Source organism: Ursus arctos, unplaced genomic scaffold, assembly GCF_023065955.2.
Source record: "Ursus arctos isolate Adak ecotype North America unplaced genomic scaffold, UrsArc2.0 scaffold_12, whole genome shotgun sequence".
NCBI classification, from domain to species: Eukaryota; Metazoa; Chordata; class Mammalia; order Carnivora; family Ursidae; genus Ursus; species Ursus arctos.
In genome coordinates, this window is record NW_026622786.1 from 60,465,602 (window position 1) to 60,537,690 (window position 72,089).

Here is a 72,089-nt window from a genome sequence, read left to right on the forward strand (position 1 = left end):
CTAGGCACCCATGTGTGGCCTGCTGTTGGAGAGCAAAGATAAATACCAGGGAACCCTTATTTCTGAAAAGCCACCATTAAAAGGAGAGAAACTCGAAAGAGTGTAAGATGGAAGCATGGGCAAGGCACCATGATGCATGGGTGGAGGAAGGAAGATAAGTGAGGGAAGCCGCAGATGTGCGAGGACATTTGAGCCAGGCCTTCAGCCCAGCCTGGGGAAGTCCCATTCATGTTTCATGCACGTGATCTTCGAGGAAATGAGTTTTTCGTATTATCTCAGAATCCTTCAAGAGTCTGTGAAATCCATACAACGAACTCCGTTTTTCTGTTGAGGGAACTGAGGCCCAGAGAAGTAAAGTAACCCACTAAAGGTCACACAGCTGGCAAGAGGCAGAGCTGGGAGCAAACCCAGGCCTTTTGGCTCATGTTCTTTTTAAGACACCCTGCTGTCTCTACAAATAACAGAAGGGAGAGAGTGACAAGTGCCATGTGCCCATGCAGCATCTACTTTTAGCCCGTTCATTGGACCAAGGCCCAGAAAGTGTCCCATTGTGTCACATCTGTTCAAGGCTGTGGGTGATCTGTGGGCTCAGGCTTAATCCGGTAGGAGGATTTAGTAACACAAGTTGCCCGGCCTCTCAGTGGGAAAGCTGGTTAATCCTCCAAAACCCCTGTTCCAGCTCTATCCTTCAGTCGTGCCGATCAGGATGGGGCTTGGAGCCCCATTTTGGAGTCTTTGAAATGTGAATGTTAGTGGTCACCCCAAAGCTTTCCCTGAAGATGTACTGGGGTTCAGGGCGTAAGTGGGGCATGGGGCACAGCTGCCTTGTCCCAGGCAGTGGGGCATGCAAAAGTGGGTGGGGGCGCTTTGAAGCTGTTGCAAGAAAAGGGAAGGAAAGTTTTAACACTGATTGGCTTAGCACGTGGTGCTACATGTTTTAGATACATCAGAGAGGAAGCGTTTGCTACCTAAAGGCCCTGAAGTTTCTGCAGCAAGCTTTGAAGGCCAGTCTCAGCAACGTGGTCACCTTCTTGTCAGTCTTTCTGCTGGAATAGCAATCTCTGTCAAACCACAAAGGTGGAAGCATCCCGTCCAGCCCCACCTAGAGTCCTGTGACTCCTGTCGTGCAGAGGAGAGAGGAAAGTGGCCCAGAGAGGGCAGGCAGGAGCACAGAGTTAGTCATGGGTACAGCAGAGACATAGATGTAGGCCTTGGACTCCAGGACAGCGTGTGGGAAAAGAGAGACACTTCCAGGGAAGTTCTGGGGCCATGAACCCTGGGGAGGAGGGTTGAGTTGGGGGTCCACGCCTGCACACAGCAATGTTTGCTGAATGCATGAAATCCAGATGGGGTGGGTGGGGAGCAAAGAGGCTCCTCTGCCTGGTGCTGGGCTCTGAAAGCGGCTGTCACAGAGAGATGCCAGCGACCCCCACTCCTTCCAGAGGAGCCAGTCGGATCCTAGCTCTGGAGGGCAAAGGCCATTCCTCTCAGAGAATGACCTCTTTCTCTCACGAAGCCGCTGCTTTCAGAACTGCGGCTACCCCAGCCCCAGCCACTGAATGCAACTGCACCAAGAAATCAATGGTTCTCACGGCTGGAGAGACGCTTCTACACGGCTTAATTTGGCATAATTATAAGTTTTATTATGTGCATTGTTGTTTCAGCAATACGTTTTATTATGTGCATTGTTGTTTCAGCAAAGATTGGTTTTGACATAGAAAGTTTTTTATTTATTTATTTTTTTTTTATTTTTTATTTTTTTTAAAGATTTATTTTATTATTTATTTGACAGAGATAGAGACAGCCAGCGAGAGAGGGAACACAAGCAGGGGGAGTGGGAGAGGAAGAAACAGGCTCATAGCGGAGGAGCCTGACGTGGGGCTCGATCCCGGAACGCCGGGATCACGCCCTGAGCCGAAGGCAGACGCTTAACCGCTGTGCCACCCAGGCGCCCCTAGAAAGTTTTTTATTATTGGTAATTTTTTTCAAGTTCTTTATCATCCCCTAAGGCTGGTTCTTCCCCCCGTATGTACATGCTTCAGTGATAGGCACATCCTGGGGTTGCTCTGTCCCTTTCTCTAGTTTATGCTTTAAAGGGGGAGGGAAGCCTAAATTACATGGTAGGATTCTAGAGGCTGTGAAGGCCAGGTCAGCAGGGAGCGGGGGAAGGGTGCCTCCTGGAGATGGAGGTGACATCAGCCTTCCTGAGCCAGACTGTCTCTGGTCAAGGACCCTGTAGCCCCTAGGCTCTGGGAGCATTGCTTTGGGAGTCTGCTCATTCAGGAATCGAATCCTGGCTCTGTCATTTGCTAGCTGCATGACATGGGACAAGTTACTTAACGTTGGCCCTTCCTTCAGTCCAGTTTGCTTTCCAAACTGAGGTACAAATGTTCTTGGAAAGAGCATGTCACTGTGCTGGAGGACACAAAGTCACCCAGTCAATGAACACGAAATTTCCTAATGAAGCACAGGTTTTATCACAATGGTGGTCGCGGTGGTGTGCGTGCGCGTTTGTGTGTGCGTGTGTGCATGCACGCACTCCAGCAACAATAAAATAATGTTTATTATTAAAACAAACTCAGCTAGGTAGTGGAGGAGAGAGCCATAAGCTCAGATTTTAAGGCTGAATAGAGAACTTTGAAGATATTTAATACTTGTCTTGGCCTGCTTGTATCTACCCATTCTTTCTCAGTTCTTACCTGTTCTCTCTCTTGCCTGTTTAAAGATACTTCAGAGAAAAGTGTGGCAACAGTCATTCCCTCTGCAAAATGTATGTAACACCCCTTGCCTCAGAGCAGTGCAGTATCAGGATTACATAAGAGAACATTTTTTTTTTTTTAAGAGAACATCATTTAAAATCATTCGAGGCTTGGCCATGAGTTTGTGGATACAACACCAAAGTCATGTTCTTTGAAAGGAAAAGGTGGTAACTTGGACTTTATTAAAATTAAAAACTTCTGAAATTTTTTTAAAAATTAAAAAAAATTAAAAAATTCTCTGTGAAAGACACCATTAAGATAGTTAAAAGACAAGCCATAGAATGTGAGGAAATATTGGCAAAACACATGTCTGGTAAAGGACTTATATTCAAAATATACAAGAAGATTTAAAACTCAACAATAAGAAAATGGGTAAAAGCTCTAAACATACCTCACCAAAGAAGGTTTACGGAAGGTAACTAATTACATGAAACAATGATTAACATAATTTTCGTTAGGAAATTTCAAGTTAAAACAGTAACAAGGGGGGTGCTTGGGTGGCTCAGTTGGTTAAGGGTCTGCCTTCAGCTCAGGTCATGATCTCAGGGTCTGGGATCAAGCCCTGCTTCGGGCTCCCTGCTCAGCGGGGTATCTGCTTCTCCCTCTCCCTCTGCCCCCCCCCACTCATGCTCTCTCTCTCTCTTTCTCTCTCTCTCAAATAAATAAATAAAAATCTTAAAAAACCCCCAACAGTAGCAAGGTAACCCTACACACCTATAAGAATGGCCCAAATTTGAAATGCTGACAACACCAAATACTGGTGAGGATATAGCAGTAGAAACTCTCCTTTATTGCTGGTGGAATCCAAAATGGCTTGACCACTTTAGCAGACAGTCTTGCAGTTTCTTATGAAATTGAATATAATCTCACGAAATGACCCAGCAACTGCATTCTAGGTATTTCTCTGACATGGAAACTCATGTGCAAACAAAAACCTGCACACTAGTATTCATAATTGCCAAAAACTGGATCCCTCCTCCCATCACACACCCAAGATGTTCCCCAATTGATGGAAAAACTATGGTACATATATACAATGAGATATTATTCCACATTAAGAAAAAAAGAGCCTAGTAAGCCTTGAAAAGATACAGATGACTCTTAAATGCGTATCACTAAGTGAAGGAAGGCAGTCTGCCAAGGCTGCGTACTCTGTGATTCCAGTTATATGCTCTTCTAGAAAAGGTGAAATTAAAGCAGGGCTAAGACTATCTCACACCATACACAAAAATAAACTCCAAATGGATGAAAGACCTCGATGTGAGACAGGAATCCATCAAAATTCTGGAGGAGAACATAGGCAGCAACCTCTACGACATCAGCCAAAGCAACCTTTTTCATGACACATCCCCAAAGGCAAGAGAAACAAAAGATAAAATGAATTTATGGGACTTCATCAAGATTAAAAGTTTCTGCACATCCAAGGAAACAGTCAGAAAAACTAAGAGGCAGCCCACGGAATGGGAGAATATATTTGCAAATGACACTACAGATAAAGGACTGGTATCCAAGATCTACAAAGAACTTCTCAAACTCAATACACGAGAAACAAATAAACAAATCAAAAAATGGGCAGAAGATATGAACAGACACTTTTCCAATGAAGACATACAAATGGCTAACAGACACATGAAAAAATGTTCAAAATCATTAGCCATCAAGGAAATTCAAATCAAAACCACACTGAGATACCACCTTACGCCAGTTAGAATGGCAAAAATAGACAAGGCAAGAAACAACAATTGTTGGAGAGGATGTGGAGAAAGGGGATCCCTCCTACATTGTTGGTGGGAATGCAAGTTGGTACAGCCACTCTGGAAAACCGTGTGGAGGTCCCTTAAAAAGTTAAAAATTGAGCTACCCTATGATCCAGCCATTGCACTACTGGGTGTTTACCCCAAAGATACAGACGTAGTGAAGAGAAGGGCCATATGCACCCCAATGTTCATAGCAGCAATGTCCACAATAGCTAAATCGTGGAAGGAGCCGAGATGCCCTGCAACAGATGACTGGATTAAGAAGTTGTGGTCCATATATACAATGGAATATTACTCAGCAATCAGAAAGAATGAGTTCTCAACATTTGCTACAACATGGATGGCACTGGAGGAGATAATGCTTAGTGAAATAAGTCAAGCAGAGAAAGACAACTATCATATGATTTCTCTCATCTATGGAACATAAGAACTAGAATGATCAGTAGGGGAAGAAAGGGATAAAGAAAGGGGGGGTAATCAGAAGGGGGAATGAAACATGAAAGACTATGGACTATGAGAAACAAACTGAGGGCTACAGAGGGGAGGGGGGTGGGGGAATGGGATAGACCGGTGATGGGTAGTAAGGAGGGCACATATTGCATGGTGCACTGGGTGTTATACACAACTAATGAATCATCGAGCCTTACATCGAAAACCGGGGATGTACTGTATGGTGACTAACATAATATAATAAAAAATCATTATTAAAAAAAAAATAAATAAAACAGGGCTAAGAACATCTGTAGTTGCCAGGAGCATGAAGGAGGGTTAAATAGGTGAAGCTTAGGAGTTTGTTTTAGGGTATGATACTATAACTGTGGATACATGACATTATGCACTATCAAAACACATCGAACTTTACGGCACAGAGTGAACCTTAATGTATACACATTAAAGGAAAACCATTGAGACATCAAGTGATCCAGGATGGGGAGAGAATGTGACAGAACAATCTAATTGTATTACACATGTATGACACAACTTTAGGGAAGGGATTGGAGGAAGAAGTCACTGAACTAAAAGTAACTTTGGAAATGAGTGGAGTTTGTAAAACTAAAAGCAGAAAGGAACTGTATATTAGCACTGCACTTTTGTTAAAAAGTTGGTTCCCATGGAATATAGGTCAACAATTCTGATACTGCTTTACAAGTACAGTTCACCCCTGAACAACATGGGTTTGAACTGTGTGGGTACACTTACATGCAGATTTCTTACAATACAGTACTGTAAATGTATTTTCTCTCCTTATGATTTTCTTAATAACATTTTCTTTTCTCTAGTTTACTTGATTGCAAGAATAGAGTCTGTAATACCTATAACAGACAAAATATGTGTTGTCTACTTTTATTGGTAAGGTTTCCAGTCAACGGTAGGCTAGTAGTAGTTAAGTTCTTGGGGAGTCAGAAGTTCTGTGGGGACTTTTGACTGCATGGAGGTTGGTGTCCCTAACCCCCACATTGTTCAGGGGTCATCTGTGTGCTGTAATTGAACAATTAAATAAATGGATGCTGAGAGCCAACTTTCTTCCTACTGGAGTAGGAGTATTTAGTTGACCAAGAGGAGGAAGCTAAAATGACGCATGTGGTAATGGGTTAGAGTTGAAGACATCAGTGTCAGTGGTGTTCAGCTCAATATAGATACAGATGGCTACATATAGAAATATGTATAGGTATGTATAAATACATGGGTTACCAGCTATCGTACACACATATATTTCCTAGCTCTGTCAGCTGAGAGAGCCCAAAAGCAAGGACACTCCAGTCACAGTGAGCACACTTAGTGTCCAGATCTTGGTTGCTAACACCATTGTACAATAAAAGGAATCAGTTCTCCTTAGAGACATGGCTGAATCTAAGACTGGGGCAGGAAATTTATAAGATGAGCTCAGGGCATCTCATAGTACCAGAGAGTGAGGAAGTTCCAAAAGTAAGACAAAACAAAGCAAAACCATGATGGATTATGTCAAAGCGATGCAGGAACCAAGTGAAAGAGCTCACAGTGACCAAAGCTGGAGTAACCTGAACAACAAAATAAGTAAATTAAGATTTTGATTGTAACACAAAATACAGGACAAATACCCAGGTGCCCATATTGGTATAAACAAATGATTCAACAAATAAATCAATGGAGGAGAACATACAAATTGCCCATATAGGAGAATTCAAAATAATTTATGTAGATACTCTGCCATTAAGGAGGTGAAGTACATCTCCCTACTCAAGTGTGGACTGCAAATAGTGGTCTCCTTCTAAAGAGTGTGGGATGGAAAGGGAGGGGGGGGAAAAGGTAACTTTACAGTGGAGAAACCTGGCAAATAACTGCCTCAGCCAGGTGTTCGAGGTCAGTGTCAACAATGAGAGGTCATATTGGTGTATGGTGAAATGATATGAACAAAATGGCACTTTGCCTCTGCAATCTTCCTTCCCAAGCCCCAATCTGAGTTATAAGAAAAACATCAAAGGCTAATTGAGGGACAGTCTATAAAATACCTGACCAGTTCTCAAAATGGTGAAGGCCACCAAAAACAAGGAAAGTCTGTGAAACTGTCACAGCCAAGATGAACCTCAGGGAAAGACAACTAAATATCATGTGTTATCCTGGATAGGATCCTAAAACTGGAAAAGGACATTAGATAAAATATAAAGATGTCTGAGTAAATACAGATTTATCAGTTAATAACGATATATTGGCCTTGGCTCGTTAATATATATAATAATATATATTTAATCTATATAATATAGATTAAATATGGTATATAATATTAATTAATTATATTAATATTAATTAATAATATATAATATATAATGTACCATATTCATGTACAATGTTAATAATTGGGGGATCTATGAGTGTGAGCTATATGGGAACTCTGGACTATATATTTGCCCTTTTCCCATAAATCTAAAACTATCCTGAAATATGAAGTTTATTTTTAAAAATGGAATAATACCATAAAACATCATTTGGTGAGTGGGTGCTATTCAATGGTAATAAATGATAATGAGATTGAGAAATTTGTATTCACTCAAATGGCCTACAGGGAGAGCGCTCAGAGGAATGCCCTGACAAGGCCTATTCCCATAGAAGCTGAAATTTCAAGGGCATGTATACTGGCTGATGCCAAGGTTTCAGAGAAGGGGTACCATTATTCTTCATGAGACAAGGAAAGGGTTTTTTTTTTTTTTTCCCCTTCTAAAAGGGAGGAGGAAGCAGAATAAAACAATAATGAACATTTATTGAGTACTGAGCTGTGCCAAGTGCTTTATCTGTTCTAAGTGCTTTATCTCATTGAATCTTGATGAGGTAGGTACCATTATTCCCCTAGAAAGAGAGAAAGATAGAAAAAACTGAGGCCTAGAGAATTTGACCTGCCTAACAACTTATAGTTAATAAGGGATAGGGAGTGTGAGGTAGGATTTGAATCCAGGAAGCTTGGCTTCAGAGCCATCTCCATGAGTCTACTTGCCAAGAAATATGTCGGTGCCCTGTGACCACTCAAATTCCACTGCAGTGTTTTTAAATTCCTGGAATGTGTGGTGTGAGCTTATTTTCTGTACAAACAAGAAAAGGACTGAATTTTCTATCTTTGATGACTTTGGACTATCAAAGGCCATTGAGAGTTTAGGTCAAGTTTACTTAGATCTCTGAGTGTCAGGACAAGGGGGTGGGGCGGGGACTTAGTACTTAGCTGACACTGGATAATACTATTATTATTACTACTGGTCATTGCCTTCCTGCCCCACTACCTCTCCACCCCTCACTCAATACCCCAGAGACTCCTTCAAGTGGGGCTACTTCCTTAGGGGAAACAGGATGTCTTCTACAGGCTTGAGCCAGGTCTCTGGGGGCTTGGGGTGGGAAGAGGCTGTCTGATTGGTTAACACGGAGTTAGGCACCAGAGAGGAAGTAATGTTTCCGGGAGTTGAGGAAATTGCCATTTCCTCCTCCAGCAGGAAGCGGCCTTGGCTATTCTCAGCACCCCGTGGCCATGTGGAGCAATGGAAATCACAGCCTGGCAGCGTCTCGGATTTGCCTCCTGCAGTTTAACAATCTCCCAGTCAAAATAAACTGGCTCCTTCAGTCTCCAGGGCATGGTTAAGGTAATAATTGAGAGAGAGAAGCCAGAGACCTGGCTGTAGCACAAAGGCGTGGAAAGACTTTTATATCAGACTGGTATTGGCTGCTTGTGCCTCATTAAAGTGGTTTAATTGAAGCATTGTGAAGACAAGCAAACCAAGAGATTCAGTTATGGTTTCTCAAATAGCTAGTCTCCACCTCAGGAGAGTCTGTATCGATGGGGGTAAGGGAGATTGTTGCTCCTTTAAGCATGTATGTAGAGAAGTTCTTAACAGGAAATCGGCATGATTCAGGAGAAGGGGAATTGGAAAATGGATCAGAGAGATTTGGGTCCAAATTGGAACTTCAGCAGACATGCTATTTTGAGACAGTCACAACATGGCTGACATGTGCTTTCTTCCTGTAGCAAACCCTGCTCTGTTTACCTCACAAAGTTACTCTAAAATCAACTTTGATTCCTTCTTTGCTTTATCTCTTCATGTCCACCAGTTCCAAAGCCTTGGAGACTCCCTCCCTCCCTCCCACCTTCTGTCATTCCTTCCATAAAAGTTCACTGAGCACCTACTTAATGTTTGGCAGTGATTTTTGCCTTTGGGGATTCAAAGGGAATGATATAGAGTTTGAGAAAGCAGATGGCAGACAAGTAAATAAAAACACATGAGATAATTGTATAGTGTGATCAGAGCTATGAAGGAAATACACATATGTCTTGGCAAAAAGCGGTTCTGGGAGGCGAGGTCACGCTCCATGAGGGGGTGGCCCCTCCCTGAGGAGGTCATATTTGAAGGGTGCCTAACTCATGAGACAGAACCAGCCCTTTAAGGAGGTGGGTTCCTGGGCGGGGCAGGCCACATGTTCATTGATAATGTGTATTTACTGGGGGGATTCCTCATACCAGAGATGTGGTGGTGAGGCAGACAGTCAAGGTCTCTGCTTTCATGGAGTTTATATTCAGAAGAAGGGACAGAGAAAAATAAACACATAGGTAAATAAAATCAGTTATTGATAAACACTCTGCAGAGAATTAAGGCAAAGGTTGGTGAGAGGGTAGAGTAGCTGGGTGATCAGGCAGAGGAAGCCACAGTGCAGAGGGCCTAATGCAGGAAGGGCCTGCTGGTTAGATAAACAAAGGAATAAACTGTGCTTCTGACCTGCGCCTGGACGTTCCCTATGCCCCACCGGCTACATTCATTGCTACCCAGTTCATAATGGCTCTGAGTCTCCTCCCCATTTACTTGTGGGAATTCCAGCCTGTTCCAGAGGTTTTCCTTGGGCAAGAGGGGTTAGAGGGGATGGGAGGAAGGTGGGCTCACACAGTCTGCAGCTTAGGCGTTGCTGGGACGCTGCCCCCTACTGGAGTGTCTGACCATCAGAGGTACTGCTTGACATCCTCCCATGCAGAATGGCCAAGCCTTACCTGATGGTGGTCTTCCCAAGGATACTGATGGGGGAGTTGAATGTCTAATAAAACTGATGTCTGGCAAAATGCAGTTGACTTGCAGAGAGATGGGTCCAGCATGTGATGCAGCGGGACCGCAGCCAGAAACCCTGACTTTGAGAGTAAATGATGTACTAGAGAGAGACCTGTGGGTTCAAGGGCTCAAAAAAAAAAAAAAAAATTTTTTTTTTTTTTTTTTTTTTTTTTAAAATAGAGTGCCTGCTATGTGCTAGACTGATGTGAGGGGCTGGCAATACCAGGGTAAATGAAAGTCTAGCTCTTGTCCTCACCACTCATTGATCTTGGAGATTAGTGGGCTTTTAATACCAAGGTAGGGCATCTGGATGCAATTCAAAGTACACTGGGAGGCATTTGAACCACTCAGGAGACCTTCTGTGGCAGGTTATAGGGAACCTAACCCACGCTGGCTTGCATAATAAAGAGGGTTTATTGGTGCACCGTAACTGAAAGGTTGAAAGGTAGAGAGTCCTCAGATGTGGCACAGTCAGGGCTCCAGCTCTGTCTCTGGGATTCCCTTGGCTCCATTCTCCTCCCATGTAGGCCAGTGCCTCCCTCTCAAGCTAGCTTCCAGCAGGCACAGAGGCTGTGCTCTTTCCTTCATGTTCTGGAGAGAGAGACAGTGACAGAGGCAGACACAGGGATAGAGAGACTGACCCAGAATGAAAACAAAATATCAGTTCAGAGCTTCTGACTAATGGCTTCTCCTCACACCTTGCCCAATCTCTGAAGCCAAGAGAATGCAATGCCCGGATTACCAATTCCTGCAGCAGCGCTAATGGGACTCCCCAGATTAGCTAACTAGGCTCACCAAACCACAGCTTTACGAGCAGTATGGATGCTGGGAAGTAGCAACAATGCCTGTTACAATGGAAGGATTTCAAGCAGATTTCAAGAAGGTCGATATAACTGATTTGCATTTTTAAAGAACACTCTGCATCGGAAGAAGGAAAAAGAGGAAGCAGGGAGAACCATTTGGAGCTCTTCCAAAGAGAGATGATGGTGGCTGGGGCCCTGGGAAAGGGATGGCAGGTGAGAGAGAGAACAAAGGACAGAGTGAATCCTGTCTCTGTCACTTAGCAGTTGAGTGGCAATGACATGGATCTTAACTTCCCTATGTCATTTTCCAAATTCATAATATGATTGTATAAATTCATAGCTTTTGGGATTATAGAATTACGTTAAATATATCTACCACAATGAAGGTCTTCAGTGAGTGGCATTATTAGTGTCAATATCCAGACTCCTTACATGACATGCAAGTCCCTTCACGTTCTGGACTGAAAAAGCTCTGGGTGGGAGAGTGAAGGGGAGTGTCTCCCATGTTTAGCTAGTACACGTGCTCTTCCCATTTTGTGGTGAGACCTCCCCAAACGGGAAAAAGTTATCCTATAGCCAGTCACAAAACTTGTTTTTTGTTCCCAGGGGATTTTTGTCCCCAGTCCTATCAATCAGTGTCCACATCTTGACCAGCACAGAGAGCAGTTTGTCATGTTTTCAATCTGTAAATATTGACAAAAGAATGAGAGTTGGCTCAGTGCACTTTAATGAGTAAGAAACCAGCTTGCTCAAATTTCCAGGAATTTTCTCCTGAACTGAGTTGCAATGTGGTTTTTGCCACTCCCCAAAACCAATGTCCTAAACCCAGGAAAGCCCCCTGTTATCATTGTCACTGCAGAATGTTTTCACCAAAATCAGTGGGTTGAGTGTTGTTCTTGAGAATGATAATTTTGCACAATACAAACAGAGCCTTCGTCTGCAAGAGGGACGTGCATTCCTGGCAGAAAGTGAGCACACACCTAGTAGTGAGGCTGTAGAATGTGTTTGTGGCAGAGGGTAGTGGAGGGGCTGGTGGGAGGTCAGTGGGGCAGAGGGCATGGCACTACCTGTCTTTAGTTGGGTTTTAGTGGGGATGGGGGAAGCCATGAGTTTAGGAGTTAGACTGACCTGGATTTTAATTTCATTTCTGCCATTCATTAGCTGTGAGATTGTTCATTCGTTTAAAACAGGCTAGATAGTGGGGACAGAAAGAACAAAACCTGCTAAGAAAGGACTATCTAGCGATGGATACAGAGAAGTTGACTACAATAGAGTATGGCAATGGGGAAAATGTGGGAATGGGGTAATGGGAGCACAGAGAGGGGGCACCAGCTCCAGTCTCGCTGTGAGGGAAGAGTCATGAAGAGCTTCCTGAAAGCAGCAGAAAAGCATAGAACATTGGGAAGGAGAGCATTAGCCTGAAGAAGGAGAGAGCGGGGCAGCAGGGACTGTGTTCCTGGCGGAAGGGAAGAGCATGCGAAATTCTAGAGGCAAAAGTGAGTTGGAGTATGATTGGCCAGTTGGGAGCAGATCAGGCTGGGAAGTCAGCAGGGCCAGATGATGAAAGCCCCAAGAGCCATTGCTGTTTCAACAGTGAGGACAAGGGAAGCTATTGAGGGGTTGAAGCAGGGAAAGGGAGGGGCACATAGGCACCTAAAAGCATTTTGAGCGGCCGAATGAAGAAGGGGCGGAAGGGGAACAAGACTGGAAGCAGGGACAGAAGTGCCGAGGCTGTCCTGGAGTCCAGGGGAGAGAGGACGGCAGCCGGATTGGGTAGTGGCATTGGAGAGAGATAGTAATACATGCAATTGAGGGCTATTTGGGAAGTGGGTACTTGATCTCAGAGGAAGAATGTGCCACACACTCGAAGTGCTTCATTCTGTTTCTTAGAATGTCTCTGTGAGGTAGGTACGGTTCCAGGAGGTTAAGCAACTTTTCCATAACTAGTGAGTGCAGACACAGAATTCAAACCCAGGTCTGTCTGCCCTCAGATGCCTCGTTTTGTACCACTAGATTATGCAGCTTTTCTAAGTCAAATGTGACCATTTATTGCTTATCATGTTTAAATTAAGGACCATAGAAGTTATACCAATTCTGAAGGATTGAAGTAGAGTGATACAACACAGACCAAAGAAAGTTGAGGACTGGTATCTTTGGGGTATCATGCTGGCCATCAACATCCACCTCTGTCTGTTACCCTTTCCCCCACCCCCACTGCTGTCCTCACTGGGAGTTTAGGTCAACTGCCTTCTTCTTGAGGAAGCATCCTGGGGGGACCTCCTTCCCCATCAGAATTAATAGCACTGTTACCTTCCTATTCTTGCCTGTTCACACGTCTCTTTTGTCCACTGGCCTGGAAGCTCCTCGAGGGCACAGACAGTGTTGTCATCCGTGAGATATTCCCAGTGCTTCACCAAGGAGAGCAGACTCATTAAATATTGGATGATTGCATGATTGTGGAAGATCGTGGTCACATCGTGAGAGCACGACCTGTTCGTTACGGTAGAATGTGTGAGTGAGGGCAGCCGCTTTGCCCTTCTTTATGCTGACGCCTGTTCCTTCTCTTGTCCGATGAAATCATGGTTTCTGTTTGTGGCCCTGCTTCCCCCTAGGAGCCAAGACTGCAGTGTCCCTTTGGTACGTGCTCCCTGCACTTCTTCCTGAGCTGTTGTTCTCTTGGTTCTTTTGTACAAATTACATGTTTCTTCCAGCCTGGCTTTAATCATCACAACCTTGAATCCTCATCAGACTCTCTGCCCTATCTCAAACCAGTGCTTAAAGGACATTCTTACCCTTAGAAGAAATGGTATAATTTTCATAAACATGGGTCATTTCCCCCTCGCATCAATGTCAGATATGAAACCACCACTTAACAAGACGTACCAGAAATGCAGAATGTCTGAACAAAGGCTGTGGACAATAGTATTTTTTTTTCCCTTTCTCTAGTTCTGTGAAATTGCTCTCCCAAAATAATCCTAATGCTTTATTTACTTCAGCTTTGGGTTTATTTTGAGATGAACTTTCCTGAAGCTGAGTCTTAGGATGTGATTCTTATCCCGGTCACATCCTGGGGAGTTGTTTTGTGCCTTGTTTGAATGGGCTCTGGCTTTTCCAGGGAGCCCCTGGCACTGAGGAAGAGGCCAGAGGATGCCAGCTCCCGCGCGCCGTCTGAAGACAGAGATGACGGAGCAGCAGCTTGGGTGGAAGTGCTCCCCGGGGAAGGGCCGCGGCTCCGGGGCTCACACGCCACACACACGGGCTGAGGCGAACTCTGCTCAGACGTTATCGATGATCTAGTCCGGAGGCTGATGTGTCTCACAGTTTCCAGCATCTGAGTGATTTGTGAACGTTAGGAATTCAGACACTGGATGATTAAAACTGCCAGTGCTGGGAATTTTCTCATTTCAGGAAATTTTGGTTGTGAGGCATGCTGGAACCTCACCAGCAGGCGGACCTGAAGGGCAGGAAGTCCAGACTGGGGGTGGGAATGGGGCTGTGAGAACTGACCAGAAGGCAGCACAAGGCCCTTCGCTATTGGGTCAGACAGATCTGTGTGGGAATCCTGCTTCCCTGGGTCTCAGTTTCTTCATTGGTAAAATGGGTATGATAATATCTACCTCGCAGGAGTGCTATGACAATGAAGTGAGATAAAGGCCTGCCTGGCACGCAGTCAGGGCTCGGGACAGGTGAGTTCCCCTCGGCTTCTGTAGGAGTGAGGGGAGCTGAAGTGCAGTCCAGGCTGGATTGGTCTGGTTGATGACAGGTGGTGGTCAGTGGTCCATCCAAGTCAGATCCTGGAGGTCAAGGGACTGGGTCTGACTCGTAGAGGTGCAGGAAAGGGGCTGGCCAAGGCCAAGCAGGTTGTTGCAGTCATGAGGTTCAGGGCAGGGCTTTAATCCAAACTTTGATCTGTGGGAGGAAGCTCCTGTAGCCCCATGTTAGTCCTGGTAGTAGCGTATAAAGCAGCAGTTCTCAAAGTGTAGTCTGAGGACCCTGGAGGAACCTCACACACTCTCAGGGGTCCATGAGATCAGAATTATCTTTATCCTACTACTAAGATTTTACTTTCTCTTTTCATTGAGTTGGTGTTTGAACTGCTGGTGCAAAAGTGACAGTGGGTAAAACTGCTGGTGTCTTAGTACACATCAAGGCAGTGGTACCAAACTGCAGTAGTAATCATATGACTCACCACCACATGTGCAAAATAAAGGGAAAAAAAAGCCAGTTTCACTTCAGGGTGTGCTTGGTGAAGCAGGAAGGTGACCAGATTTATTAAATTTCAACCTTCGAGTACTTATCTTAAATGTTTTGTGTGATGAAATGGGAAGTACACATAAAGCATTTCTGCTGCCTACCAGTGCACTGGTGGTCTCGAGGAAGTGCGCTGGCATGGTTGTTTGAGTTGGGAACTGAGCTAGCCACTTTTTTCTCAGAATACCATTTCCCTTAAAAGAATGACCGACATGCACCGTAGTTATCAGACTTGGGCAGTTGGCAGATTTTGGGGGCTGTCACTTCACAGAAAACAAGTGACCATGTTTGCTGCCAGTGATCAAATGTGAGAGTTTAAATGAAAACTGAGAATTTTGGAAGACTGGCGTCCCCCATCCTGAGCTGTCAGATTGCACACTACAGCTGTCCTTTAAGAAACCACCTCTCATTAAGTGTTGGTAGAGAGTATCAAAGAAGAATATCCACAGTTACCTGAATAGGCTATTAAAATAGTCCTTCCTTTGCCAACTCCACGTCTGTGTGAGGCCCTGTTTCTTCATCTAGTTCAACTTTTAAACTAATTAAACAAGGAGGTGAAGATAGTTCTAATGCCTTAGTAGCCGAGGCAAGCAAACCAGAATTTAAGCCTGAAAATGCCTCAAGTTTAAGAAATCAAAATCTAAGAACAACCAGTCACAGCCAAATAGGCTTTCCGAAATAAGGCAACCACTGCTTAAGCTCCAGCCAATCCAGTAATTGCCTTGCTTTGCTTCCTTGTCTTCTCCAGAGTCTTGCCCCTAGCTCCTGCCAGGGAAGCAGTCCTAACCACTACTGGTTTGGTGCTGCCTGCTTCAAATTGATTGTTGCTCAAATAAGCTCTTAACATTTTTGCCGTGCCTCAGTTTATCTTTTAACACAACCAAATACCATATCACCATAGACTGAATGCCAAAGAGGATACAGAAATCCACCTGTATGCTAGGAAGTCAGATATTAAAGAGATTTGCAAACATGTGAAGCAAACCATTCTTCTAACTAATATTATGTAGATTTTTTTCATTTAAAATGTTATTTAGATGAACAAGCAGTGGGTTTGTTATTTTATTTTATTTTATTTTATTTTATTTTATTTTATTTTATTTTATTTTATTTTTTTAAAGATTTTATTTATTTATTTGACAGAGAGAGAGACAGCCAGCGAGAGAGGGAACACAAGCAGGGGGAGTGGGAGAGGACGAAGCAGGCTCATAGCGGAGGAGCCTGATGTGGGGCTCGATCCCATAACACCGGGATCATGCCCTGAGCTGAAGGCAGACGCTTAACCGCTGTGCCACCCAGGCGCCCCTGTTATTGTTATTTTAAATAAATTAATTAATGTTCTTAAAAGCATAGAACAAATACGATAAGTATTATATTCATAGTCACTATCCCACAGCATTATAATTTCCCTGTCAGTGTTCTCCCCAGACTGTGGGGCCCCCAGAGCAGTGCCTATGTCTGATTGATCTCTGTATCCTACCACAGAGCTGAGTATGCATTGGGTAGGCATAAAGTTGGGAGAGTGAATGAATGAGAAGCTGGAAGAAGACAGGGCAGATCCCAGCCAGATTCCTGATGGGTAGGCAGATTCATGAGCCAGGAGGCTCAAGTCCAAAGTGGTAAGAGTGGAACATGAACAGGATCTGAATCAAGGTGGGAGCAGTACAGGTGAGAGAGGAGGGTCCCAATGCTTGCAGTCGGCCTGGCGGGATGGCCTTCCATGAGCCCTGTCTGGTGCTGGCCAGTGGGCATAGGAGGCTGTAAGTAGACACGGAATGGAGACCGGCCCCACCTGCTGATGGGGCTGGGTAACACAGCATGCCTAATGCCACCTGCATGGCAAGACAGACTTGCCAACCTACGGCTCTCCATGTGTGTGCCACCGTGTGGGCTCGGGGAGATCAGGGCCGAAGGAGTTAAGCCTGGGGCATTAAATATGAGTCTTAACTAAGTTTTCAAACTACATTTTACATAATTAGGTGCCTGTGTGACCACCTTGTCTTTGTGAATTGTTGTTCTGAGGTATTTTTGGACATCCGGGAAGGAAGGGAAAAATGTCATCAATGTCTGCTTAGTGCCAGGCGCTTTATTTATATTTCCTCATGTAATCCTCACAAATGCCTCATGAGGAAAGTGCTAGTATTGCCATTTTGGGTATGAGAAAAACGAGACTCAGAGAGTGTGAGTAATGTCTCCGTGGTCATAGTGCTAGTCAGTGGCCTGGCTGGGATTTGAACCCAAGTCTGTGAGTCCCAAGTCCATACTGTTGAAAAAAACCAAATTTTATTTTTTAATTAATTAATTAATTAATTTTACCACTGATGTAATGCATATTCACTGTCTAAAAATGAGAAAATACTGAAACAGGTGAAAAATAAGAATTACTGTCACATTGGTATGTCTTCTCTGACGTTTTTCCTATGTATGTATTTGTAACCTGCTTTTCTGTTTAACAGTATCTATTGTAAACATCTTTCTGCATCTATAAATATGTTTTTATGTGATTTAAAAGGGCTGCATAGTAGTTAATTATATGCATGTGCCATTTATTTAACCAATCCTCTATTGTTAAATAATGTAGTTGGCATCTGGTTTGTCACTAGTATTAAAAAATACTGCAATAAACTTCTTTGAAGTTTAATCTCTGTTTGTATCTTTACTTCCTTAGGATAAAATCTTAAAAATGCCATTGATGATTTAAAGTACATTTAGGTTTTAAAGACATTTCAATATAATGAACTTTCAATATAATATAACTTTTTCCCCAGGAAAGTTGTAAAAATTCTAATTCCCATTACTGGTAGGCGAACAGTTCTGTTTCCCTGCTTCCTCAACAAGTGATATCAAGAGATCTCTGCTGGTTGGATAACCAAACACAAAATGTCTGTTTTAGTAAATCTGTGTTTTTCCAGTGCCACCTTCTTGTTTCTTGATCCAGTTTGAGTAATGCTGTATACTAGGATATGAAATTTTTTACTACATTAGTTACCCAGGGAGACAATTTTCTTTTTCCTGTATGAGCTGGGTGGGGTGGCAGTGGCCAGGGAGCTAAGTGGGAGTGACTTTGGTTAGGCAGTGGGACAGGTTGGATGACGAGGGATTGGTTACTGGCAATTATTCTCACCAGCAGAGTGTTGCCTGGTGGTTAGAGTCTTCCCAACTACACAGGGGAAGGTTAAGTTCCACCAAGGTGTGCTTGCTCCCCAGGGACTATGGTGGGCAGTCCAGACAGAGAACAGGTGCCAAGAAGTCCATCAGGATGAGTGAGGTCTATGGGGAGAGGGGTGGACAGGCATCCCACTAAGGGGCAGACAGTAGGGAATACAGACCTGACTCTTGTGGATGGAAGCTTTTGGAGAATCAGGGAGAAGTGGAATTTCAAATGTAGGAAAGAGTGCTCTTTTTGGCTGCATGTCCTACCCAGTGATCTTCAGTGGCTTGGCCACCAAAGGGTCTCACAGTTTGTCATTCACTTCTTTGGTGAATTCTCCACACCTGTGCTGGTTTTCAGACGTAGACATCTAATTTGTGAGGTCTCTGGCATTGTTTCTTTGACTCAGGTAGACTCTGTTAAGGAGATTGAAGGAGGTCTCAGAAGCCAAATTGTTCATATAACTTGCTAATTCAAGGTTACAGGAATGGAATGTTCCCATTGGCATAATAAGCTCATGCTTGTCCTGAAAGCAGACCTACCGGTAAAACTAACCCCTGTATGCAAGGCTGTGTGGTGAGCATGAAATAGGAACAAGGAGAAATAACTACATCTGACAGCCTTGTAAGACTTGTCAATTATTTACCACGCAGTAGGTGCAGTACCGCCAATGAGACTGTAAGTGCTACAGATGGTTAGGCTGAATCTTCTCCGTAGGCAGTGTCCCTTGGTTTGACTTTATGACCTTCTCTCTTTTTTCACTTGAAATGGTTGCCCAGCTCCCTTGCAGTGTGACTCGCCTTCTTTTAAAAGTCATGGGGGTTTTCAGCCTCTCCTGGCTGGGAACTCTTCTAGCTCTTTCAAGTGATTTTGCATTTTTCTGTTCTGACCCACTGATTTTAAAGGTCAAATCTGAGTGCAGTCCTAGTGCCTTACTTCCAAGTGTCCCAAATTGTGCTCACACCTAAAGGCCTCGGGGTTGGCTCCAGAATGGGGTCTGACAAGAGCAGAGGCCCAGTCCCAGAGGAACTTGGGGACTGGGTGGGAAACCTCAGCCGAGGGTAGGCATAGGGACAGATGAGGACTGAGGCTCTGACAGTGGCCAGCAGACACACCATAAGCACTTTCACTGAAATTGGGACCACCCTCTGAGTGAGCTCAGCAGACTGACCTGCTTGTGCCCCCAAACCCTGACTGCCCACATTGGGGCTCCCCAATGTCCCTAATTAGTGAACCTAGAGGCAAAGCCGGAGAGGGCGAAGTGGTCCCAATTGCAGGAATGAGAGGGCTTTCAAGACGGGGGCCTCACAAAAAGTGAGGATTGAAACCAGTCACTGGCCAAGAGGTGTCTAAACTTGGCCTGTCTACACTTTAGTAGGGGTAGAGTAGGCAACTGGCCCATCCTCAGCCTTGTTGCAAAATATATGAAGGCGGCTTACTTACACAGATACGCTCAAATCTGCAAGATAAAGTACACTTCAAGTCAGATGGTAGCACGGCGAAGGGAAAGGAGGGAAAGAAGTAGGAAGCTGTGGGCAGGTGAGTTCAGTGCAGACAGCACAGGCGTTCACAGGTCCTTTCTGCTTGCTTCTGGGGGGCCACTAACCCGGATCAGGTTTGCTGGCACTTAAGGAAAAAAAGGGCATATCAACGCATTCTTCAAAGCCCAGCCCATATGTCTCACCCGGCCTAAGAAGTCTCTACTGAATCTCTACTGAATATAGATGGGGACAAGACACATATTTTTAGATGTGAACATAACTTCAAAGACTTGAGTTTGCTCAAAGCAGAGACTATGTTTACTTTGGAAGGATGGGCCTTGGGAAATATGATTTGGGAATTAGACAGAACCGAGCTCCATCCAGGTTCTGGAACTTTAGCTGTGTGACCTTGGAAAGCTCTTTAACTTCCCTGAGCTTCAGGAAGTTGCTGAGAGAATTTAAGGGGTCTGGTTTTTATAGGTGAAGAATCTGGCACTCAGTGAAGGTACAACTTCTCTGGTTCTCTCCTTGGCTATGTATGTGGCATATCATATCTATCTGACCTCGTATTAAACTGATAAGAACAGATACTACACTTGATCTTAGCCAAAAGGCCGAGAAGGAATTCTATCTGACCTCATAGACCCTTGCTTAGCAAAGGGGGCTCCAAAAGCTTCAGTGGCTTAGAGATCCCACAGCGGGATGCAAGGACCCAAACCTGGACCTTCTGGGTTTGTAGCCCTTGCTTTTTCTACTATACATACTGCCTCTCCCCAACACCCTCAGTTCAGCTGCCTGCTAGAAAAGTTTCCTCTCACAAAGGGTCCCAAGTTAGCAGAAATGTCAGCGGGTCGACAAGACAAGTGCCTGCTTGTCCTTGGGGTGCTTCTGACCTTTGCTTCATGCCTCCATTCTGGGCTATTTTGGGCCTTGGAGATGTAAAGAGGGTCTGTGGTGGGAAGACAGCTAGTACAGCTGCTTCGTGCTACCAAGAGTCCTGGAGAGAACCCTTGAATTGAAGCCTGCCGAGTGCACTGAAGGATGCCGGCTTTGCTGAACAGCAAAAGGATCCCTCATTCTTGGGTGAAAACTTTGAAGTAGAACCTTTCCATGAGGCATTCTGGAATGGAAGGGAAGGGGGAACAGAAGCTAGACCGGGCGCCAGGAGACCTCATTGTTGTGGAACGTGGTGGAGGAAGTGGGCGTTAGACCACCGGGTACTGGGGAGTAAGAGGGGGGTGGGCTTCGTGTTGGGGCGGCCTCCGTGGGGAGTCGAGTTCCTGTGTAAGCGGACGTTCAGTTGCCCTCAGGATCTCTCGGGACTGTCTGGGTGTGTGGGTTCAGACTAGAAAAACATCTCCTTGGCTGCAAGCTCCCAGTGGCTACCAGCTATTTTCCACTTCTCCAACCGGGGCTCGAACCAGGGCTGGCTTAGTGCTCCAGGACTCAGCCTTGCAGTGACTGCGGAGGGAGTCCCAGCCCAGCCACATAATCCCGCAGACACACAGACTGCTTTTGCATGGTCCAGGACCACTGTGGTTTGGTGGCTGAAAACACAGTGATGTCACTTATTTTTTTTTCCTTTATAGAAAGATGAGAAATGAAATAAGATTAAGTCCCAATCAGGAGCACTTTGTGATATGAATTAGTTAATCGATGCGGTCACTGTTTATGGAGTGTTCACTATGGCCGTGTGACTCTGGGTGATAAGGACACAAAAATGAAGAAGATATGGGCCCTGCCTTAAAAAGAGTCTTGTGATGGGGACAGGTATCTAAACAGGTGAGTGGGCCAGCCCTGGTCCTGCAGGGCCTTGTGTCCAGACCAAGGACACATTGAACTTTAATAGTGGTGGAGCACCCAGTGGGTTCTTAGCGGACAAGTGGCAAGATCTCTGGCTACTGGGGGGTGAATTTGAGTGAAACAAGCCTGGAAGCCAGTAGACCCCCAGATTTCAGAAACATTCAGGAACTTAAGAAAGGTATACATATACAGGCAACCTAATCCCAGAAGTATTAACTGACAAATCAACTTTAAGAACCTATAGTGATTTTTCACTGGACATTTTATGAAACGTATTTACAGCTCTTTTGAGCCTCCTAAAGGTCCGCTTGGGCATCAGTGAGTTTTTCCCAGTAGTCTACTAGTATGGGGTTCAGACTCTATTCCCGAGCGGTTCACGATGCCTTTCTTCACAAGTGGGTTGGGTGGGTTTTCCCCTCGTGAAGGAAGAGCCCCTTTCTGTTCCTTCCAAATTTCACTGAGTTTCACCTTAGTTCCCCTTCCTTTACTCTTTTCTGGTTCCTGAGGTTGGGTGGCCTCTTGGGTATGTAACTCATGAGGGGTGGGGTTGATAACGTGTGAGGCCGCAGGGCACAGCCAAACCCATAGAAGTATTTACCCCAACAGTTTAGGCTGGGACGAGGGAACCGCAGTGTTGTTGGCTGGGAGGTGATCTCAGTATCTTTAGCTGGCGGGAGCAGGTGGAGGTTCAAGTTTATTAGGCAAGGTGAAGATGTAAATGGAAAAATGGGCCATGAAGCCAGAATCTAGGAGCTTCAAGAGCAGGGTGGAGTGAGGTTGGGGGAAGAGACAAGGACAAATAGTTCAGGACTAGGTACGTAAAAACGAAGACTGTGCTTTGCATGCCCCCCTTTGTGTGGTTCCACGTACTAGATAGAGGTTCGGGCACTGTGGCTCAGCAGAAGCGTGCAAAGCAGTGAGGCAAAATATAAATGAATAGGAATATGGGCCTAATAGTGTTTTAGACAAGGACAGAAGCAAAAGAGTTTAATCAAAGAAAAACAGATTCTAGTAAAGAGCAGAAAGGGACAAATAGGGTTAACACCCACTTATGTTTATGAATCCTAGTGGCTGAGAATATGTGGCTCATACATGATTTTAAACCCCAAACTTCTACTCATATTATATAGACATGTAATGGAAGGACCTGTAAGTCCAACTTAATATAGTACGACCTAGGAAAGAGGATGCTGGAGGGAGTTTTGTGAAAATATGTAAGTTCACACCAGCCAGTTTGAAGCTTCTATAAAAACTTTGGTTTTTCTTGACTCTGCAGACGTTTCCATGTAAGTATGTCAGTGAAAGCATATTTATGACTATCTCCTCTGCCTTTCTCCATGGGTGTGAGGGTAGGTTTCTAGATGGGGATTGCTCATTCTGGCTGTTTTTAACTTGGCTTGGGAGGATAGTGGTTACGGCTGCCTTGACTGCTCTCCTTGCCTCTTGCTGTCACCCAAGCTGATTGAGGCCACTCTGCGGCCCTCTGAAAGGGGGCCCTCATGACCCAGGGGCCACTGTGAAGGTGGTGGAGGTATTCCCTGTGCCAGGGTGCCTAGCCGAGGGGAAGAAATGCAGCCCATGCTCAGCTTGCTAACCCATGCATGCTGACCTAGGAGAAGTGGTGCCTTTTTCTAATTTACATAAAAACATCATACATGCCAGGGGTGGCCTTGTCCTGACCTCATGTGTGATAGTCTCAGCCGATCACATTTGCTATTCATAGCAGCCTAGTGAATCAGAGGGACACGGATGATTATTTGGCCCAATTTCAGTTGACGAGATGGGAGGGCAGGGAGTTTAATTGACTGACTTGGGCTAGTCTCTCTGTTTGCCAGAGTCAGAAGTTGAACCCACTGAGGATCATAAATCCAGTGCTCTTCCCCCTGTGCCTGCCACTGGCACCTGTCCCTCACCATACTCCGATCATGGGAATTGCCAACAAGCAAGCCTGTGACTCTGAAGGGCAGCCAGGGCAGGGATCCTTGCTCTGCAACACATGGCCTGGTGGCAGCGCGAACCTTCCCAGAAACACGGCACCAGGCTGATGTGGGTGCCTGCATGGGAAGTCCTCCTTGAACATCTGACCCGGTCTGCCTCAAATTCTGTCTCAACCCTTTTTAGCAACTTTAGGCTCTTCCCTTGCAGGGTGGGGTAGAGAGAAGAGGCCAGGGGGTGGTGGTGGCGGGGGGAGTGGGTGGGTTTGCAAAACATTAATGAATGTAATTTGTGCCTTTTCCCTGACCCAGCTTGGCCAGCTGCACGGGTCTGAAATTCCACATTCCATTGTTCTCCTTCTAAGAAAACAGAACTGGCTCTTTTCAGCCTTAGGAATTGTCTGTGTAGACTGGTTTAGGAGAGTTTGCAAACCAGATGGATTTACTGTTTACTGTCTCTTCTAGTCCCAGGGAAAAACATTATTTCTGAAGGCCCTCAGCAGCCTCTTCTAAAAGGTTTCCCAACCACTGTTCATGTTCTGGTTACTCTTGAGGCTTCATACAGCTTTCTCACTTCTTTCCTGTCTGTGTGCACATTTATCACACCCTAGCCGTGGTGGTCAGCTCTTGAGTTTATGACCCAATTCCTTTCTCTGAAAACTAGCCTTCTTTGTCACTCTGTGTGGTGCCAGTGATGGGCCTCTGGTAGCCACTTGGTACAACACCATCCACATAATGGTCCTGCTCACAGATGATGAGACCAAGAGTGGGCACCCCAACTCAAGTGAGTCTTGGGGACTTTGGGACTAGGATAGTGAGGAAGATTCAGTCTTTCCTTCAGTTGCTTGCTCTGCATGGCCTAACTTGGAAGATGCTGCCTACCATGTGGTCTATCACTAGACAGGGGAGCAGATTCAGGAGCTGGAGTAAAGAGAGGGAGAAGAAGGAAGCACATTTCAAAAAGAAGCTGAGGATAAAAGCTGGAGGCAGAGGCTCCAGACCTATCTGAGACCCAATCCTGTTCCTTCCTTTGGGTGTCAGTACATGCCCTGATATCCATGTGATAAGATGCTCCTTTTTTACTCAGCTTATCCTCAGTTGGCTACTATAAATTGCAGTTATGAGTCCTTTCTGATACTCTAGCCACATGTTTTTCAAAGTGTCAGCCCTGGACCAACATCAGCATCTTCACCAGAGAGCATGTTAAAAGGGCAAATTCTCAGGCCCCATCCCAGACCTGAATCAGAAACTCTGGAGGGGAGGCCCAGCAATCTGGGTTCTAACAAGCCCTGCAGGTAGCTCAAGTTTGAGAACCACCCACCTAGCCATCTCTAGTAGTGGATGGAAAAGCATGGACCCAGAGGCACACTGACTCGGATTTGGATCCTGGATCTGTGAGCTAGTGATGATTCTGGGCAAGTCACCTCGTCTCTTGGAGATCCCACTTTCTCAGCAGTAAAGTGAAGGATAATGATGTTTATACTATATTGCAGCTGTAAGAGAAGCAAACACTTCTGGATATTTGAAAAGCATCATTTTCAATCTTGTCTCTGTGGACCCTGTTCTGACATGAGAAGACAAGTGACAATGACTCAGGTCATGCACCATGGAGACACAACTTGAGATTAAAAAAAAAAAAATCGTCTTAACAGAATAAGTTACTGTTCAGAGTTTATACCAAATCTGTGCACCTAGATCTTAGCACTGGTGCTAGACTCCCCTAGGCTATCACTGGATGGTTGGGAATTAAACCCCATCAGTCTGAAACTCAATTTGATTCCCCAGGTTTCATTGACCTGTTTTTCTGCTGTGTTATGAAAACCATGCAGTCTGGACAGTCCTAGGATAAAACAGAGAAATCCACTGGTTTATATTTGAAGAAGGAAAGCAAAGGCCTCCATTCATTAATTTATTCCTTCATTTATTCATCCACTTATTCATTTATTCACTCACTGACTCATTCATTCATGCATCCACCTGACACTCACTGAGCTGCTTCTCTGTCTAGACACCATGCTAGATACTAGAGACTGACAGATAAGGCCTTCGTGTGCCCCCACCCCTGCACTAATTGTTGACAGGTTACAGTATGAGCGAAGACTCGGAGGCAGGAACTGGTCATGGTATGAGGAGATCATAATCAGGAGATATGTCTTGCTGAAACAAAGGGGTGGGTGTTAGGAAGTATTGAGGCATGCGCATCAAAGCTGGTAATAGAATGGGAGTCAACATCTGCTTTGGTTTCCACAGCCCACTGTCCTGTAATTAACAGTGGTGGATCTTTTGCAAGGACCTCCCAGTTCTTTGGGCCGCATTTGAGCCAGTCCCGGGTGGATGACCCCACAGTAGGTAGATTCCTCTGCCAAATACTGCTCATGCTGTTCATACTGTATGAGGGGTGGGCTGATTAGGGCTCATTAAAAAGGAATCTTTGTGTCTGCTACTGCTTGACGGCTGAATCAGTCCAACCCCAAGTGAACGCCTTCTGGTATCCAGAAAGTCTGGCTATTTTCTGGATGTATCTCCACCCAGTTCTTGGCTTTCATATCACTGGAACCTCCAGTTATATGCAAAATGGGGCAAAAACATCAAACCTCTCCCCAGACGGCTCTTCTGGAAATACATCCAATTGGATGCTTCCTCAGACACGTCCTTTAGGGAATCCTGGGACCAGGAGTTCAGATGCAAAAGAGATGTGACTGGTCTGAGAGGGAAGATGGCTACTCAGTGGTTGAGTGTTAAACCCTGCTTCCTATGTGACAGGTGGTTTTTCTGTCTGTGTCAACTACAGAATGGCCTAATGAGAGTAAAATTATATCTTGCTTATTCCCAGACTTTGTAGAAAAGAACAGAAATAATGACTAGCCTGTCATATGGGGTTGATAACATCCTTGACCTCATTTGACCCTTGCCACTACCCTAGAGGAGGAGTTACTAGCATATTATTCCCACTTAACAGATGACGAGATGAGGTTCATTTCAGGCAAGTGTCTGAGCCTGTTCTTAATCCCAGTTTCTTGACTGTAGATTTTATGCTCATTCTACTGCACCAGGCTGTTCTCAAGGAACACCATTGTTGTCAGTACATAGATTACAAGGGACTTCCTGGGGGACCTCAGAAATATGGCAACAAGATCATTCTTTGAGAGTTAAAGTTTAAGACAGGCCCAAGAGGATTAGTGAGGAGACAGGATGGCTCCCAGGACTGTGAGAGTCAACTGATCTTAATCCAGCCATTGATCTTAAATATATCTGAGGAAGGGAGGAAAGCAGAGTCACAGAGAGAAATTTTGGCACGCTGTCCATGCTGTGTGCTAGGAATCACATAAGACTATCTTAATTAGGTGCTATTAGACAGTTTATTCATGTAATTCCTCTTGTGCTCATATGTAGGTCACGCTGCAATCTTCAGCATGTATGATGTGACATTGCAAGCAGTGTGGCCCAGGGGGAGAGAATGTGTTAGTCGTGCCCATGTGTGGAGTCTACTTCCATATTATGGTACCTTCTTCCTCTCACTGTCCAGTAACACACGAGCAGTCTGGTTTCTACATTAGCTCTTGGTGTGAAGAAGAGAAGGATCAGCTCTTGGGGGCTGACAAAATCAGGTTTCTTAGCCTTTGGAACTACAGGATAAATCCAAAACTTGGGTAGATTCAGTGAGGATGTGAAGAAAACTCTCCCCTGGAAGGCCTCTTGGAAGACTGAACTGTGTACGGCCTTCCCCTAACCATGTGTCTTCTTTGCTTCACAGACACAAGCTGGTGTTAGGGCCTACAGCTGTTACCATAGCCTTGGCCTTGTTCTTACTAGAGGCCAGTGGTGCCAACACATCCAGGCCTTATATCTATTTCTGCCCAGATCATTGGCTATCACCTGATCAGTTCAAGAGGACATCCTAGGAACTCTGAGGAAGGCAGGATTAGAGAGACAAGTCTCTCTAATTCAAGTGCCTAATCTTGCAGGAGAGACAGGTTTGTGCATAGGTAACTTTAATCATTTCAGTGCTGTGCTGTATTCCCTGAATTCATCATCTATATACAAAACCTTATTTTATGAAGTTTCATTTGTTTTTCACAAGTAACCCATGAACAGATACAAACATACAGTCTCAAGAAGTGAAGTGGTTACAGAGCTAGTATGTGACCGAACGTAGCTTTGACCCCCAAGACATAAGCTGTGAGAAAGGCTGTCACTGGCATTCTAAATAGATGGAAGTACGAAGCATGGGGCTGAAATTGCTCTCCTGGTATATGTCCACACTACTCTGGTTCTCTCTTAGGAGCTCATCAAAAGGAGGATCCCTAGGCAATTTGAATACCTTCATTGGTATACAAGAGATCTGGGCAAACAAATGGATCCCCAATCTGGAATTCTAGTCTAAAATGAATTAACAAAGGGGGCCTAGGAACCATTCTCAGTAGCAAAAGTTATCATGGAAGTTAAGTCTTTATCTTAGATAATGTTGCACACACTGATGAAACTGTTTTGGCTGGGGTTTTATTGATCCAATCTAGGTGCAATGGGTATCTCATCCTCTTCATAAGTTCCTATGAAATGGGTACGTATTAGTTCATTGAACTTCAATAAGCACATCTTGAGTACGTACCTACAATGTTTAGGGCACTGAACTGTGTTCTAGGAATAGAGAGACAGAAAAGATTTTTTTTCCTTCTTCAAAAAAGTTGCATTCTAGGGAGGGAAGCATATCTGTGAAACTTTTTTTTTTTTTTTTTAAGTAATCTCTTCACCCAGTGTGGGGCTTGAACTCACGACCCTGAGATCAAGAGTTGCATGCTCTACTGATTGAGCCAGTCAGGTGCTCCCTTGCATTTCTAAATAAGCATTTTAAAACATTTTCTTTCACATTTATTTATTTATTTATTTATTTTTTAAAAGATTTTATTTATTTATTCGACAGAGATAGAGACAGCCAGTGAGAGAGGGAACACAAGCAAGGGGGAGTGGGAGAGGAAGCAGCAGGCTCACAGCAGAGGAGCCTGATGTGGGGCTCGATCCCATAACGCCAGGATCACGCCCTGAGCCGAAGGCAGACGCTTAACCGCTGTGCCACCCAGGCGCCCCCACATTTATAACAATAATACATTCTCATTGCAAATAAGAGATACAGTAGAGAGTATTTATTTTTTAGATGCTGGAGAGCCATTGAAGGATTTTATGCTGGGGCCTAATGCAGGAGGATTGGCATTTGGAAAGATCCTCCTGGCTGCCGTGTGGAGGTTGGCCATGCTAGCTGGAGGCAGGAAACCTGGGAGACCAGCAAGGAAGCCACAGTGTGATTTCAGCCAGAGATGGCAGCGGGGCTGAGCCAGGGCAGAGGCTGCTGAGGTGGGTTTCAGAGATCATTGGGTGGAAAAGTATGTGTTGGGTGACTGAAGAATAGGGAAAATAAAGCAACTTTGACTTAAGAAAGGAGCCTTGCTAGACAAGCCTTTTCACAAACTGGTCTCCTGGAAAGGGCCTTGAAGGCACAGCTAACCAAACAACCGTCCCTCCTGGGCAAGGGCTCCCCACTAGGTGAATGGTTTGCCGTATTTCCGATTCCAGGAACTGGCTGGAATAACACTTATGCAATGGGAACACACGAGGCCCACCTCCAGGAGCCTGGCTGGTGCAGAACTTGGCAAGGCTGGAATCCTCCGTGCAGTGGAAAGTCCTGCTGATCTGCTACGAGTGAGCAGCCCTCAGATGGCTGACTTCAGGGGACGCCAGAGCTGGCTGCGTGGATGGCTGCGTGGGCCTGGAGCCACTGGCGAGGAGGAGCTGGGGGCGTGCATCTATGGTAGAACCAACAGAGGACGATTCTCCAGCCAGCCGGAAGCTCTGGTGTCTCTTCCATAGAGTGAGTGCTTGGGAGCCAAATTAGCCTGCCCCCCTCACTTCAGCGCCTGTGACCCTGGGCAAGTCACTTAACCTCTTTGATTCTTAGTGTCCTTGTGTGTGAAATGGGGTACACATTAACAGCCATCTCCTTGGGTTGTTGCAAGAATAAGAAAAATGAGGGAAAACTGCTAATCCTCTGCCCAGCACTTTGCAGAAAGTTGGTAAGTGGTCGTTACTGGTTGAAAGATCACAACTCTTTAACAAATGCAGCTCCCAGGAGATTGAGGGGCAGGGAGCAGGGGAGGCAGAAGGCCGTCTGTCAAATCAAAGAACAAGTAAGAATAAACTTGTAACAATAAAGGCAGACTCACTTTGTGCATGTGGGGTGGGTAGGCTCCTGAATATTTGTCTGCCATCCAAATGTATGCAAATCAAATCATTCTCAAAGCCTCAGGGAAGTTTCTTAAGTACAGATATCTCAGGGGTGTCTTTCTGTAAAGTTACTGCTGCTGATTATTATAATACTTTGCTACCGTCTCACCTGGAGCTCTTGGAAGAAAGAGACAACTCATGTAGCTTTAACATCTCTTTGCTGCACTTTCTTCTTTATTAAGCCAAATCGTTTGTTGAAGTCCATATCTGGGTAGTGTTCCTTGAGCAACCCAAACCTGTAGGCGAAGGCTGGAGTCAGGTCCCTGTTTTATGGTGAGGAAGCTGAAGCGCAGCGGGATCGTGTGGGTTGCCTACATTCAGGGGAGAAGGGGCGGAGTTAGAATCCAAACCCATGTCTTCTCTCAGTCCAGTGTTTATCTCTCTCAGCTGTTGGCTCTTTCCAGGGAGGTGATGAGCCCTCCTCCTCCTGCACACATGTAAAAGGCATGACATGAACAGCCTTGGTGGGGTGGGGGATGGGTAGGCAGGAGATGAGATTACACCTCCAAGCATGGGTGTTTTATGTCTGAGCGCAAGCATGTAGGATAAATACTCAGATGAGGAGAGTCCCTTCCCTTGCTCTCCACCCTGGCTGGGTATGTGGGAAGGAATTCTGGGTCACCACCGCCAATACTGTCTGAATGTTAATAACATGTTCTTCAGAAAACAACCTTAAAGTCCTCCCACCCAACTTAACACCAAGTTCTTGGTCAAATAAAGGATTCTGGCATGATTAGGCAGAAAATTCTTCACAGATCTCCTCCTAAGCCTCTCCTAGCCTGGTTGCCTCTCCATGAGTGACCTCCAGTGCTGGACAGGAGCACCCAGGGAACTTACTGTCCCTGCTTCATTCAGAAGCAGGATGTGCTTTCACCTGTCAAAGCACCCAATGTTAGCAGTCATCATAGATGAGCTCTTCTCAGATTTTTGTGACAAGTAACGAGGGAGTTCCCCCCCATATTCATTCCTGTGTGTGCTCCTTACTCGGTCCCTGCCTGCTAGTTATAAGATGACTCCAAGAAGAACGTTCTTGCCAAACCACATGCTTTGGTCTTGCTATTTACTCACTTGCCTATTGGGTGATAGGAAAATCAAGAGAAGAGTGCAGCCCACAGCCAACCTTCTATGTGAGTATTCCCTGGCCCTCAGAGAAATAGTACCATGAGAATATTTCCTAGATGTGGAATAGCGTGTCTCAGTTCGCAAACTTCTTTCACCTATCCAGTATTTTAGTGGGAGGGGAGTTATCTGCACTTACAAATGAGAAGACCAGTGTTCTGCAACTTCTGCCCCCACCTGCCCTCAGGAGTCACTAGGTACTTCTCCTTGCCTCACTTGGTAGGCACTCTTTAGCTTCCCCCCACGTGGACCTTCTTTCTGTTCCTCTAGCACTCCCAAATCATCCCTGCCTCCAGGCGTGGCACCCACTGCTCCCTCCCTCTGGAATGTGCTTCCCCATCTGCTCAGCATCTTCCCTTCATGCAGGTCCCAGCTCTGATGCCACCTTCCCTCAGAGCCTTTCAGGTTGCCCTCAACCACACACAGCCCCATTTCCCTCAGACAAGTGCACCAGAATCAAGAGCTGACCATCCTTCTTCTGAGGGCCATGGGAAGACTTCTTTTTAGCCCTTCTTAGCGTTATGGTGAGTGTCACCTTCAGTACCTCTGTCCTAGCTCTGACAGAGCTGGAAGGGGCCGGAGGGGGGGAGAACTCAGCCCATAGCGAGACCTTTGTCCCAATGTCACGCTCCCCACACTGTCTTCAGAGGGGTAATCTCCACGTCTTCAACATTCCCTGCCACAGTGTGTCCTCTGACTAATGCAATTCTCTCTTAGCTCTAATTTTCCCAAAACCCATAAGGTTCCTTTCCAATAAATCCATGGACGGTGGAGGGGAAGACCTAACCCTTGTTTCCTTTGTAAGGCTGACTAGGGACTAAATCACCTAAGATGGAAAATGCCACTGCTTTGCTTTGTCCTTATCCCCAGAGTTTAGAGTCAGATTCATGTTTGAGCTCTGGCTCATAGGCTAGTGCACATATCTCATTGAATAATGATAGGCACATTTCAGAAACATGCTAAGTGTCTCCCCTGTGGTCTCTCTAAGGCCAGTCATGTCCCACGCCCTACTTGAAGGGGAAATCATGTGTGGCTTCCCTCTCATGGATGGCCATACGTGCTGTGGGCTCCTCTCCATAGGACTTTTGGTTCACACTACTTTTAAGTCCATTGCTTTGGTTTTCATTTCTGGACTTGCCTTGCCTTTTGACCCTGATAGCTTTCCTTCTTCTGCCACCACTGGGGCTCTCTCTCCACCCTGAATGCTAGTCCCTGGTGGTTTAACTTGTGCCTGGGACCCCATCAGCCTTGGCATTCTCCCCTCAGTGGGCAATCCTAACTGGGCCTCTAGGGGCCCCACAAACTAGAACTAACATGCAGAATTACCCAGTTGGCACTCAGTCTGCCCCATGACTCATTTGATTCCTACTCCAGGGTGTAGTATATTCCTCTAGCTCGAAGGAACGTATTTGCCAACATCCACACCCAGCATCTGCTCTCAGCACTTACAGGGTGCCTCGCACTGTGCTGGGTTAGGCGTCTAAGGAAAGGGGACTGGCTTGTCAGTCAGAGAGGAAATGGACTTTGGAGTTCGAGAAACTGGAGTTCAAAATAAAGCTGCATCAACTATCCATGTGACCTTGAATAAATAACCTGGCTCTTTGAGCCTCGGTTGTCTCATGTGTGCCCCAGAGATGATTACTACCTCATCCGTGGCAATGAGGGATCTGGAACGTTCAGTGGGATGAAGTATTTAAAATAGTTGGTGTTCAGGAGATGCCGAATGAATGGTAGCTATGTGCGAATGCAGGCATTCCAACAACACACTGGTATATTTTGCAAAGAAAAAGACAAAGCATTAGCCTCAAGTCCTGAAATATTACCTAATGCTTCTCCTATTTATTTTTCCTATGCCATCTTCTCCCTCCTCCCTGTCTACTAGCATGTAATTTGTGCTTATCAAGCGAGGCAGCCGATAATGGACTGTTCATTTATTTGTGAACAGCTTCCTACAGTAGGGTTCCAGTGTGCTGCTTGTAAGTGTGAACAAAAGAGCACTGCTTGTACTGCGGGTGCATGTGCTTGTGTGTGTGTGACAAAATCAAGCACAGTATGTGTGCCACGCTATGTCGTACCCTTTCACGTGTATTATTTATTTGCATTTAAAAGGGGTAAAAAACCCACAAAACATAAATTCACCATCAGAACCATTTCCAAGAACACAGTTCCATAGTGTTGAGCACATTCTCATTCTCATCTCATTCTCATAACCCATCTCCAGAACTTTTTTACCTTGCAAAACTGAAAGTCTCTACACCCATTAACAACCCCCAATTTCCCTCTCCTCCCTGCCCCCAGCAGCTTCCCTTCTACTTTCGGTTCCTATGAATTTGACTACTCTAGCTACCTCATGTAAGCGAAAGCACACAGTATTTTTCTTTTTGACTGGCATGTGTGTTCTGCTATTTAGCCCTCACAACCCCCTTGGAAGATATGCTGCCTTATTATTTCTGCCTGATGGGAATCAGACCTCAAGGACATGAAGAGATTTGTTCAATTCACATGGATAGTATGTGCCACAGGCAGGATTTGAACTCAGGTCTCAGGGTTCCATGTTGGGCACTACCGGCACACATGCATTGGTACATACTGAAAAACTGCCAAAAACGAGTCGAGTGTATGTGTGTGTGCGCACATTTAAATCTCTCCCTACTTATAGACACTTCTTCATAAGTATATGCCCATAGGTGGCATTATCTGAAGGAGGTAAGAAGTGTTTGGCTCTGAACTTGTCCTGGATGGTTGTTGGGAGACGGAAATGGGAATGCGAAGTTGCTCCTGGTGACCCCACGGTCTGGAGGCGTATTTGGGGAAACCTGTGCAGTGACTGGAAAGAGCTGAGGCTCCAGGGTAAGGAGGATAGGCTTCAAACTGTACTAGTTGGGGGCTCAGTCCTCTTGCAGCAGAGAAGACTCCGTGTGCTCAGGGTGTTCAGAGGGTACCGGAAGAGGGCATGTGGGAGCCCCACTGTGGTCCACAGCATCACCAGCTCTACACCACAGCGGTCTCAGAAAGCTCCTTCCTGCCTCATGTCCGTGTCCTGGGTTCTAGCAGAGGCTTGTTTTCCATCCCTCCCCTCTCCAAGGCCCTCCCCCGCCTCCCTCCCTCCTTCCCTCCTGTTCTTTCCTTCCCTCTCTCCCTAGCTTTCCCAACCTTTAAAGGCTTGAGCGCATGGGGGAATTCACTAAGAAACCAAATTCTGAGTTCAGGCTGACTGCAGAACTCCCAGTCCTCGCTGTCAGGGAGATTTCTGGGACTTTAATGAGGGGAGAATTTGATCCTCAGACTCCTTGTTAAGATAAAGACCTGGCTGGTTTATTAACTCTGTCCAGCTGGGGTACAGGCTCACAGAGAAATAATTAAACACTCCCTGCCTAAGAATGGTCATGGTCTCAGGGAAAACCTGGCCTGGATCTTGAGAGAAAGGGGGAGAAGGGTGATCCATCAACCCTGGGGCAGGAATCATTACTTGAGAGCCTAAAGCTTGAGAAGAGGAGAGTCTCTTCCTCTCGGGAAGAACTCCCTTCCTCTCCCCTCCATCTTACAAGTCAGAGTTCATTTATTGAAATACCTGCTATGTGCCAGACACTATGCTGAGTTTGGGGTGGAGATAGGGGTGCTCAGAGGACAGCCAGCTCATTAATACCATTTTGTATTGAAAGAGACTGAGCCCAGAGAGAAGTGACTTGTCTAGGATGACAGGTTCATTTGGGACTTGGCTCCACCCTCACGGACGTGAAATGCCCTCTCATGCCAGGCAGCTCTTACCCCCCTGCCTGCCTCTTCAGCCAACCCTCCCTCATCTCTGACGAGTCTGACCCTCTTTGGGGTTGGCACTTCTGAGTTTTAGCTGTTAGATTGTCAGCACTCTGCAGGTGGAACTCTGCAGGCCCACCACTTCTCAGCTCCCCTTAAGCCCGAATCTCAGTACTCCCTTTACTGCAGGTGAACCACCTCTTAACATAGATGGACTTCAATGAATAAGGTAGGGTAAGGGAAGGCTAGGTAAGAGGAGGGATTTAAATGGTTTTAGAGGGAGGAACTTTAGAGTTCAAGAGAGAGAAAGGATTAGGAAGGGATATATGTGTGTGGTACGCACGCATGCACACTCACGTGGGTGAGAATGTGTATGTATGGAACATTCCAGAGGCCATAACCTAAGGGGTCCCAGAGGAAACATGGCATGTTTGCAGAATGGTGATGCAGAAGACCTGAACTGGAAGGTATACTCATGAGGCAGGCACGGAGGGAGGAAGGCAGAAGGACATAGGCCCTGGGGTTGGTGTTGGGGTTGGGGAGCGTGGAGTTCAGATCTCTACCCTGTAATTTACTAGCTGCATGCCTTTGGGCAATTCATTTATCTCAGCCTCTTTCCTCCTCTGTAAAATGATGGCAGTGCTAACTGCTGCAAGGTGCTCAGGAACAGGAAGTACCTGATGCACGTCAACAGCGCGTGGCCCCTTCCCAGTTTATTTTTGGCCTGCAGGATAAATTTGCATTCGCCTTTCAGCAGCAGAAAGGGCTGTTTTGTGCTTGATGATGAAAGTCTATAAGGAAACTTAGGGCTGATCCTGAAGCATAAAATGATAGACTGAAGTGTTTGGATAGCATCTCAAAGCTGGAAGATGTTAGAGGTTTGTGAGAATTGATGTGAACAGACAGTCTTTGTGTTTGCTTTTAGAAAGTTGTACTCAGGATAGGTAACAAATCTGAAGTCTGAAGGCAGGTCAGGTAGGGGTGCATAAAGGACCTAAGTGAGAAGAGAAATTACCTAGAATAATGTAGTAGAAGGGGAATGGGGAAGGCTAATATTCATTGAGTATTTGCTGTGTACCTTGTATTGTTGGAGCACATCAGAGACTTCTCTCATTTAATGGATCACATGTATTAACTTGTCCTACACCCACAACACACCTGCAGTAAGCACTGTTTGGAGGAAAGGAAACTGAGGCATGGAGAAGCTGAGGTACAGAGAAGGCATGTTTCCACCCCAATTTAATTTAGAATGGATTTTAGAAAATCCTTAAGGAAGCATACCCACACTGTAGAAAGTTCAATAAAAACACTCATTTTCTATTTCTCTTTCATATCCAATATGAATAGGTTGTTATATTTCCTTTTAAAGTGTTTTAGACTCTTTCATTCATGACTTACATGTAATAACGGTGACCATTTGTAAATATTATGAGCATATTGCCCCTTGTCTTCAAGACGATGGTTTTAAATGGTGGTTTAACATTTTATTGTGTGGATAGACCAGAGCTATTTTTTTTTCTGTTAATATGAACATCTTGGAACATAAATCTTTGACAGCACCTTTTATTATGTTTTAAAGATACACTTCCTGATGTTGAACTACTGAATGAAATACAGCAACCAATTTCATGTTGTTTTTTTTTTTAAATTAGTTTCAGAGGTAGAATTTAGTGATTCATCAGTTGCATATAACAACCAGTTCTCATTACATAAAGTGTTCTCCTTAATGCCTATCACCCAGTTACCCCTTTCCCCCACCCACCTCCCCTCCAGCAACCCTCAGTTTGTTTCCTAGAGTTCAGCATCTCTTATGGTTTGCCTCCCTCTCTGTTTTCCTCTTATTTTATTTTTCCTTCCCTTCCCCTATATTTATCTGTTTTGTTTCTTAAATTCCATGTGTCAGTGAAATTATAGGATATTTGTCTTTCTCTGACTGACTGACTTATTTCACTTAGCTTAATACCCTCTAGTTCCATCCACATTGTTGGCAAATGGCAGGATTTCATTCTTTTTGATGGCTGAGTTGTATTCCATTGTGTATATAGACCACATCTTCTTTATCCATTCATCTGTCGATGGACATCTGGGCTCTTTCCACAGTTTGGCTGTTGTGGACATTGCTGCCAGAAACATTGAGGTACAGGTGCCTCTTCGAATTGCTATGTTTATATCCTTTGGATAGATACCTAGTAGTGTAATTGCTGGGTCGTAGGGTAGCTCTATTTTTAACTTTCTGAGGAACCCCCATACTGTTTTCCAGAGTGGTTGCACCAGTTTGCATTCCCACCAACAGTATAAGAGGGTTCCCCTTACTCCTCATCCTCACTAACATCTATCATTTCCTGACTTGTTAATTTTAGCCATTCTGACCAGTGTGAGGGGGTATCTCATTGTGGCTTTCATTTGTATTTCCCTGACACTGAGTGATGTTGAACATTTTTTCATATGTCTGGTGGCCATTTGTATGTCTTCTTTAGAGAAATGTCTGTTCATGACTTCTGCCCATTTCTTAACTGGATTTTTTGTTTTTTGGGTATTGAGTTTGATAAGTTCTTTATAGATTTTTTGATACTAGTCCTTTATCTGATAAGACATTTGCAAATATCTTCTCCCATTCTGTAGCTTGCCTTTTAGTTTTGTTGACTGTTTCTTTTGCTGTGTAAAAGCTTTTTTATCTTGATGAAGTACCAAAGCACAATTCATTTTTGTTTTTGTTTCTCGTGCCTTTGGAGATGTTTCATGGATCTTAATTCATATTGCCAGGATTGCTTTTTTTCCCAGAGTTGAACTTACAATGTCCTCAACAATGCAGACTTCTATCCATTCCACTGCACCCTTGCCAGCACTGGGTATTATTAATGCTGTCATGGTTGTTGTTTGCTGTAATTAGGAGAAATACGGTTCAATCCCTATAACTTCACATTGTATCTCTTTACTTATCATTGGGATGCATCATTTTCCGTTGCATAGGATTGATGTTTGCGGTTTCTCTTCAGCGATTATTATTTTTTGGTGAAGGCCATTTTTTCCCAAGCAGATATTTGCATGTTAGGATGAGTGAAGTACACAATGGGAAAGAGGTAAAGTTGAGGATCACAGGGGAATGCTTGGACCGTCTCACTGCTGTCTGGGAAACGGTGAGACTTGCTGTCTTCTGGCTAGTATCTTCTTTTTCCTTCTTACTACACAAATATGTTCATTGGAGGAAAACAAATAAAGATAAGGACAAGAGATAAAAATCATCCGTGTTCCCACTGTTCAGAGATAAGTCCTTCAGCATTTCATTATATATGCTTACGGAATCTGTCTCTTAATACACAAAACATTATATGACAGGTATGCTATACACATACACTCCCATATCTCTGTATAATAGTATCTATTTTGAGCTTTCTTTTCTCTCCCAACGCTGTGCTTCAGGCTCTTCCTCCCTTCCCTTCCTCTTTCAGTCTCTCTCATCATTTCAACGCCTGTGATTTTGCAGGTGTTGTCACTTTCTTTCTCAGAGCAGCTTTAGAGGCCTGAGAGGTGGGGTCACGTGTCAAGGTCCTAGAGAAATCCCACATCTGTGGTTCTAAACCAAGTGACACAGTTGGCTGAAGTTATTTTCTTTTTATTTCTTTTTATTTATTTATTTATTATTTATTTATTTTTATTTTATTTCTTTTTTTTCTTATTTTTTTTATTATATTATGTTAGTCACCATACAGTACATCCCTGGTTTCTGATATAAAGTTCGATGATTCATTAGTTGCGTGTAACACCCAGTGCACCATGAAATGCGTGCCCTTCTTACTACCCATCACCAGTCTATCCCATTCCCCCACCCCCCCTCCCCTCTGAAGCCCTCAGTTTGTTTCTCAGAGTCCATAGTCTCTCATGCTTCATTCCCCCTTCTGATTACCCCCCCTTTCTTTTTCCCTTTCTTCTCTTACCGATCTTCCTAGTTCTTACGTTCCATAGATGAGAGAAACCATATGATAATTGTCTTTCTCTGCTTGACTTATTTCACTTAGCATTATCTCCTCCAGTGTTGTCCATGTTGCAGCAAATGTTGAGAACTCGTTCTTTCTGATAGCTGAGTAATATTCCATTGTATATATGGACCACAACTTCTTAATCCAGTCATCGGTTGAAGGGCATCTCGGTTCCTTCCACGATTTAGCTATTGTGGACAATGCTGCTATGAACATTGGGGTGCATATGGCCCTTCTCTTCACTACGTCTGTATCTTTGGGGTAAATACCCAGTAGTGCAATGGCTGGATCATAGGGTAGCTCAATTTTTAACTTTTTAAGGGACCTCCACACTGTTTTCCAGAGTGGCTGTGCCAACTTGCATTCCCACCAACAATGTAGGAGGGATCCCCTTTCTCCACTTCCTCTCCAATAATTGTTGTTTCTTGCCTTGTCAATTTTTGCCATTCTAACTGGCATAAGGTGGTATCTTAGTGTGGTTTTGATTTGAATTTCCCTGATGGCCAATGATTTTGAACATTTTTTCATGTGTCTGTTAGCCATTTGTATGTCCTCATTGGAAAAGTGTCTGTTCATATCTTCTGCCCATTTTATGATTTGTTCATTTGTTTCTCGTGTATTGAGTTTGAGAAGTTCTTTATAGATCTTGGATACCAGTCTTTTATCTGTAGCATCATTTGCAAATATCTTCTCCCATTCCGTGGGCTGCCTCTTAGTTTTGACTGTTTCCTTGGCTGTGCAGAAGCTTTTTATCTTGATGAAGTCCCACAAGTTCATTTTATCTTTTGTTTGTCTTGCCTTTGGAGATGTGTCATGAAAAAGGTTGCTGTGGCCGATGTCGTAGAGGTTTGCTGCCTATGTTCTCCTCTAGGATTTTGATGGATTCCTGTCTCACATCGAGGTCTTTCATCCATTTGGAGTTTATCTTTGTGTATGGTGTGAGAGAGTGGTCAAGTTTCATTCTTTTGCATGTAGCTGTCCAATTTTCCCAGCACCATTTATTGAAGAGACTGTCTTTTTTCCACCAGATGTTTTTTCCTGCTTTATCAGATTAGTTGCCCAAAGAGCCGAGGGTCCATTTCTGGGTTCTCTGTTCTGTTCCATTGGTCTATGTGTCTGTTTTTGTGCCAGTACCATGGTATCTTTGTGATCACAGCTTTGTAGTACAGCTTGAAATCCAGCATTGTGATGCCCTCAGCTTTGTTTTTCCTTTTCAACAGTTCCTTGGTGATTCGGGGCCTTTTCTGGTTCCACACAAATTTAAGGGCTGTTTGTTCCAGTTCTTTAAAAATGTCATCGGTATTTTGATCGGGATAGCTTTGAAAGTGTAGATTTCTCTGGTTAGCATGGACATTTTAACTATGTTAATTCTTCCGATCCATGAGCATGGAATATTTTTCCATCTTTTTGTGTCGTCTTCAATGTCTTTCAAGAGTGATTTGTAGTTTCTAGAATATAGGTCCTTTACGTCTCTGGTTAGTTAATTCCAAGGTAACGTATGGTTTTTGGTGCTATTGTAAATGGGATGGATTCCCTAATTTCTCTTTCTTCAGTCTCATTATTCGTGTATAGAAATGCAACTGATTTCTGAGCATTGATTTTGTATCCTGCCACATCACTGAATTGCTCTATAACTTCTAATAGTTTGGGAGTGGCTTCTTTTGGGTTTTCCATATAGAGTATCATGTCATCTGCGAAGAGAGACAGTTTGACTTCTTTGCCGATTTGGATACCTTTTATCCCTTTTTGTTGTCTGATTGCTGTTGCAAGGACTTCTAGTACTATGTTGAATAAAAGTGGCGAGAGTGGGCATCCTTGTCGTGTTCCTGATCTTAAGGGAAAGGCTTCCAGCTTCTCCCCATTGAGAATGATATTTGCTGTAGGCTTTTCATAGATGGTTTTTATGAGATTGAGGAATGTACCCTCTATCCCTACACTCTGAAGGGTTTTAATCAGGAAAGGATGCTGTATTTTGTCAAATTCTTTTTCTGCATCTATTGAGAGAATCATATGATTTTTGAATTTTTCCTTCTGGATAAAATCTGTGACTCTGATTTGAGAATGTTGAACCACCCTTGCATCCCAGAGATGAATCCCACTTGGTTATGATGGATAATCCTTTTAATGTACTGTTGGATTCTATTAGCCAGGATCTTGTTGAGAATTTTGGTGTCCATATTCATTAGGGAAATCGGTCTGTAATTCTCCTTTTTGATGGGGTCTTTGCCTGGTTTGGGGATCAAGGTAATATTGGCCTCATAGAATGAGTTTGGTAGCTTTCCTTCTGTTTCTATTTTTTGAAATAGCTTTAGGAGAATAGGTATTATTTCTTCTTTGAATGTTTGGTAGAATTCCCCAGGAAAACTGTCCGGGCCTGGAGTTTTGCTTTTTCGGAGGTTGTTTATCACTGTTTCAATCTCTTCATAATCAATTGGCCTGTTTAAAAAATCAATTTCTTCCTGTTTCAGTCTTGGTAGTTTATAGGTTTCCAGGAAGTCCTCCATCTCTTCCAGATTGCTTAATTTATTGGCATAAAGCTGTTGGTAAAAGTTTCTAATAATCCTTCCAATTTCATTGGTGTTGGTTGTGACCTCTCTTTTCTCATTCATAATTTTATTAATTTGGGTCCTTTCTCTATTCTTTTGGATAAGTCTTGCCAGTGGTCTGTCAATTTTATTAATTCTTCAAAGAACCAGCTTCTAGTTCTGTTGATCTGCTCTACTTTACTCCTTGTTTCTAATTCATTGATTTCTGCTCTAATCTTGGTCAACTGCTTCCTCGTGCATGGATTAGGCCTGTCCCTCTGTGGCTGTTCCAGGTTCTTGAGGTGAGAATATAAAAACTGCATTTTAGATTTTTCTATTCTTTTGAGTGAGGTTTAGATGGCTATGTATTTCCCCCTTAGGACTGCCTTTGCAGTATCCCATAGGTTTTGGACCGTTGTGTTTTCATTCTCGTTGGTCTCCATAAATTGTTTAAATTGATTTTTGATTTCCTGGTTTATCGAATCATTCCTGAGCAGGATGGTTCTTAGTCTCCAAGTGTTTGAGTTTCTTCCAAATTTTTCCTTGTGGTTGAGTTCCAATTTCAAAGCGTTGTGGTCTGAGAATATGCAGGGAATAATTTCAGTCTTTTGGTATCGGTTGAGACCTGTTTTGTGTCCCAGAACATGTTCTATTCTTGAGAATGTTCCATGGGCATTAGAATAGAATGAGTATTCTTTGGTTCTGGGCTGTAGTGTTCTATATATATCTATGAGGTCCAACTCATCGAGTATGGCATTCAATGCCCTTGTTTCTTCGTTGATTTTTTGCATGGGTGTTTTGTCTATTTCTGATAGTGGAGTGTTGAGGTCCCCTACTATTAATGTATTTTTATCTATATGTCTCTTTATTGTGGTTAAGAGTTGGCTTGTGTATCTTGCTGCTCCCCTGTTGGGGGCATAGATATTTATAATTGTCATATCCTCTTGTTGGATACATCCTGTAAGAATAATATAGTGTCCTTCTGTGTCTCTAACTATAGTCTTTAGTTTAAAATCCAATCTGTCTGATATGAGAATTGCTACCCCAGCTTTCTTTTGAGGACTATTGGTGTGAAAGATGGTATTCTATCCCTTTACTTTCAGTCTGAATGTATCTTTAGGTTCAGAATGAGTCTCTTGTACAGCAAATGGATGGGTCATGTCTTTTTATCCAATCTGCAACCCTGTGGCATTCTATGGGAGCATTTAGGCCATTTACATTGAGACTGATTATTGAGAGATATGATTTTAATGATGCCATGTTGCCAGTAAAGTCTTTGTTTCTATAGATTGTGACTTTCTGTTCTGTATCACTCTTGGGGCCTTTTTACCTTTATAGAACCCCCCTTAATATCTCCTGTAGGACTGGTTTCATGGTTACGGAATTGGTCAATGACTGGCGATTCTGGAAGGTCTTTATTTCTCCGTCAATTCTGAATGACAGCCTTGCTGGATAAAGGATCCTTGGCTGCATGTTTTTCTCTGAAAGAGCTTTAACAATGCTCCCCCAACCCTTTCTCTCATTCCAGGTCTGTGTAGACAGGTCTGACGTAATTCTGATACCTTTGCCTTGGTACGTGAGTAATTTCTTTGCCCTGGCCACTTTCAATACTGTATCCTTGGATCCAATATTTGCAAATTGCACTATGACGTGACGTGGCATAGGTTTGTCCTGGTTGAGCTTGGGAGGGGTCCTCTCTGCCTCTTGGACATGAATGTTTGTTTCCCTTGCTAGACTAGGGAAGTTTTCAGCTACAATTTGTTCAAATATCTCTTCTAGACCTCTGTTTTTCTCCACCCCCTCGGAGATGCTGATGATTCTGACATTGGAACATTTCATTGAGTCAGTAATCTCCCTTAACCTTCATTCTTGAGCATGGATTTTTTTAAGTCCAGATTCTATTTTAGCTTTGTCTTCTACTAACCCATCCTCCAATTTGATGATACGTTCTTCTGCCTCATTCACCCTGGCCGTCACAGTCTCTAGTTTTGACTGCATTTGGCTCATAGAATTTTTAATTTCTGCCAGATTCACTCTCATTTCCGCCCTTAGAGCCTCTATATTCTCATTAACATTTTCGTTAATACTTTTTTCAAGTCTACACATCATCTTGACCATTGTTAGTCTGAATTCCACTTCTGATAATTTGGTTATATCCATATCCATTAGTTCTGTGGCAGAGGCCACAGACTCATTGTCTTTTCTTTGCTGGGGGGGGGGGGGTTCTCCTTCTCATCATTCTGATGAGGAGAGGTTGTGGGGTTGTCCAGAGCCCAAATTATTGACCGGGACCCAGGCAGTGCACACTTGTTTTATAGGGACCTAAGGGATGTGGGCTTCTTGATTTTTCAGCCTGCCTTCTGGGGGTGGGGCCTGCCGTGCCAATACTCAGGCAACCCTGTTTGGGTCGAGTCTCCGTGTCCCCTGGGAGGGGGGATGGGGATGGGCGCACTGTGAGCCGGTATTTCCAGGCTTTTGTTCTCTGGCGGCTTTCCCTGGTGGTTTGCTGTGCCTCTTTTGAGAGTCAGAGCAGCAGTGGCCGAATCCCAGCCTCTGTCTCAGAACAGAGGGATCGCGGACCGTTCTCCACTGATGTTCTGGCCACTTTAACTCTGTTTCTGTTGGTGCTGCTCAACCCTGCAGCGTCGCGGGATGTGCGCCCCACAGCCGGCATCCCAGCCCTCACTTCCAGGGCCGGCGCGTCTCTGTCCTTTGTGTTTCTAACGCCGCCAGCCGCCCCCGTGTGCTCCCAGAGCTCCCGGTCTCAGTCTGGTTCCAGTGAGTGCACCAGAGCTCCAGTTTTCAGTCTGGTTGCGCCCGTTCCCCGGCTCACGGTCTCAGTCTGCTCTCTCGCGGGTGCCGTCCGGGAGTCCGCCCGCTCCCCTGTGCAGGTGGCTACCGCTTCCCGTTGCCCGAACGCGGCGGCTCCCTCCCCCTTCCATTTATCTTCCGATATCTGTGCGCGGTTTCACGGCTCCCCGCTTCGTACCTCAATACTCAGAGCTGGAGATGTTCATTTGTAGAGATCCAGATGTATCTTCCTCCATCTCAGGCTGATTCCGTGGATGTTCAGGCTGGTCTGGTACCTATCCAACTCGACTCAGGGGACCGACTGAAAAAGGGGCCCCCTACTCCTCTGCCATCTTAACTCCTCCCTCTATTTTTTTTTTTTTAAACTGATTCTATTTGCTGCCATTGTTCTTTCAACTGATGGAGGACAACTTAGCAAGATTTGGAAGTAGAAGCATGGGATAAGTCTTAGGTGTGTGCTCATGCACCTGTCCACTTTGGTTCAACTCCAGTAGATTTTCTTTAAATGCGTGTTGAAAAGGGCCATGTTGAGCTGACCTCATTACTTCTATAATTAAAAAATTAGAGTCTCACAGACAGATTTCTTCAGTGGGCCCAATTCACGATGTTTTCACCCTATCACTTACCAGGACCTGCAGTTATACTGGAAGCTTCACTGGAAGGAGAACCTGCAGACCCTATTTACCATCCCATTCAATTGCTCCACCATCCTAGTAGGGAAGCAGTTACTGACCATTTTAAAAATGTAGTCATTTATTCATTCTAAAGCACCTCCTATATGCCAAGCACTATTCTAGATGCTGGGGACCCAGTGGTGAACAGAGCAAAATTGCTGCTCTTACAGAGCTTACGTGTAAGTTAAGGAGACAGACAACCCACAACTGAATGAGGGCTTCAGGTGGTAGTAAGCTTAAGGTTAAGGTTACGAGGGGGACTAAAGCAGGACTGGAGGATAATGGTGCAGTAAAGAGGAGGTCGTTCTGGTGCAGAAGGATAAAGGAAGGTCTTTCTGATCATGTGACATTTAAGTAGAGAGACGGAGACAGTAAAAGATTGAGCTCCTTGGATAACCAGGGGAAGCATGATCCAGGCAGATGGAAGAGCTCCTGCCAGGGCTCTGAGGTGGGTTTGTGCCTCCTGGAGGTTGGAGGCACAGTGGAGTGTGGTGTAGGATAGGTTGCAATGGCTTGAAGGAGAGGGAGTGTGTATGGGGGGAGAAGAGGGAAGAGAAGAAGTTTTGGCTGTGAGAAAGGAGGAAGTATTTTGTAGAGCCCTCTAGGGCATTGTAAGTACTTTAACTTCTGTGGAGTGCCATAGGAAATCACTGAAGTGATTGAGTAGAGAAGTGACCCCTCATCATATGTTATAAAGTATCACCATGGCACTGTGCACCATGGGCAAGGCCAGAAGCTGGAAAACCAATGCGAGGACCATTGCAATAATCCAGGCAAGGGATTACCGGGGCCTTGGACATCAGCGGTGATGGAATGGTGTTATGAAGAGGTGGGTTTGCAGAAGGTGCAGCAGGCAGGCTTTGCACATGGAACATGAAAGTACATCACTTGAAGGTCTTGTGCCCAAATGACCAGTAGGATGGAGTTGTTATTTACCAAGATGGGGGAAGACAGGGCAGAGTAGAAATCAAGGGATTGGTCTGGGGCATACTGACTTTGAGATGTCCATTCCATGGTCCAGTTGAGATGTTCGTATGGTTAAATATTGAGTCGATGGTTTTGATGAGAGGTCTGGGCTAGACAAACATTTGAGAGTCTTTGGCATCTACATCGTATTTAAAGCCATAGATAAGATCCTGAAGGAAATGAGTACAGAGAAGAGAAATTGGCCCAAGGACGGAGCCTGCCAGCCTTTCGAAGTGGCACAGGTGAGGGAAACCCACTGCATATGAGGAAATCAACGCTTGGGGACTCGAGCAATCTGCTTCCTAGTGAGTGGCTGAGATGGGAATCCAAGCTCGGGGGGTCTGACTCTGAAGTCTGTGTTATTAACCCCTTAGCAGTATTCCAAAAGCTGGAGCAAAGAGGTCTTTTCCTGGAGATGTAAAATATGGGTGGCTTGCCAGGGCTTCTGACTGTGTTGGAATTGCAAGCTGGGCCCTCAGGTTTGAGCAAATAAGACACTTCATTCGTTGATAGAACCAGATGACACATCCATCAGCTCCACCTGGTGTAGTACTCAGGGATCTCAAGGGAGCAAGAAAGGTCTGGTAATTAAGAAAGATTCCTTTCCTGAGCTGCAGTGGGTCACAGTGACTGTCAGGGTTGAAAGATTGATGACTTAATAAAGACCACCTGAAAAGGCAATTGACCAGCAAGGGAAAAAAATCATTGCCACCCACCCACTACCGGCAGTATCTCCATCCAGAGAGCCACCAGGAAAGCAGGGCTGCTTGGAACTGTCTGCACCAGACGTCACTTGGCCTCATTTTATAGTTGTCAACAATCCTCAAACAACCAGAATGCCTTCCCCCCAGTTCATTGATAAACAGTGCTATCTGCCCAGTTCCTTAACTAGATACATAGAGACAAATAAGACTCAGTTCCCTGCTCTCAGGAGTTCCAAAATATCCCAGAGTCCATGACTGCAGTAGAGATGTGAACAAGTCATGCATTCCATTTCATTATACTGCATGTATTCGTGTTTTAATGTTTAAAAAATTTATTTCTGTAATGGGATAGAGAATTAGAGCCCCGTGTTTAGCAAATGCTCAGTAAGTTATTCACTAAAGTGTGAATAGAGTCCTAGAGAAAGGGCACAGAATTGAGAATTAGGACCAACATGACAGCTGCAGCTTCATAAAAAGGAGCTACATGATTTCAGAAAAATCACCCTTCGCGGGATCCTCATTTCCCTGTCTGTCAGAAAGGGGGTTGGATTAAATTATCCTCGGAGATCTTTTAGATCTAACACTAGGATTTGTTGAAATGTCTGAAAAGCCCCAGTAAAAACGCCCCTTCCTAAAATGCTGCTAAATGCTATGATGTGTGTTTCATAGGACAGGCACCATAGAGGGTTTAAGAAAGGAAGTCAGATGTGTGCCTACTAAGTACAACCTGCCATTCCCTTTGTGGAGCCACCTCCTTTCCCACTGTTTCTCAGATCCCAGATTCTCAGGAGCTCAGCCTGATGGGAGACTTGGCTGGGTACTTTGCCTTAGGGCAACCCATGGCAAGGTGGAAAATTGTGTTATCCGCCTGTTTCAGTGCCTGCCAGCCTCCGTACGTATGTTGGCCAGGAATATAGTTGCTGTAGAGCTTCCTTATGCCTTGAGTCAGATGGCTGGTTCCCCACCCAGAATTCAGGCAGATGGAAGGCATGTTGCAGAACGGGGAGGTGCTCTTTCTGCTGGATACCTCCTGAAAGAGAACTTGCTGTGTATTCGCTTTAAGTACAGGAAGTTACTCTTTGGAGCTTCTAGTGTAGAATTTTCCTAAGGGAGACCTTCTTTCGAGGCTATTCCCTTTATCCTTTTGGCCATTATGTTATTTCTGGGCCCGGCTTTTTTTCTCAGCAGGACCATCGCATAGCTTCTAGCGAAGATCTGTCTTCACCAATCCCCTTCCACCCCCATTTTCTACTAAGGAGCTAGAGTTATCGTTTTGGAGAAAAAGAATTAAAGGGTAAACAAAATACTCCAAACAAACTAGCTCATACCATCCTCCTGCTCATGAGCCCTCCCCTGGGCTCCATGGTGCTTAGAATCAGTACAGGTGCCCATTATGGCCACAAGACCCAGGTGGTGTGGCCCATCCACGTTTCCCGTCCCTTCTTTCAAATTGGTCACTGTTTGAAATTCACAAATTCACTCACTAATTCCATCCACTCTTGATTTTTGAATCTGCTGTGTTCCTTCCGGCTTCGGAGTCTTGTCTAATCTTTTCTCTCTGCCTCGGGTTCTCTTCTCTCTCTACTTCTTTTCTTCCTCCTCTGATTCAGTTCACCTCCACAGAGAGCCCACCCTTGACCATTTTATCTGCAGTTAAATCGCTCACTGTTGTTCGGCCTCAGCTAATCGCACACTACATTGTGCAAAGATTTTATTCATTTGTTTCTTTGTTTTTTTTCCTACTGCTCCTACCAAACTGTAAACTATAAACTCCAGGAGAGCAGAAACCATGTTATTTATGGTTGTCTGCCTCTCCAGGGCTTGCCTCCGTGCCAGGCCGGGGCTCGATAAATGTTTGCTAAATGACTGACCTGGTTCTGCTCAACTTCCTGACATCAACCTCCACCCCAGACCACTTACCCCTCCTGTGTCAGAGTATGGCGGTTCCCCTAACGGGGTGTGTGCTTCCTACCCTCCACTCCTGTGCTTGCACTGTGCCTTCGGCCTGCAATACCCTCTCTCCTGTTGGTATCTTGAAACATGAACTCAGCCTTCAAGACTCAACTCCAGTATCATCTCTTCTTTGATGCTTGTCCTCATCCTTCCTGGCAGAGTGCAAAGCACCTGCCTTGTGGTCCGTGCCCACCTGAATTCCAGGCTTTGTCCCTCTGTGTGGTCCTGACCCCTTTCTATCTATTTCCCCCACTGGATGCACACCTTGGGAGCAGGGAAGAGATCTGGTTCATCTTCTATCCCCCTCCTTAACAATGCTTCTCACACAGTAGGGGTTCAATAAATGTGTATGGTGGGAAGGCGTACATTCATAAAGGAACTTCCTTTGTGAAATTTCAGGGTGTGGAATTTGCCTGTCTGAGGAATGCCCGTGTACATACCTCCTGTTTGGATAGTCTCTCTTGGAAATTTTCTCTGGGGTTCATGGTTCAGAGGGACCATCTCTGTGTTTTTTGTCTTCCAGGATTAGGCCATCAGTTCGATTTAGAAAGCAGTTTGCTCTTGCCTGTTTTAAAAGGAACCTGGCAGTTCGTACAGGTCCCGTGGTAGGTAGGAGAATAAACAGCCAACCCTCCCAGATACTTTCCTCCTCTACCCACCAGTAGGGCTGGTTGTTAAGGATTCAGTCAGTCAGTCATTCACTCACAATCCACTGGTCTCCAGCTGTGTGCCAGGCAGTGTGTTGGTGCCGCGGTCACAGAGAGGCGAGAGGTCCTGTTGCTAACATTTTCCTCGTGGACAGGGAAGCACAGACAGACCGTATAGTGTGACCAGTGCTCTGACGGGAAGGGTGTGTGTGGAGTCATGTGGGAGCAGAGGGAAAAGAGGACTTTCATCCACCTGGAGGGGTTAAGGAGGTCTTATGAGTGCAGGGGCTCTCTATGTGAACTTTTGGTAGGTGAGTAGGCATGTTCATGGATAGGGAAGTGAGAAAGGATGGAAGCGAAAGGTAGGGAAGGCACAGGAACAGGACTCACAAGGCATAGAGCAAGGAGCAGAAGGCATGCTTGGGAGATTACAGAGTTCCCTGAAGTCTGGAGCTTTGCTGCTCAGTTTGGTGTGTGGACCAAGGGCATCGGCATTGCACAGGGACTTGCTGGAACAGTGGAACTTTGAGCTCTACCACAGACCAACTAAGTCAGAATCTACAGGTGGTTCCTGCTCACATAAAAGCTTAAGAGACAGTGAGTAAAGTGGTGTTTTTCAAAACCATCATCAAAATTATGCAATCAGGGGTGCTCGACTAGCTCAGTTGGTAGGTAAAGATTGTGACTCTTAATCTAGGGTTCTGAGTTCGAGGCCCTTGTTGGGTGTAGATATTACTTAAAAAGAAAAATGTTGAAAAAAATTATGTAATCAAAATTATCTAGAGGGGCTTCACCTCTGGGCTTCTGAATCCATAGCTCTGGTGGGGCCTGAGAACTTGCATTTTCCAAGAGCTCCTGGGTGATGTTGATGCTGCAGGCCCCAGGACCACACACTGAGATCTGCTGGCGTGAGTATGGTGGGAAGAGCAATTTCTGGGAAATGAGCTTGGGCAGGTAGCCGGATTCACTCCTGAGGGGCCTTGACTGGAGAAGAGTTTGGAGGTTATCCTGGAGTGTTGTGGATCACTGCAGGGTTTTAATCCAGGAGAGGGACATGGTCTGACCTTTACACTGCGAAGACTGCCTTGGCAGTAATGTGGCAGGTGAACTAGATAGGGACAAGAAGGCAGACTGTCATCCCATTTGGGGTGAGACTGGGGAATCCCGAATCAAGGCAGTGAAGATAGTTCAAGATAAATTTGGGGGTTAAATATGAGACAGCAACTGATTGAGTGTGGGAGTGGGAATTGGAAGCCTTCCTCCAACCCGGAATCCGATGTGGAGGCCAGCCTGTGCCCCTCTCCCTGCCACTGGCTGTCGCTTTTCTTGCCCAGAAAGCTGCCCTGTCTTATTTGCCTTCTCTTCACAAGACCTCTGGCCTCATCTGACAGGTTTCAGCCTGCAGTGTTTGAAGAAAGGGGTGCAGTAAACCATTCAGAAGTAGGATTTATTAATGGGAGGCATGTAATTACTGCCAGACCCAGCAATCTGAAGAGTTTATGGCCTAAGTGTTTGGTGTCATTCATTAAAACAAAGTGGGCTCTTGGCATGGATGCCATTACCCTGTGACCAGACCGTCTGTTTCTGTGATGGCCCCTCCCCCCAAGTCTGCAAGTTGAGCTGGGCAGAGGAGGCAAAGGCAGACATGTCAGCAGGGCAGAGGTCTGGCTCTGTGGACGATGGATCTCACTTGGGCCCCTTGGAGGTACAGGTCCTGGTTCCAGAGCAGGACTCCTGGGGTGGAGGTGGGGTGGGGGTAGGGGGTGGAGATTATGGCCTGTCTGCTTTTTGTCTCCCAGGCTTCTGATTCCATAGTCACAGGTCAGCAGAACCTTTATGGAGGGCAGCCCTGCACACACATGACTTCTCCAACACCTTCCTGTCCATTTCACGTCTGCGCAGACCCTGACAGAGCCCTTCGATACAGACCCAGAGGTTAGCTTGTCTCTTGATAAATGAGAAACTGAGGCCCAGAGAAGTTTGAGAGTCTCCCAAAGTCATATGGCCGAGGGAACAAGCTTGTGGTGAGCTACCACAAAGCCATTTCTGTCCCGCAGCAAGGCAGGCCAGGCTGTCCCAGCTCTGTGACGAGAACGCTGGTTGGTTTTGAGGACAGACCTGGCTGTTGGAGGTACTGGCTGCTGTGGGACCTGGGTTCAAACCCAGGATTTATCTTGACTAGTTCTGTGTACTTGGGAACAATGCTGTAAGCCTCAGTTTCCTCAAATGTCAGTCGAGGAGAGGGAAATATGTTAGCTCCTTTCCAGAGTGTTGTGAGGACTCAGGTGGCACTACAGGGCTTGATGTCGGCCAGCCCTCCTTCCTTTGACTTGTGACAGTCTCTGGGCCTCCCCCCCCAGAAAACCCTGTACTACTCAGGACAGGGAGGTTGATGCGCAGATGAGATAATGGAGGGAATATGCTTTGGAAAATCTATGCACAGCATTCAAATGTGAGGTAATAATAGGAACAACGGATCTGCCACCACCCTGCCAAGAAACTAGCAGCTTTTGAGACAAAAAGCAGACCTGAATTCTAGAATCCTCATCATCATGATTGATTTTGGACAGAAAAACTTTTCTGCTGTTTCAAACATTTATCTCCAAGGTTATTTTATATCGAGGACTGCGGAGAATGTGTATGAAGCACAATGTGGGAGCCTTAGTAGGCGATGGGTGTCTGGTGGGTGTTAGTGTGCTAAGTAGGATACTGCCCCCTTGACTGGAAGCTCTTCCAGGGGCGACGGACATGTGATTTATCTTCGTATTCTCTGGTGCCCAGCACAGGTCTGCATATGATAGGTGCTCAGTGATAATTTATTAAGCTGAACCAAATTGGATTTTGTCCTATTACATGGGTTCTTTGAAGGCAGAGCCTGTGTTTCACTTATTTCTCTCTCTTTCCAGAGCCAAGCCTAGTGTCTGGCACAGAGTAGGTGCTTAGTAAATCTAGGCTGGATTGAAATAAAGCTCTGTGCAAAATAAGGCAGACTATCTGGTGTCTGCACTGAACCACGGTGAGCTCCGGGCTCCAGGTAGGAAGGAGTCTGGGATTTGTAGCCTGAGTAGGTACCGGTCAGATGACAGGCCCACTTCAAAGGCGCATGGTGGGGAGTGGAGGGGATGCGGTTTCTCAAATGCCTTTTTGGCTGTGTGGGAGCCTCAGTTGGCGGCAGCCGTGGGGTAGGGGGAGGTTGCCAGGATCATGGGGGCCCCAGCCAGGGCTGCAGAGATGGAAGAAATGAGCCAGAGGAGAGGAAGCAACTCAGATGGAGACAAAACATGCTTAAAATCTCCTTCCTCTCGCTGCATCTGCAGGAACCAACGTGGCAGTGGGGTGTGTGTGTGTGTGTGTGTGTGTGTGTGTGTATATGTGTGTGTGTGTGTCTACTGAAAGGAGAACAGGCTTTGCAGCCAAATAAATCTGCTTACAGATCCTCTCAGTGCAAGCCAGGGCTGTGGTATCTTGAGCGTGTTTTATTTTTCTGAATCTGTATTTTCTCATCTGAAACATCGGGGTCAGTAACTCTTCCCTTACAGGGTTGTTGTGAATATCAAGACTGTTTTGTAAGCAGTCAAAGAGCCATTTCTTAAGCACCTGCCCTCTACCAGGCACTGAGGCTCATAGTTCTATGGATTTAATCTGTAATCCTCTTCACCATCCTGCAAGTCTGTATTATCATCTCCAGTCTCCACTTTGAAGCAGAGGAAAGCAGAGTTCAGAGGTGTTGAGCAATTTGTTCTAGCGACAGTGCCAACGCCCAACTGGATTCTTTTTGCAAAGTTTACACTGTGGCTATGGACATGCTGATTATATTTTGTGAATCTTAGTCAAGCCTTAAACTCTCCCCCAGCAGCAGCTTTCCATTATTGTCAGCACTTTTCCCACCACCCCCTTTTTAAAAACAAAACCTTTGCTTAACCGGGCAGCCTGTGGAAGAAGGGGGTGTTCCACCAAGCGATTTAAGCGTGACCTGGTTCTCTTTGTCCAGGTGCTCTTTGGCTTCCAGGGGACATAGACCAGGAAATTATTTCTAGGTGTTTATGTGAGGGAAGAGGAAAAACTGCTGAGAAGGAAACTTTTGGGCAATCCAACAACATCTGAAATATCAAAAACTGTCCTTTCAAAAGAAAACTGTCAACTTTTTTGGCGTTTTTGGGGAGTCTTTCTTTGAAGCTTTAGCCAAATATGTGATAATTGTGGAATCAGGAAAGCAGGTGAACTTTTATTGAAAGCTCCCATGTTCCTCTGTCTTCTCAATGTATTGCTTCTTGCTTCCTTAGAGTCACCCTGGGTGGTAGGCACTGTTAGGTCCTCTGGCCACATAAGGATGCTCAGAAAAGTAGCATTGAGATCACACAGTGATCAGGCATCAAAACCAGGATTCAAACTTTAGTCTGGTCCTGAAGCAAAGGCTCTTTCTTCTACTATTCTTTGCTTCCCTGTTGCCATCTCTGAACTCCTTTCTGTAAGGAGCCACCCCCTCCCCCGCTTTGTCCTTTGTCTTGTACAGCCCCAGGGAGACCCTGGGAAAACTGCCTATCTGCAATTTCAGAAGAGAAGGGACTTTAGCCTTGAGGCTGCATGAGACCACAAAGGTCTGCAGCAGCAAATGGGGGAGCAAAGCTTTTGGAAGGCACTCTTTGTGAAATGGACACCTGCTGGATGTTTCCATTTTTGGATGTGGGCTCGGAATTTAGAACAGGCTGTATCTTTTTCTTTTCCTTTCCTTTCTTCTTTTCCTTTCCTTCCTTTCCCTCCTTCCTTCCTTCCTTCCTTCCTTCCTTCCTTCCTTCCTTCCTTCCGCAGGGTATGTTGGCTTGAGGAAGGAGAAGGAAGGGAGAAGCAGGGAAGAACGTTTCGGTTCATCCAATTCAAAGTGAGTATCATGGATTTAAATAACCCATGTGCAGATCCCATTATTTAGTGGCTTTACTTAGATCTGAGCTGCTGCTATGAGTGGAAGATGCCCTACCTGTCCTGCCTTGTTTTTAACAAATTTTTAATATGATTTTTTTTAAACAAATTCTTGAACTATAGCTTGAGAAAAATAAAAACAAGCTCCCAAACACTTGGTGTGCATGCCATCCCAAGCTTCTTCTGGGGTGGTAGAAAGCTCACAGATTTTGGAGTTCATGAGATGTGGGTTTGACGTTCAGCCATATCACCTATGTATGTGGCTTTGGGAAGCCATCTAACATCTCTGACCTCAGTTTCCACATCTGTAAAATTGTAGCTGGGGTGCAGGGGCGCCCCCAACAGACCAGTTTCAGCCACTTGCCACTGACAAAAATGCAAAGGCAGAGAGCCGAGCGGTGGTGAAACCAGAAATGAGTTTATTTCAGGGAGGCCACCACCAGGAAGAAAGCAGACTAGAGGCTCAAAGCCTGTCTCTGAAGTGCTGAAAATACTTCTAGGTGTGTATCAGGAAAATGTGGGACAAAGGTGGGTGGGTACAGGCAGGTGGGCAGTAAAGATCAGGCTGATCATTGTCTCAGTGTCAGTCACTCAAGGTCTAGCTGGCTCAGGGCAGTCCCTATTGCTTGAGGGGTAGTTTTGGTTCCTTCAGGGGATGCTTTGCCTGCAGGGTCTTTTGCTCGAGTTAAAAGATAAGCTGCAAAGAACTTAATTAGTTAGAAAGTACAGACTAAAGTCAGAGTAAATGCTGTTTAAGGCGCATATGGGTCCTCCTTTACAATGAGTATAATAATGTCTGTTTCTTCAGGTTATCGTGGTTATAAAGTGCTTGAGCCTTAGCAGACAGTCATTAGATGTTACTTACTTTTTTCTGCCTGGACACCAAGCTCAAATTCATTATCTATACTGTCTTACAAAGCGAGGTGGGCATGAGTGATGACCTGTATTTTTTAGGACATCTTGGATCCACCCAGATTGTTGGCAGGGACCATCAGCTGCGGTTTAAGACTTAAGCCAGTGCCCATTATGTCATTACGGAGCCTGCAGAAGCGATTACTAATGTTACTTTTCCAGTTCACTGCAGAGCAGAGGGGAGAGTTTTTCACACTGCTGGCGTTTTGTTGGAGCACAACGATACAAATCACAGATGACTTCCTCGGCAGATGTGGCTCTGTAGAACTGCAGTGTGGGTTTACAAGGGGTTTAATGAAAACCTGGCAGCCTTCCAGGCTTGAATCAATTCTCTGGGGTTCTCAGCTCATGCACATACAGGCCAATCTGCAAACGTCCACCCTGTTGATGGTGTGAGGAATGCTAGGGTAAAGAGTTTTTACCTGGGAAACAAAGCCAAACCTACCTGGCTGAGTTCACAGGCTTGGGGCCTGGGTGATGGAACAGTGACATGGAAGGGAAGTTGGTAGGAGGAGGGCGGTCTACATCTGGAAAGTGTCCAGATGGCTGCTGCCCAGCTGGGGGTGATCTGGGCCCAGGATGGAATGATGGCTTTCCCAGATGTTTGGGGCTCACACTCTTCTCTTCCTTGCCATGGGTTAAGCTAACAGGAGTGAACAGGAGCCACAAATGGGGAATATGGAATAAGAAAATCATTTTGGTTAAGTTGATAATATACATTGAAACTGGACTCAACTTGTTGTCTCTGCCTGAAATGCTCTTACTCTTTGATTAGCCAGCTTGCCCTGTCCTCTATTTTGACTTCAATGTCATCTCCTTGGAAAAGCCTTCCTAGATCACCTCTCTGAAAGAGAACCTCCAAGCTCTTTGCCGTATTATCTTAGCTGTGCATTTGTTGCATGTCTCAAGTTATTTGCCTGTTTGGTTTCTGTTTTGGTCCTTTTGTAGAACCCCTTGAGGGAAAGAGCTCTGTTCATCTCGTTGACCAATGTTGCCCAGGGCCTAGTGGGGTACCTGGCACATGGTAGACATTTTATAAATGCTATTGCATGAATTAATGAATTGAGGGACAAGAATAAGGTAGATCAGTGATTGCAGCCTAATGCTACCGTTTATAAGCTGCATAACTGTCCAAATTATTTAATCTTTCCTACTCTGGGATTCATCATCTGTAAAAGAGATAAACATACAATAGAAGGTAGCTTTTCATGCAGTGTTTAGCACATAAGAAATGTTCAATAGGGGCACCTGGGTGGCTCAGTTGGTTAAGCAACTGCCTTCGGATCAGATCATAATCTGGGGTCCTGGGATCGAGCCCCACATTGGGCTCTCTGCTCAGTGGGGAGCCTGCTTCTCCCTCTCCCCCTGCTTGCACTCTCTCTGTCAAACAAATAAAATCTTAAAAAAAAAAAGAAATGCTCAATAAATTCAAGCTGTTATTATTCAGTCCTTGAAGAATTAACTACCAACAAATATTTACCAATATTTCTAGTCAGCTAATATCTGTTGAGATCTAGGATATGCCATGCGTCATACTAAGCACTATTACATGCATTATCTTACGCAGTCTTCACAATAAGCTTGTGGGAGACTCTTGTCAGAACAAAAGAACAGAGACTTAGAGTTAGCGTCTTGAACAAACTTACTTAGCTGCGCAGTGGCAGAGGCAGTATTCGCTCCATTTCTATTTTTAAAGCCGTAATTTCCCCCCATAATTCCAGGCTGCTTCCTATTAACATTCACTCTGGATAAATAAACATAAGGAAGCCACATTCTCTGTCCTCTGGGGGCTCTGGTTTAGGTGATAAGACATATGTAAGAGTAAAATGAACTCTAATAAAAACCAAAGGTTTTTACACTGCTTTGAAGTTTACAAAGATTTGTCCCAATATTTACAGCACATTCAAGTTTTAGAAGGTTATTATCCGGGACATATAAATAATTCACACAAGTCAATAAGAAAAACAAACAACTCAGTGGAAAAATGGACAGATTATGAACAGGCTGTTCGAATGGCCAATAATCACATGAAAAGATGTTTGGCATCACTAGTCATGGGGAAATTCAAGTGAGAATGAGATACCATTTCCCATCCATCAGATTGGCAAAAATAACAGAATACCAAGGGTTAACGAGAAGGAAGAAAAATGGGAACTATGACACCATGCTGATGGTACTATACTACAAAATGGTAAAATCAGTTTGGGAAGCAACTGGGCACACCTAAGAGAAGTGACTATGAACATGCCCTTGGAACAGGGCTTCCTCTGGGTACCTTAGAGAAACTCTTGCACATGTGCAAAAGGAGAGGTACAAAAATGTTCAGTTTCAGCATTTTATGGAATAGTGAAATATTGCAGATAATATAAAAGTGCATTAATAGGGGAATGGATAAATAAACGAGTCTTCTGTAGCTGAAATGTGAACCAGCAGCCAAAGGAAGAAAGTAGAGCTCTGCTTCACGACACGGATAAATCACAGACCTATATCGTTAAAGTAAAAAAAGAGCAATTTGCAGAAAGATGCAGACAAGATCATTTATGTACATTTAAAAAACATGGGAGGCAGTTCGTGTTGAAAATGAACTTTCTTTCTGTAACATAAAGATCCGGTCACGAAGGATACATGCCGCTTACATGTTAATAATTACTTCTGGGGGTGAGGGGACTGAGGTCTGGGAAGCTTACAGAGAGGACCTTCTACTGAACCTTCAACTAAATGTTTTAAGTTTAAAAAAAAAAACATCTGAAGCAAATATGGCAAAATGTTAACATTGTCAGATCCAGGTGGTGGGTTCAGTGCGTTTGTTCTGCTAGGCTTTGAAGTTGTCTGTGTGGAAGGGGTAATTTATAAAGCAAACAAACAACGCAGATCTTCTTCCCTCACCCTTGTGCACTGTGCTCCTCATTAAGGCCCCGGAGCCAGCCGAGGAAGAGCAGATGTGCCATGTGCAACGTCCTGTCCCTCCTCCCCTGGCACCTGCCTGTTGTGCTGATTGGGACAGCGTAAGCGGCCGGGCAGGCGGAGAAGAGATGAACTGATGTGGGGGCAGGAATGGGAAAAGAGGGGGAGAACCACGAGAGCCAGGGATGCTGAGGGTTTGAGAAAAGGCTGTGGAATCCAGGGTTCAGTGCAAAGGAGTAATTTATTCAAGGTCACATAGTAGCAGAGCTGGAATCTGCCCCTGGTAACTTAACCTCACATTCAGGCCAAAGGCAAGTGTGAACCAGGGGCAGGAGGGCCGACACTGGAGGCCACAAGTCTAGGTCAAATCCCAGCTCTACTATTTACTGGCAGTATGGCCTGAGGCACCCCACCTAAGAGCTTTCTCAGAGTAACATCCAGGGAACACAGGACATGATGTGCATAAAGGGACTGGTGGGGCTGGTACTGTGTCCATCTCTTGGTATCCACTCCTTGCAAACAGGTGCTGTCCCCATCGGCGTCGGCATTCCGGTTGTCCCAACCTTTCCTCAGTAACTTATTTTATTATCTTCTCGTCTCACCTTCCCTTTTCTTAAATGCAACGGGGCAGTTTCCCGTGGACAAGCATCCAGTTTATCTGCGTCCAAGAACTGGTCTCAGCATTCCAAACCCAGAGACAAACAGAAAGTTCACCTTCATTTCTCTGGAGGCTTTGCTCCTCTGAGTACAGTCTGAGGTCTCATAAATTTTGGGAGCAGCCACATCATGCATCCCTAGGAAACTATCAATGAAAACCCTCAATCTTTTTATTTTATTTTTCCAGTTTTATTGGGATATAATTGACAAAGAACATTGCGTAAGCTTATGGTGTATGATGTGATGATTTGATATGTGTATGTATTGTGAGATGCCTGAGCCCTTTTATATCACTTATGATCAAAACATAACTTTTGCTGCCCCTTTAAAGTTGGATTTTCAGACTGAAATGTGGAATCTTGAATAGAAAAAGGAGGAAAGACCAAGACAAGAAAAAAAATCCTACAGCTGTGGAGGAAATGAAATTCCTCTTATCTGTGAGTGTTAGAGAGACTGGCCTCTTTTTACTCTTTTCAAAGAGATCTGTGACATTAAACTTAGATAATGTAGAGATGAACACATATTCCTCCTTTTCTTCTTTCTAGTACAACCATTCTGGAGAACAGCTCCCTTTCCATCCCCATGCAGATTTTTATTTTATAAGTATTATCATGGTCTTAGGGATTCTTCTCTTTTGTTTTTGTTGCAGATGCTATAAATCATTGCTGTCATTATTTATCTTGATTTCCCAAATGATTTGACCAGTGGCAGTTCCTTCACACCAGTGCCTATTTTTTTTTGCTGTGTTTCCATGATCTTTTGGTATTTCCTTATTCTCTGGCACAAGATGTTCCAGATTCACCTTGTACTCTCCTTGACACAGAGCCAGAATCATTTATGTCTCCAAGGAGGGCTGGCTGTTTTCAGTGGAGAATGGTATTTAGAAACCAAGATTTGGACATTATGTGTTCTCTGTATTACTGGGGTATCTGTCATTGCTTTTCAGCCCTTTCAGTACAGAGCTGAAATAAATAAATTGTGTGTGTGTGTGTGTGTGTGTGTGTGTGTGTGTGTGTGTGTATCTATATCTTATAGATACTGGAGCCTGTGATGGTTAATTTCATAGGTCAACCTGGCTGGGCAGTGGCCCCCAGATTTTGGTCAAACAGTATCCTGGATGTTTCTGTGAGAGTGTTTTTGGATAAGATTAACATTTAAATCAGTGCACTTTGGATAAAAAAGATTGCCTTCCATAATGTGGAAGGCCTAACTAGAGGAAAGACCTGTTTCCCCTGAGCAAGTGGGAATTCTATAGCGGACGCCTTTTGACTTGAACGACAACACTGGCTCTTCTCTGGGTCTCTACCTGCTGGTCCATCTTGCAGATTTTCCCAGCCTCCATAACTCTGTGAGCCAATTCCTTAAATAAATCCCCCTTCTATATATGTGTATACATCCTATTGGTTCTTTTTCTCTGGACAACCCTGACTAATACAGAATCTGATATCTCTAGTCCAAATTCAACGCCATTAGGTCCCTGCTCACCGTATTCACATTTGTAAAACCCATTCTTTTACAGTTACCAAAAAAAGTCAATATGTTTATTCATTTGTTCTAAACCGATTTACACATGACAAGTCAACTATCTTAGACTCTTCAAAAATGCCAGTGTCATGAAGGAAGGAAGGAAGGAAGGAAGGAGGAAAGAAGGCAGGTGGAAGGAATGTTATATAAAGAAGGAACTAAGGACACAAGGCAAGCAAATACAGTGCGTGATACTTATTTGAATTCTGGTTTGGAAAAAAGGAAAAAGAGCTATAAAGTACACAGTTGGGAACCTTCAACTATGGAATGGATATTAGATTATATTTTATAAATACTAAATATTTGGGCCATAGTGACATCATGTGAAAGAATATAATGGTAAGAGAGAGGAGATACATGTTGAATTATTTAGAGAGGAAGTGTTTTGTTTTTTTTTTTAAGATTTTTATTTATTAGAGAGCACAAGAGAGAGCAGAAACAGGGGGAGGGGCAGAGGGAGAGGGAGAAGCAGGCTCCCTGCTGAGCAAGGAGCCCGATGTGGGGCTCCATCCCAGGGTCCCGGGGTCATGACCTGAGCTGAAGGCAGACATTTAACCGACTGAGACACCCAGGCACCCCAGAGACACAGTGTTTTGATGTTGGTAAGTTATGCTTGGATGGGTCACAAAATATGTACATACTAATATAGAGATAGATTGATAGGAGTGTTTGTGTGTATGTGAGAGGGAGGGGAAGAAGGAAAGAGCAAATGTGGCAAAATAGTAACAGTTGGTAAGCCTACGTATAGAAGAAATTGGCATTAATTGGACTGTTAACTTTTTCTTTTTTAAAGATTTATTTTATTTATTTATTTATTTATTTAAAAAAAGATTTTATCTATCTATTTGTCAGAGAGAGCACAAGCAGGGGGAGCAGCAGGAAAGCAGGCAGAGGGAGGAGTGGTCTCCCCACTGAGCAAGGAGCTGGATGTGGGACTCAATCCCAGGACCCTGTGATTGGCCTGAGCCGAAGGCAGCCACTTAACTGACTGAGCCACCCAGGCGTCCCATTATTTATTTATCTTAGAGAGAGAAAGAGCACATGAGTGGGAGGAGGGGCAAAGGGAGAGGGAGAGAGAGAATCTCAAACAGACTCTACTGAGCATGGATCTCAACACGGAGCTTGATCCCAGGACACCTGAGATCATGACCTGAGCTGAAACCGAGTCAGATGCTCAACTGACTGAGCCACCCAAGTGCCCCTGGACTGTTAACTTCTCTGTTGAAATTTTTCAAAATAAAAAAAATGGGTAAATGGTAGCAGGTATTATGTATCAAGTCTTACAGATCTAGTAGCAAGAGTATTATATATCAAGTATTACGTGTTAGGAGCAAGTATTCTCTATCAAGCACTGGCTTTGTGCTAGGCTTGTGTGAAGCACTCGACATACATCATTAACTTATGTAATCCTCATGGCAGTCCTGGGAGGTAGTTAACATTAGCTTATAGTTGGGGCATGTGAGGCTCAGAGAGGAAGGTGCAGGAATGCATAAGGTCACCCAGCTAGCAGAAGGGAAACTGAGGGTCAGTGACCTGACCAGGCCAGCAGCCTGATAGTGGCCAGGGGCAGGACTAGGGCCAAGTGTATGATTCTTACTTGGGGGCTTGGTCTGTTTCGTTAGAAATGTTCCTCCTTCTTGTTTTCTTACCCACTGGGGCTCCACTTAGAGAAAGATTTCTGCAAACTCTACCAGGCTCACTGCAAAGAGAAAAGGTTTTATTTCCCAATTCTGTTTTGAAGAGGTAAGGCATGCAGCTTCCGGTCCTGCAGCTCTTGTTCAGACCGTTTATACTCATTCTCAGCAAGGCATGTTCTCCTTGGTGCTTGGGTCACAACTTTATCAGATTCCAGAGGTGGGAAAACCCAAGCAGGCAGCAGAGCCCTCAGACTGAAGGCAAGCATTCCTATTCATTAACAGAGGGACAGTGATTCTTTGTCTGCTTCCAGCTATTCACACGCTATTCACTTTAAACACAAGCATAGAGTTAGCCTGGTACGGTGTTCTGCAAACTGACGGTCATGACCCATTAATGGATCTTGAAATCAATTTAGGTGGTGGCTGTCAGCATTTAAAAAGTGATTCAGAATCGAATTGGAGAGAATAGCAAATATCAACGTATGCTCATTATGAAGGTATTGTTTTGTGAATGCACACATGTACACGGAGACACACATAGATATGTGTTTGTGTTTTGGGTGATGGTATAAAATTTGTTTTTTGTTATGAGTCACAGTTGAAACAGTTGGACAGCTACTGGTGTAACAGAGGTTGGCAAATGTCTGCTTTTGTGAACACAATTCTTGGAGCACAGCCATACCCACTTGCACATGTATTGTCTTCGGCTGCTCTCACACTGCAGTGGCAGATCTAAATAGCTGTGACACACGGCATGGCCTACAGATCCTCAAATATTTACTAAGTTTTCTTTACAGAAAAATTTGCTGGCCCCTATGGTCTAAGATCCTGAGGCAAAGCTTCCAATTTAAAGTCAAATAAAGCTTCCATTGTATATAATCTCCAGAATTTTTATCATAGTATTTCTCCCCCAGTAACTCTCTGGGTTATGGTGGTCACATATAGACTCATGTAAATACATATGTAATTACAAAAAAGTAGGCATAACAAAAGCAACAACTGCCTAAGTATATATTTCCAACATAATACCAGGAGTACTCAGAACAGTGTCCTGCGAGCACATAGCAAACAAGATGACCTTTCCATTCTAGGAAAATATTTCGATGTTTAACCTCATTGCACTCAACCAGACGTTTCCTTGCACAGATTTTCAAGTGAAATATTTCAATCCTGCATTCATCTTGGGGGCCACATGTCTTATCCAAGTTAAATATTTCCAGAAAATAAATGTCTAGACACCGTCTCATATAAATTAAGCACCCGGTTTTTAGAAGAGTTCTAGCAGACCTCCTTTTTGGTGTGTGGGTGAGTATAATTTTACTCCTGTGAAAAATTCTGGGTAAGATCTGCTGTGCCTAAGTCAGTGCACCTGTAGGTGGCTAATGAGTGCTGCTCGGTCATTAGCAGACAGTGCATGGGTGGGGGCAAGGAGGATGGGACCAGAAGACTAGGCTCCAGAGCCTATGTCCTAAAAGAGTGAAGAGCTCCCTTTTCTTTGAGTTTATCAAACTCTTGGGTGAGAAAGTGCATGTAGGTTGAAATCTACCTCAGGAGACTTACCATGTTTGTTGAATTCTCTCATCGAAGTAACAGTACATGAAGGTAAAACTCTGTGGTATCTCTTTGACTTTCCATTTTATTAATTTGTTTGAGGTTTTTCAAATCATGGGCTTTGTTTAATTCAAGTAAGCTATTTTTAGTGCTTTCGATATTTATGTTTTCTTTCATAGACACGTGTGTATCACTGTGATGTAAATTGTTTTTTTCACTAAAAATAAAATCTTTAAGACCAAATACTAATTATTTTTAAGCTACTTTTATTAGATTTTATGATATATATTTATATTTTCTATAATATTGATATACATACATTTTATATTATATAAATATAATAAGCATTATAAAATGTTTTATAAAATGTAAGTATAATAAATATATTTATATTTTATATAAATAATACAAATGTATACAATATATTAATAAACCAATATAGATATTTTATAGATAAATGAATTACATATTATTTATATTCTTATATATTTTTTGCTACACTTAATATTATACAGAATTCCATGAGGGAATTCATAGTGGAATATATTTAACTGCCAGAAATTCTATGGAGAGGCAATTCAAGAAGTAGTCATTATATCTTCTTTTTCTAAATTTTTGCAAAATCATGCACAGCACTCTTCTGTGCATCATATTGTTTAAAAAAAGGGAGAAAATTTGGGAGAGGATTCAGGCAGTGGGGAGGAGAAAGAAAGGAAGTTTAATTTTACTGAGATGTATGCAAAAGCCTTTATTCTCCTTACTCTAAATACCACAAATGAGAAATAAAAAAGGATTTCTGGGTATGGCATCATTTTCCACTTATTCATTCAAAGACTATTTAATGGATGTCTCCTATGTGCCAGGCTCTGGGCTGGGTGCCAGAGAATGGAAAGAGCAAGGTTTGTGTTCTCATGGGAGTTACCACACAGAGGGAGTGAGGTGGGAGAAGGCATAGAAAATAAATAAATAAACGAGGTAATTTCAGGTAGTGGGAATGTTAGGGATAGAACAATACCGAATAACGCACTGGAAAGGGTGGGCACTTGAGCATGGGTAATCTGGAAGGGCTTCTCCAAAGAAGTGATGTTTGACTGGAGTCCCAGATGGGGAGACACCCAGCCTTGTGAAGATCTGAGGGAAGATGGTTGAAGGCAGAGAGAAGAGCTGGTGCAAAAGTCCTGACGAGGGACTTGGGAAATAACTCATTCTGAGGTCACATCTTGTATGAATAATCTCTGGATCAGCATTTTAAAAGGATGCTGGAGGGATACTTGTCTCTTAGGAATCTCATAGAATAGGGTTTGGAGGTCACATAACTATGGAAATTGGGTGAAGCTAATGATGGTGCTTTTTTGCAGAGCAGGCCTTTCTTATCAAACACCGTAAAAAGGGAGCTGGGGGGGGGTGTCTCTGAATTCTGAATATGAGGTTCTGCAGAAGATATATATTTCAGTGATGGCCGCAGCAATCTCCCCCATCCCATGTGCCCTGCCTACAATATAACCTTGGCATTCATGATTTTAATTGGGGGAGGCTATTTGCCTCCCCTTGAATCTGGATGGGCTTTGGACTATACTAGAAGCGACCCTCTTTGACTCACTTCCATCTGGTTCTGTGGGGAGCCCAGCTGCCATACTGGGAGGAAGCACAGGCGGCCACCTGGAGTGGCTTCCTGGAGGCGTTCTGGTTGACAGCCTCTGCAGAGGCTCTCACCACCAGCAGCAACCTTAGACCTGTGAGAGGAAAGGAGCCTCCAGCTGATTCCTGCTGCCACTGGTCAAGTCACGCCAGCCTACAGTCTTCCAGATGAGGCCCCAGACTGTAGAGCAGACAGCAGCAGTCCCTGCTCTGCCCTTTCCCAATTCTCAACACACACAATCTGTGAGCTCAATAAAATGCCTGCTGTTTTATACTCTCAGGTCTGGGGTGGTTTCTTTCACAGCAGTAGACAACTGGGCAGGTCCTTAGTGCCTTTCTTGTCAGCTGTGGACACTGGTGGTCTCTTCAGGCAAGAGAGGATGCTTCTCAGGTTCTAGTGCCATTCTACTAAGAAAGTCAACCTAGTGGAATCCCAGAGCTCAAGTCTTTCACCACCAAGATGGCAGGCGGCTAGACTCTTCAGGCAGGCCACACTGGGCAGAAAAGAGGAGATGCTTCACTCCTGTGCATGCTTGCAGGTAGGAAGCCCATCACCATCTGTGTGCCTGCACCCTCTACCCCCTGGCTCTGGGGCTGCCCTCCAGCGTGTGACCTCTCTTCCACATGACCCCTTAACTTGCAAATGAAATTATTTGCCATCCTTTTGTGAGTGGGCTGCAGGGTCCCACCCCAAAACATTTGTTCAAGCTATTCCTCCCAAGCCTCCAGTCTGCGTGCAGATGCAGCCTCCCCATCTGGGAGGGGTTCTGTCATCCGTCCCCTCTGCAGTTTATAGCCTGGAGATTAAGAACGGCCTCTGGAGAAATTCTGCCTTGCTCACACCCTTGCTCAACAACTTACTAGATCCTGAGCAACCTCCTTAAGTGCTGAAGGTTCAATTTCCTCATCTGTAAAATGTGGATGATTGCAGTAGTGCGTATTTCATGGAGAGTGTGAGAACTAAATGAGTTGATTTGTGAAAACCCTTTGTAAAGCACCTGGCTCACAGTAAGCACAAGCGTAAGCATATCCATGTGAAACATATATTTATAATCTAATATATAGGAAATTTATAGGATATATATAGGATAGATATACAGAGCTTTGTATACCTACGTAGTTATACATAAGATATGTATCTCTCATATATATATATATATAGAGAGAGAGAGAGAGAGAGTAAGTATATATTTATATATTATATATATATATATATATATTTCCTTAAAGTCCTTGCTACCCTCAATATTATATCAGTTGTGTCACGGGCATGTCATTACATATATTCCTCATCTACCTACACTGCAAACTCATTGGTGTGAATGAGCAGGTCTTAGTCATGTTGTTTCATCTAGAACCAGTAGGGTATGTCTCCTCCACGGCAGGGTATCTGCCTTACTCACCTCTGTGACCTCAGAATCCAGCACAGGCTTATACACTGGAAGAACCTTCTAAATGTTGCTTAAATTAATAAATGGCTAAGTGATCCTTCTGGGATGTGTCAGTAGTTTGTGCAACCTAATGTAATGATGTTGAAAAATTAGTGCCTTGTACCATGAGCTCTGGACTGTCCATTGTCTCCAGTGGCAGAGGACTGAGACATCCTAGTGATCTGATATGTTGGTCTTGGAGAGGGAGCCAAGATCAGAGAAATTGGAGTTAGTTGTTAACCATGAAGGGAGGGCTAACACAGCAAAAGCTTTTACTGTGCTGTGACATCATCTCCTATCCATGTATATGGGTGAAAAGGGTTTACCAGTGGTTCAGGGCATTAAAAAAGAAAAAGTACCTCAACCCCTCAACCTTCTTCATACATTAAAGAATGTAAACGACCCCAGGAGATGGCTTGAGGTAATTGCCCAGGTGTATTGCAGAATTCATTTGTCATCAATTTTAAGGCAAGTACAAAGAAACTGGAAACACAACTGTGGATGGGGCTGGAAAATGAAGGGGACACAGACACCTCACTTATCACCCATGGTCTAAATAGGGACTTTTGAAACCTCACCTCAGAAGACAAGGACCAGGTCAGGCTGCACTGACAAGGCACCTGAAAGTGGATTATGGCGGGAGGAAATCTCGCCCAGGTAGAGTGGAGAGCAGTCGCAGTGGCATGTGATCATGGGGATTCACTTTCATGTAAAATTATTTTAGTACACACTGTAGGCCCGACAGTGCTGAGGACACAAAGACCAATACAATGTCTGTCACTCAGGAAACTCATAACGTAATGTGAGTGACCAGCATGTAAGTAGATGTGTGTATTAAGTGTGGTGGGAGAGGAAACGGGAAGCACAGAGGAGGAGCCAGGGTCTAACCTGCCAACACCAGTCATCACTGCCAGCAGTGGGAGGGATGTCTTCACTTAGGACATCCTACATGCCCACGAGGTGCATGTTCTAAATTGCAAATGTGATCATATTATTGCCTTCTTATAACACCTTTTTATAATAATTTCTGTGGCCTGAATGTTTGTGTCTCCCTAAATTCATATGTTGAAGCCCTAATCCCCAGTGTGATGGTATTGGAGCTGGGGCTGTTGGGAGGTAATCCGGGTTAGTTGAGGTCATGAGGATGGGGCCCCATGATGGGATTAGTGCCCTTGTAAAAAGAGACTAGAGAGTTGGCTCCCTAGCTCTCTGGCTGCCTGTCTTTCTCTGTCAGGTGAGGATACGACAAGAAGGCATGATCTGTAAGCCAGGGAGGGAGTTCTTACCAGAACTGGACCCTGTTAGCACCCTGATCTTAGACTTCCAGCCCCCCTAAACTGTGACAAATACATTTCTGTTGTTTTAGCCACCCAGTCTATGGTATTTAATGTAGCAGCCAAAGCTAAGACAACTATTAAAAATAACAGCTAACATTTGTTTTTTAAGCATTTTTTAAAAATTTGTACTGACATAAGGTTCATAGCTCTGTTTTGCTAATAAGAGATACTTCAGTTGTCTTTGCAAACCATTCAAGGCTCTTAATGATCCGCCTCTGACCTCTGTTCTCCAGTTTCATTTTCTGCTACTCCCCTATGTGAACCTTGAACCCCAGGCTTGCTCAGATGCTTGCAGTTTCTTCCATAGAAGCCTCCACGCTTTGGCCTCTGTGACTCTGTCTGCTCTGGCTGTTCCTTTCTGCACCTTGTCAGCAAAGTCTGTCCTAGTCATCCTTCAAGGCTCCGTGGACTGGAAGTTTTCCGTCATTCTCCAGGGCAGGATTCACAGCCCTGCACTGTGCCTCTTTGCTTATGCTGCTCTAGTGGACTGGAACACTCTTCTTTTAGTGGTTATCAACCTGTGTTTCAAAACCCATTTCCAGAATGACCCCAGGTATGAAGTCTTTGCCAACTCACCTGAGGGAACTGGCCATGGCCTCTTTCATGCTCCCACCTGACAACCTCCTGTTGTTTCACCTGTGACACTGGACTGTGAGCTCCTTGAAGACAGGGGCTGTGATTCTATCTACAAATCTTCAGCCTTAGAAAACGTTTACTAAATGCACAAATTAGTGCATTCATTGAAACACAGTGTAATTAATCTGCCTGTATGTCATTGCATACCGCCCTGTATCACGAGCCTCTCAAGGGCAGGAATTTATTCATCTTATTCTATCTTGCCCCTCTCCATTTTTCCCGTCTCTGGCACTGCTACTCACAATGAGGGTGTAGGAGGCAGTGCTTGTTAGATGAGTGAGTCAAGAAGTCAGAAAATTTATCTGCCTGCATTTGGGTTATTTTTTAATCTCTGAGTCAAGTGAAATGACACAATTAAGAGTTGAGGGTGGAGTGGAAAGAACACTTTACAAGAAGCCTGAATCTCTGGGCTTTAGACCCAGAGTCTTTCCCATGACCCTGGCCAGTCACTTACTCAATTTGAATCTATTTTTTGGGAATGACTTGTCAGCTAGACTATTAATATGTAACACACAGGGTGGTTTTGAACAAGACAGTATACATAAAATGCCTGGCACTCAAATGTGCTCAACCAATGTTAATTTCCTTTTACTCAGTGTCATAACATGGCTTCAGTGTGGTCAGTTCCTTAAAAGCAAAGTTCTGTAGGTCTTTGAGCATAACAGACAGTCTAGGTTATGTCCCTCAGTCAGCTGGATGTCCAGTGGTGTCCTTGAAACCCGACACTGGACTTTGCCAGAAAGATATTAGCCTACTCCCAACTTAAACTATTTTGGGATTTGGTGGCTTTGGAAAGAAGATAACAGCTGACTTATGCAGATAGAGGGGGGCTGTGCTCTGGAAGAAAGTGCCAGAACCTCAACTCATGCCACTTGGAAAGAGCTCAGAACACTCTGAAGTTAGGCATTCAAAGGCTATTATTTTTATGCCAACATAAGAGTTTATTCTGGAAGTTGCAAGAAAAAAAAATCAAATCTCATAGCAGTGAACTCCAAGGGAACTGAAAAATTCTCTCACCGGCTGTTGATGCAAGTTCAACAGTCAGAAGATGGAAAAAAAAGTGTATTTGTCAGGATAGTCTTGGTGATGTTGTAGTTACAAGTAACTTCAACATTTCAGTGACTTAAAAGAGCGAAGATTTATTTTTTGTGACCACTACATGTTAGTTATGTGTAAGCAAGGTTTTGTTGTTCTCCCTCCAGAATCGAGGCTGATGGAGCCTCTCCCAGATGGGATGTTGCCGGTCATTGTGGCACGGGGTTTGGGTCATGGTAAATTATGCACCGAGTTTTACAGCTTCTTCCTGGTAGTGACATATGTCACATCTGCACACATGTCTTTGGCCAAGCATGTCATACGGCCTTACCAACTTCACAGAATGAGGAAGAGCAATCTTACCACGAGCCCAGAAATAATTGTGAACCACAGTGGGAGAGAGGGAATAGATTCAAGAGGTATTTGAGTGGTAGAATTAATAGGATTTAGAGGTAGGATAAAAGGGGAATATCTAGGGTGATGTCTTGGTTTCTGGTTTGGATGACTGAGTAAAGATGGTATAATATAAATGTGCCGTGTAAAAAGGATATTCTCAGTTTGGGATGTGTAGCATTTGCTCTGGCTGAAAAAGAGGAGGAGAGATGTTAGATAAGGAGTTGAATATATGATCTGGAGCCTAGGAGAAAGACATAGCTAGAGATAAATGTTTGGTGGCTGTCAGCTCAGCAGTGGTGCTTGAAGCCAAGGGAGAGCGGTTGGAGGAAAAACCCACTCAGAAAAGTATGACAGCATCAAGTGTTGCTAATTGGAGCATTCATGCCATGATGATGGAAGTGCAAATCTATACAAATCATTTTGAAATGCGGTTTTTGATTGCCTAGTAAGGATGTGCAAAGTCTTTCACCCAGCAATTCTAGCCCTGATTATATATTCTAGACAATTTCAGGGCAGATCTATATAGGAAGTTCATAGCAGCATTGTTGTACTTAAAAATATTGGAAACCACCCAAATATCCATCAACAGTAGAAAGGCTAAATAAATTGTGGAATATTCATACAATGGAATGATGCAGCAATACCAAATAATGGAACAGAGCCTCAGAAATGACATGGACGGACCTTAAGAACATAATGTTATGTAGAAAAAGAGACTTGCAGAAAAGAACATCCAGTGTGATTCTTTTCAAGTAAAGTTTAAATGTTTGCAAAACTACACACATGTGGTAAAACTTAAAAAATAAGCCACGGAACGATAAACATGAAAATCATGATCGTAGTGGTCTCTGTAGGGAAAGGGCAGGGGATCCACCTGGTGAACTTAGATAAGCCCTTTGGCCTCCCTTGGCCTCACTTTCCACATCTAAATGATAAAGTTTACCACATAGGACTATTTTGAGAATTAGATGATATATTGTCTAGATCAAGAACTGTTTGGTGCATTTGAAATGATCAAGCAGGCCTTTCGCGAAAGGTGATAGCCGCAGTTACTCAGACGTGTTCAGTCTGGATAACGTGGGGACCCTGTTTCAGAGACGTTTAGGGTATAGAACAGTTTTGAGGTCTATGGCTGATAGATAATCTTGAAAAAAACAGAATGGGTTGTGGCACAGCAGGGGGAGACCATATCTTTCCCCCTGCTCTTTCTTGCCTCTGAGACTTCTGTCCACATCTGGCTTAGGTCATCAGGCAAAATTAATTTGTTGGTTTCACCCTGTTGACATCTGTCTCTGTCAGTGGAGCCCCAGGCAGCTGGGGTGCAAATCAGCATGAGTATCAGCGTTCTCCCCCCAGAGAGTATGCCTGGATCAGGAGGCAGATTTGGAGGTGAGGGAAAAGCAATTTCATGGTGTTGTTTGGGAATATTTTGGGGGCATTAAGTGGCAAACCTCAGTCAAGGGCTACCTCTGGATTTTATGATAGATGTTGAACATCTCACTTGCAAATAGTAAGAAAACAAAACAATACAACTGCTTTGTTTCCTTTCTTGTTTAAAGTAGAAAAGTTGGATAAGAGAATAGCAACGATAATAACTATTGTATTTAAAAAAAACTATTGTATTTAAACGCACATAGTCTTTTTCTCTGTAAAAATAACTATTCATTATCTCATTTGATACACACAGCAACTTCTTGGGGTGTATGGGACAGGTATTACTGCCTATTTTACAGCCGAGGAAGGAAATGAACTCAAGTCCATGAAGGTTCAATGATCTGTCCAAGGTCACCAGCTAAGAAGTAGAAGGTGTGGGACTTGAGTTCTAGTGCTCTGATTCCAAATCCTCGTTGAATGTACATGGCTGTTTCTTTCTCCCATGTCTTTCGCTCATGTTGTGCCCTCCACCGGAAATAATGTAAAGGGAAAGAGTAACTTCCTCCTGTCAGTATCCTCTCTAGCAGCCATGTAATCCAGTGAAGGAAAGAGATACGAGCTTCTGTTGCTGGCGAAGGGTAAGTGACAATGTTATGTAGATGGGATCCAAGTATTGAATGGTAGATTGGACTTAGCCCTTCCAAATCTGTGATTCAGTATCATTACTCTGAAAGCACTATAGCCGGCAATAATAATCCTTGGACATGGAAGCCAGGCTGGAAAGACAGAAGTATGGGATATGGACTCTGCCAGAGGACCCCCATTAAGTCACAAAATCCCAGAGCATCGTAACCAAAGGAGACATTGGCCAACTCTGCACCAACTATGAAACTCTCCTCTCCCTTCTACTGCCTGCTAATTAGGACAGCCCCAGAAATTTGAAAAAGAAGAAACTCCATGCCTCTTCTGGCCCTGAGAGCCTTTGAAAAGGTATATCATGGTGGGTTCTGGAGTGGCCCAGGCCTGGAGTAGGTCCTAGGAAGCACTCTCCTGGATTCCCCCTGCACTGGACCTTGTAGGAATATGAAGACAACTGACCTAAAGGTTTAGCCGGGGAACTTAACAGAACTCTGGCTAAAATGCATAGAGAGAAATAATTTACTTCAAAAAATTAACCAGTGGAAAACATGTAAATACTGTCAACAAGTGAGCAACAGGCAAAACCGACTCCAGTTACTGGTTTCT

At 44.4% G+C, this 72,089-nt stretch overlaps 1 pseudogene; it reads right to left on the reverse strand.

Moving 5' to 3' along the window:
• Positions 1 to 20,251: 20,251 nt before the first annotated feature.
• LOC113254838 (U2 spliceosomal RNA) lies at positions 20,252 to 20,377 on the reverse strand (annotated as a pseudogene).
• Positions 20,378 to 72,089: the final 51,712 nt, after the last annotated feature.